A 72,089-nucleotide genomic window follows, 5' to 3' on the forward strand; every position below is an offset into this window, starting at 1 on the left:
GCTTGGGTTACCTGAGATGTAGACACTGAGACAAGCTTTTAAGGTTGAGTAATTTATTAGAGAGTAAAGGTAGGAGAATGATTAAGTGAAAGAATGAAAGAAAAGTTATTTTGGAAGAGCATGTTATCAAGACAGCTTTCAGTTCCAGGAAGCACTGAAGCAAAATCCCACAGGGAAAGCTCCTGAAGCCCAGACAAGCTATTCTGCCTTAAAGTTATCCTACCCAAGGGGTAGGGGAGCTAAGTATTTATACACCAACACTCTTCAGATATTGCTTGAGAGCTGCTCCTAGAGACATGAATTCCAGAAGCTTCCAACCTGTTGAACAGGTGGCAGAGTGAGTTTCATTAGTGAGAGGACACCCTTAACAAAGAACTACTGGTGCTAGGAGTTGGAAGTTGGGCCAAAGGCAAACAGATGCTAACAGGGAGGTAATATGAGAGGCACTGACAGCATCTGCTACAAAACTGTCCCCAAAAGAAAAGATGGGATACAGCTGGTTATGCTGCAGTTAAAAAGCAACCAAGTATTAATGGCTTAATACCACAAAAGTTTATTTTTCACATCTTGTTATCAGGAGACTTCTGTGGCTTCTATAACTCAAAGACCCAGGCTGATGGCTGGTGGAATAGCTACCATCTCAAACATGGCGTGATGCTGCATCAGAGGGAAAAATAAGCTCTTGCATTGGCAATGAAATGTCCACCCTCTAGTGACTTGTGCTTACTTCCACTCACAAATGATTGCCCAGAGCTACTTACCTGGCTCCAATCTACCACTGGGTGTGTACGTGCAATCTACTATGTACCTAGAAGATGAGAGAAACAAATTATTAATGATGACCACACCCCAAGACTAACAATAATTGCAGAAGAATCAATGACTTAAACAAAAATGTGGCCATTGAAGGAATAGAAACTATAGTGAGTTTAGTGTAAATTTAAAAGTGATTTATAAGTAACATACAAATTCCAGAAACTATAAGAAAACAGATTGACAAATATAAATAAATAAAGCTTTAAAAAAGTTTAATATAACAAAAATGGCATAAAAAGAGTCAAAAGTGTTTTAAAAATATGTTAATGCAGTAGATTAGATGCTAATTTTCTTAATATACTAATAACTCAATAAGAGAAATTTTGTATCTAGAAGAAAATGAACATGGAAATAGGCAATTCACAGATAATGGCATTCATCTGGCCAATAAAAAATGTGTGACATTCAGAACAAAATAAAAATGAAATACTGGTTTTCAGCCATCACTTGAGCAAAACTGCAAAGATACAATGAGACTCAGGCATTCCCATATACTGTGGATGGGAGGGCAAAGATCTTTAACCTCTAATTTTATTTCTATTTTTAAACATGTATGTTAAAATTTTAAATGCTAATGTCCTCTCGACCCAATAATTTTATGTCTAAGATTTGAATCTGGAGATAAACTTGAACAAATGCATACAGATTTATGTATAAGTATTAATATAGTTTAGATGTGTGTTCTCACCCAAATCTCATATTGAAATGTAATCCCCAGTGTTGGAGGTGGGTCTTAGTGTGAGGTGATTGGATTATGGGGGTGAATTTCTCAGGAATGGTTTAGCATCATCCCCTGCGGCCCTGTCCTTGCATAGTGAGGTGAGTTCTTCTGAGATCTGGTCATTTAAAGTGGGCAGCACCTCCCCGCTTCACTATCTCTTGCTCCTGCTTTTGCTATGTGATGTGTGAGCTACTGCTGTGCCTTCCACCATGATTTGAAGCTACCTGAGGCCTCCCCAGAAGGAGATGCTGCCATGCTTCCAGTACAGCCTGTAGAATTGTGAGCCAATTAAACCTCGTTTCAATGCAAGAATAGACTAATACTAATATGTTCAGTGAAACATTATTTGTCATTATAACGCCCCCATCCACCAATGTCCATAAATAGGAGCTTAGCTGAATGATTTATAGTACATACTTATAACGAAGTATTATACAGCCATTGAAAAGCCTGAAATAGACTTTCGTGGGCTGAAACAAAAAGCCTAGGATAGAATATTGATGAAAAATGAAATAACAGAAAGCAATCTATAGTGTGATTCCACTTGCGTGTGTGTCTTGCAGATGCATAGAAAATTTGTGAGAGAATACAAGACTGTTGAGTGGCAGCCTGTGGGGAGGGCTAATAGGAGTTCAGGGAGATAGAGCAGGGCTGTAGAGGATGTCAATTATTTTTTGGCCATGCTCACTTACCATTCCTTGTCTTTATTAGAAAAACCCTTCTCACTCACATAGCATGCTTTGAAGAAGGTGCTTCATTACTTCAACTCCAGAGATGGAGATGAGACCCAAGCCTGGTAAAAGAGCCTACCCAATTTCACTAGCCACACTGACCCATCAAGGGTGCTATGAGTTGAAAGTTGGTCAAAACTGAGAGAGTTTTGGGACTTGTATGTGAGCCCCTGGGACTATAGAAAACTCTTTTCTTCTGAGTGTGAGTCTGGAGGATGTATGCTTGAACTACTCCAGCCTATGAATATTATGAAAGACGAAACAAAACAATGAGGAAGAAGCATAGCAGATATGTCCACAACAGATCATTGGACATTTCAGTTAAATAAACAACAATAAATAAATAAACAAACAAGCAATTTTTCCCCTTAGGCAACTTTGAATTAGGACCTACCTAGATGAGTTCTTTTCCTTTATTTTAATATTATGTTCAGTTTGAATAAATATAGGTAGTTTTGTAATAAAAAGTATTTTGTAAATAAGAAGATTCTATCCACTTTGTAATCACACTTTTAAAAAGATGCACAATAGAAACCTTGGATATATAAACTGAGATATTTCTCAATGTAATACAAGACAGCCATTAAAAAATAATGAGGTTGATTTATGTGTATTCACATGGAAAGATTCTCTAAAAGACTGAGAAAATATCAGGTTCCAGAAAAATCACTTAGAATACATTTTTCATTTATATAAAAGAAAAAGATGTTTATATGTGTATTACAATCCAAAAAGCTATACAGCAGATTAATCAGTTCCTAAGTATGGGGTTATGGGTGGGGGACTTCACTTCCTATTTTATACACTAATGTATGTAAATATTTTATCCCCATTCTTAGGTGATAAAAACCTCAAGGATGAGTTTCATCTCATCTTTGAATTCTTCAGATCACCTGCTTATATTAGGTAACAAATACATGTTTGTGGAGTAAATGAGTGGAAAAAAGAAAATATAAAGTTAATTAAGAGGAGGATTTTACCTCATAGAATAAGGAAAATCCAGCAGTTTTGTGTGTGTTAAAGGCAAATTTCCAATATTAGCAGATCAATAGGCTTTGAAAAAATAATCAGTTCACAAGACCCACCCCCCAACCACAATTCTAGTTGGTCCTTTGCAGCTAGAGTTACTCAGAGAATAAGTAACATTTTATGGTTTTTTGTTTTTGTTTTTGTTTTTACTGGAGATTTTTTTCATAGAGGTAGTAATAGTTAGGATAAATTAGGGTTATGCTACGGTAACAAGCCCAAAATCTCAGTGGTTTCAAAAGTAAAAGTTTATTTCTTATGTTTGAAACCACTGAGATTTCATGCCACATTTCCAAAGCAAAGTAGCAGTAGTACTGTTCATTGTAGTCACTCAAGAACTCAGTAGATGAAGTCCCTGTCTCAAAATGTACACCCACAATCACATTGGAAAGGAAAAGTCATGGCAAATTCTGCAATGGTTCTTCAAATTGTCATCTGGAGGTGACATACACTCTTAGGTTTCATTGGACTATGCAAGTCACATGAACACGACTCACTTCAAGGAGGTAGGGAAGTGCTATCTTACCACATGCATTTTCTGAGGAATGAGAGATGAGATTTACTTCCATGCAACATTACCCACATTTACATACTTTTCAACATTCCAGTTTGGTGTCCCTTCCTTGAAGTCTATTTAAAAATGCTTGTATCATAACCACTTGCCCACAAATTACTTCCCAGAACACATGATTTTACCTATTAACAGTGTGTTAACAATTTTGTTTAAAATAAAAATTCTCTTGACTTGTTAATTGCCATTTTCAGCAAATACAAAGCAAATAGAAGCTCTGCCATGTTCCCTAGGGTGAGTGGGAGGCTCAATAAATACTAAGGGGTGAGAATATTTGCCTTAATTAAAATGATAAAGTAAATACTTATATTTGAAAATGTTGATCTGAGTAATAAGAGCTCTAATTTTTTTACTCATAATGCATGATATAAAATATATAATTTATTGTGAAATAAACTGCCCTAAATAGGCCAAATATCGTCCCCTTTACTGGCTAATTTGAACTCTAGCATGTATAAACTTCCTGATCATTTTTGGTATTATCCTAACATTCTTTGTTTTATAAAAATATTTTTTGTTTGTTTTGTTTATAGCAGAGATGTTCTTCTATGCATTTTCTGTTCAAGTTTCACTTATTTATAAATATAGCCATTTAAATTTTCATTGCCAAATTCACACGTTTAATAGAAATAAATCTGAAGCAACCTTGATAAACACAAATGAAAGTAAAAAAAACAGAGAGTATTATAGTTTCTAAGAATAAATTTAAGGCTGTGTATATCAATCAGAAATAACAGGCCATATTCAACCACCAAAAAAATGACTAAGACTTTACTTGAATAGTCTGCGAATCCTTTGCAACATTATTGAGTATAATTTTATTTAGCAAAGCAGTGAGGCACTAAGTGCTGTCTAGTGTTTCGAAGCAGAAGAAGCCCCTGTGATGTACCTTATGAGGAAAATGACAAACTTATTTGTGTTAAATAAGCCTCATTCATGTAACATGAATATCAGGCATGCGTTATAGTGCTTTTGGCTCTGAGTTCAATATTAATGAATCAACTACATATATGTTAAATAATTGCAAGAAATATGTTTGTCTGGCATCATGGGAATGAGTAATTAAATTATGTCATTATAAAACAGAATATGATATTTATTAAAAATTTAAATTATCAGTAGTGGAAAAGAAAAATGCGTAAGTTGTCTACTGGAACTATTTAGAACAATATGCATAGGAGGGAAATACAACAAATTATAAAGAGGATTATCTCTGTGTGCTGGGATTAGAGGGATTTTTATTATTTTGTATTATTCTCTTCTTTGTAAATTTACCATTTCAAGTATTTTAGGGCAATAAAATTTATTAGTTTTATAATTAGAAAAATTTATACTTTTTTTGTCTTCATACCAAGATATTATATTGTGGGTCATTGGTTTTATCTGCACTAGGTCAGACGTTTGCTGAATTCAGTTCTGAGCTTTTGAACCAAAAGCAGATCAGAACAAGAAAGAATATAATAAAGGAGAAACAGGAAGAAACTGAAGAGGATTGGAGAAATATGAATCAAGATGATTAGACCTAGCAGAGGGCTGGTTGGATGGCATTTATGTTGACGATGGACTCCTACACAGAGGATGATCATGGTCTAGGACATAATAGTCATTCAATCATCATTTCTTAAATGATTTTTTAAAACAAGTGAATGAATGACCAATTATATATCTTCCCTGAGCCAATAAAATATATTAAAAGTATAGGCCTGGGCACAGTGGCTCATGCCTGTAATCCCAGCACTTTGGGAGGCTGAGGTGGGCGGATCACAAGGTCAGGAGTTCAAGACCAGCCTGGCCAACATGGTGAAACCCTGTCTCTACCAAAAATACAAAAATTAGCTGGGCCTGGTGGCGTGTGCCTGTAATCCCAGCTACTCAGGAGGCTGAGGCAGGAGAATCACTTGAACCAGGGAGTCGGAGGCTGCAGTAAGCCAAGATCGCACCACTGCAATCCAGCCTGGTGACAGAGTGAGACTCCATCTCAAAAAAACAAAAAACAAACAACAAAAACAACAACAAAAAAACCCCCAAAACCAAAAAAACCCTGAAAATTAGCTGGACAATTGCTTGAATCCAGGAGGTAGAGGTTGCAGTGAGCTGAGATGGCACCATTGCACTCCAGCCTGAGTGACAGAGCGAGACTCCATGTCAAAAAAAAAATGTATAGAAAGAGTTTTATATTTGATAAAAATTTACATAAGTTCATTTAAAATATGGATGGTATTGTATTGGCTTTTTCCAGAAGGAGTTGGGGGAAAAATTCGAAAGTGAAAGGGTAAATCAGGGTGCTAACTATGATATAACAAGGCATCTTACAGACCTAAATCGGGAGGTTCCCTAAGGAATGGCCACAAAGACCCAACTCCAAGCAATAAGCTTTCTAAGCCTGGCAAACACGACATATAACAATAAGTGACTGGTTTCTGAATTCTGGGGTATTCGTATTTTAGAGAAAATTGTTTCACAAAGGTAACATGAACTATGCAAAGTACTTTATCTAGTCTAGGGAAAGTCTGAGGTTAAATGATTATTTATAAATTATTAACACACTTCTGGAGAGAAAGTCTTAGTTAAATTCCTTTTAACTACTAATGTCGAATTTAGAAAATACTGATTGTTCAATATAAGGTATCCATAGATAACTATTTTTTTCTAAAAGTATGTCAGCAAAATTTGCATCTTCAAGGAGCACACTATCTACTACACACACACACACACAACACTCACACACATGTACAGTCAAGCCTTATTTGTGGATTGCATATTTGTGAAATTGCCTACTCACTAAAATTTACCTGTAACTCCGAAATCAGTAATTGTTGCACTTTCACTGCCATTTGAGGACATGCAGTTTCTTGCACCCAACCTCATCCCAGCTGAGGTTGGACAGGAACAAACCCTGCCTGCTTGTTCAGTTCTCATTCCCTAAACAAGCATTCTTTTTATTGTCTATTTAGTGCCACATCTTTTTATTTTTGCATTTTTGTGCTTTTGGTGATTTCTCTGTTTTAAATGGCCCCAAATATAGTGCTGAGGCACTGAAGTGCTATCTAGTGTTTCCAAGCAGAAGAAGCACGTAATGTACCTTATGAAGAAAATGACATAATTTCATGTGTTAAATAAGCTTTATTTATCTAACATGAATATGAGGCATGAGTTATAGTGCTGTTGGCTGTGAGTTCAATGCTAATGAATCAACTGTGTGTATTAAATAAGGTTTATTTAAATAGAAACACGCATAAAACGAGGTTATATGTTGATTACTTAATGAAAATGTTGTGACCAAAGGTTCACAGGAACCTAACTCTGTATTTCCCACAGGGAAATTAGTGAATGGTTTAGTATTCACTAACTCAGTGTTTATGGAGACTTTATAGAAAATAACTACCAGAAAAAAATGCATATATAATATATATTATAATTAATATAATAATATATATACACACACAAAGACACATACACACAAACTATGATCTCATTTTAAATATATTCATAAAAATACTTGATATTAAATAGAAGTCTTTACTGATGTATATTTTTACACTATATATGTACCAATGTCAGGCTTATGTTCGTTACTTTTATAAAAGCTGTTAACATTTCCATTGCAGAGGAATTCTCTCTAAACCATAAAACTATATCAAGTTGGCCAGGCGCGGTGGCTCACGCCTGTAATCCCAACACTTTGGGAGGCCAAGGTAGGTTGATCAGGAGATCAAGACCATTCTGGCTAACATGGTGAAACCCCATCTCCACTAAAAATACAAAAAATTAGCCAGGTGTGGTGGCAGGCACCTGTAGTCCCAGCTACTTGGGAGGCTGAGGCAGGAGAATGGCGTGAATCCAGGAGGCGGAGCTTGCAGTGAGCCGAGATCACGCCACTGCACTCCAGCCTGGGCAACAGAGTGAGACTCTGTCTCAAAAAAAAAAAAAAAAAAAAACAAAAAAAAAACTATATCAAGTTGTTGTTTTAGAGTCTTAATTGAAATCTTGTTTTTTTGTTTTTTGTTTGTTTGTTTTTGTTTGTTTTTTAAATAGAGTCTCCCTCTCTTTCCCAGGCCAGAGTGCAATGGTGCAATCTTGGTTCACTACAACTTCTGCCTCCTAGGTTAAGTGATTCTCCTGCCTCAGCCTCCAGAGTAGCTGGGATTACAGGCACATGCCACCGGGCTCGGCTAATTTTTGTATTTTTAGTAGAGATGGGTTTCACCATGTTGGCCAGGCTGGTCTGAAACTCCTGACCTCAAGGGATCTGCCCGCCTTGGCCTCCCAAAGTGCTAGGATTACAGAAATATTCTTTTATTATACATTTTTCTAATATATATATCATGACCACTACCAAAATACACGTGAAATTCAAAGGTGGACAATTTTTTTTAAGCAAGGACATCTGAATAGGTAGATACATGTTGTTATGATGTAGGTGAATTTTCACACAGAAAATACAAGTATGCAGAAGTCAAATGCATTTTTAGTAAACAACTGTAATTTCCATCCTTACCTACAAACTGCTTGTTGGGCAACAGCTTAATATTGCTATTATTAAGTACACTCAGTCACTTCAGGATATAAACTTGGTAGATTTAGAATTTAAGCTCTGTCAACTTAAGGAAAACGTTTTTTTTTATCCTTCTTTTGCTCTTTAGGATTATATCTAAGTTCTGTGAGGACATGGCATCAGTCTGAAGGCGGCTTTTTGTTCTCTGTAATATTGTCACCCCCAAGTCATTAATCAGATCACTACTTCTCCATATTTTTGTGCTGGTGTTCACTACTGACATTTGTGGTCCAAGCACGATCTCTGGCTGCATCCTTATCCTGTGCATCCTTATCTTCTAAATCCTAAAGTCCTTTTGGTTTTGTTTTGCCGTTTCAGCTCTTGGGATACAGAAAGTCTTGGCTACTTTCTTTTGCTCCAGGCTCAACTATATGGACTTCATCAAGCTGCTATGCAAACACATTTGCAGATCAGTTCTTGTTATTCCATAAGGCCCAAGTGTCCCTGAATTCTGCTCTAGTTATCCAGACACTAGCCTGCCATGAAGTCTATAAGAAATAGAGTGGCATAAATAAGAAAGAATAATAATACCAAGTGTCAGTAAGGATGTGAAATAACTAGAATTCTCATACTTTCCTGCTGGGAATGCAAAATGGCTCAGTCCCATTGGAAACATTTTGGCAGTTTCTTATTAAAATAACTATACATTTATTATACAATTCACCACTTGCATATCTAAGTATTATTCCAAGAGAAATAAAAAGTTATCTAACAAGGCCACAGACCCCGCCCAACAGCCAGCACCCCGACACAGGCCCGGCAGCCGAGCTTCGCAGTGGCACCATGCAGGTCACCCTGAAGACCCTCCAGCTGCACACCTTCAAGATAGACATTGACCCCGAAGAGACAGTGAAAGCACTGAAAGAGAAGACAGAATCTGAAAAGGGAAAAGATGCCTCTCTGGTAGCAGGTCAAAAATTAACTTATGCAAGCAAAATCCTCAATGATGATACTGCTCTCAAAGAATATAAAATTGATGAGAAAAACTTTGTGGTGGTTATGGTGACCAAACCCAAAGCAGTGTCCACACCAGCACCAGCTACAACTCAGCAGTCAGCTCCTGCCAGTGTGTGCGTAATTGGTGGGTTCTTGGCCTCACTGACTTCAAGAATGAAGCCGTGGACCCTCGCGGTGAGTGTTACAGTTCTAAAGGCGGCATGTCCGGAGTTTGTTCCTTCTGATGTTCGGATGTGTTCGGAGTTTCTTCCTTCTGGTGGGTTCGTGGTCTGGCTGGCTCAGGAGTGAAGCTGCAGACCTTCAGGGTGAGTGTTACAGCTCTTAAGGCGGCACATCTGGAGTTGTTCGTTCCTCCGGGTGGGCTCGTGGTCTCGCTGGCTTCAGGAGTGAAGCTGCAGACCTTCGCGGTGAGTTAACGTTACAGCTCGTAAAAGCAGTGTGGACCCAAAGAGTGAGCAGTAGCAAGATTTATTGCAAAGAGCGAAAGAACAAAGCTACCACAGTGTGGAAGGGGACCCCAGCGGGTTGCCACTGCTGGCTCGGGGAGCCTGCTTTTAGTCTCTTATCTGGCCCCATCCACGTCCTGCTGATTGGTAGAGCTGAGTGGTCTGTTTTGACAGGGTACTGACTGGTGCGTTTACAATCCCTGAGCTAGACATAAAGGTTCTCCACGTCCCCATCAGATCAGTTAGATACAGAGTATCGACACAAAGGTTCTCCAGGCCCCACCAGAGCAGCTAGATACAGAGTGTCGATTGGTGCATCCACAAACCTCAAGCTAGACACAGGGTGCTGATTGGTGTGTTTACAAACCTTGAGCTAGATATTGGTGTGTTTACAATCCCTGAGCTAGACATAAAGGTTCTCCACATCCCCACCAAACTCAGGAGCCCAGCTGGCTTCACCCAGTGGATCCTGCACCGGGGCTGCAGGCGGAGCTGCCTGCCAGTCCCACGCTGTGCGCTCGCACTCCTCAGCCCTTGGGTGGTCGATGGGACTGGGCGCCCTGGAGCAGGGGCTGGCGCTCGTCGGGGAGGCTCAGGCCACACAGGAGCCCACGGAGGCGGGGGAAGGCTCAGGCATGGCGGGCTGCAGTCCCGAGGCCTGCCCCGAGGGAAGGCAGCTAACGCCTGGCGAGAAATCGAGCGCAGCACCAGTGGACTGGCACTGCTGGGGGACCAAGTACACCCTCCGCAGCTGCTGGGCCGGGTGCTAAGCCCCTCATTGCCTGGGGCCAGCAGGGCCGGCCAGCTGCTCCGAGTGCAGGGCCCGTCAAGCCCACGCCCACCCGGAACTCCAGCTGGCCCGCAAGCGCTGCATGCAGCCCCGGTTCCCGCTGGCGCCTCTCCCTCCACACCTCCCTGCAAGCTGAGGGAGCCGGCTCCCGCCTTAGCCAGCCCAGAAAGCGGCTCCCACAGTGCAGCGGTGGTCTGAAGGGCTCCTCAAGTGCCACCAAAGTGGGAGCCCAGGCAGAGGAGGCACCGAGAGCAAGCGAGGGCTGTGAGGACTGACAGCATGCTGTCACCTCTCACCAGCACTACAGCAGTTACTTCCTCCACAGCAACAACTGTGGCTCAGGCTCCAACCCCTGTCCCTGCTTTGGCTCCCACTTTCACACCTGCATTCATCACTCCAGTATCAGTGACAGTGTCTTCTGAACCTGCACCTGCTAGTGCAACTAAACAAGAGAAACCTGCAGAAAAGCCAGCAGAGACACCAGTGGCTACTAGCCCGGCGTCAACTGATAGTACATTGGGAGATTCTTCTTGGTCAAACGTTTTTGAAGATGCAACGAGTGCACTTGTGACGGGTCAGTCTTACGAGAATATGGTAACTGAGATCATGTCAATGGACTATGAACAAGAGCAAGTAATTGCAGCCCCAAGAGCCAGTTTCAACAACCCTGACGGGGCAGTGGAATATCTTTTAATGGGAATCCCTGGAGATAAAGTCAGGTTGTGATTGACCCCCACCAAGCAGCTAGTACTGGGGCTCCTCAGTCTTCAACAGTGGCTGCAGCTGCAGCAACTACGACAGCAACGACTACAAGTTCTGGAACATCCCCTTGAATTTTTATGGAATCAGCCTCAGTTTCAACAGATGAGACAAATTATTCAACAGAATCCTTCCCTTCTTCCAGCGTTACTACAGTAGATATATTGAGAGAATCCTCAATTACTTCAGCAAATTAGCCAACACCACGAGCATTTCATTCAGATGTTAAATGAACCAGTTCGAGAAGCTGGTGGTCAAAGAGGAGGAGATGGAGGTGGCAGTGGAGGAATTGCAGAAGCTGGAAATGGTCCTATGAACTACATTCAAGTAATGCCTCAGGACAAAGAAGCTATAGAAAGGTTAAAGGCATTAGGATTTCCTGAAGAACTTGTGATACAAGCATATTTTGCCTGTGAGAAGAATAAGAATTTGGGTGCCGATTTTCTTCTACAGCAGATCTTTGATGAAGACAGAAAGGGAGTTTTTTATATCTCACACTTCGCACTAGTGCATTACACCAACTTGTTCACTGGATTGTCTGGGATGACTTGGGCTCATATCCACAATACGTGGTATAAGGTAGTAGACTGTTGCGGGTGGGGAGGGAGGGATCTAGGATATAGGACAGGGATAAATACAGTGCATATCTGCTTCAATTAGCAGATGCTGCAACTTCACACAGCATGTAAAATATTATATACAACCAAAAATCAGCTTTTGCAGGTCTTTATTTCTTCTGTAAAACAGTAGATAACTTTTCCTTGGTTTCACTCTTTTTATTATGTACTAGATCCAGAAACTTAATGTATTGCCCTGCTTTATATTTCTTTGACTTAACATTGGTTTCAGAAAAAATCTTAGCTACCTAGAATTTACAGTCTCTGTTTCATGGCAACACTGGATAATGACTGTGAAATTTAAAAGAATTTTGTAGTGACTGTAAATAGAAATGCCAAATTATTGATAGTTAATTGTTGCTGCTTCAAAAATAAGTATAAAATTAATGTGTAAGGAAGCCCATTCTTTCATATTAAATACTTGGGGTGGGATGGGAGAAAGGGAACCTTTTCTGAAAATGAAAATAATTACTGCTATTTTAAAATTTCTTGATCATTGAATGTGAGACCCTTCTAACATGATGTGAGAAGCTGTACAAGTATAGGCAGAGTTATTTTCCTGTTTACATTTTGTTTTGTTTTGGGGAAAAATTAGTAGGTGTCTAATTACTGTTTACTTCATTGTTACATTGCAGTAAAAGTTATAAAACAAAACAGACAAACAAAAGTTATCTAACAAAGACTTGTTTACAACTGTTCAGGAAACTTTATTCATAATTACCCCCAAATTGAAATAACCTAAATATCAACTGATAAATGGATAAAGAAACCATGCTATAGCTATATAATGTAATACTACTCAGCAATAAAAAAGAATGAAATGCTGATACAAGCAATAGTATACATGAACCTCAGAAACATTAGACTGTGCAAAAGTAGTCAGATCAAAAAAAGTACATACCAAATAATTCCATTTATATAAAACTAGAAAAAACAAGTCTAATTTAAATGGACAGAAAGCAAGCCGTTGACTCTCTGGGGCTGGAGATGTTGATGGGGTTGCCTGGGAAAAATGTAGGGAAGCTTTCTGGGGTGATGAAAATGTTCTATATCTTCATTTGATAATGGTTGCATGAGTTAATAAATTAGCCAAAAATCATCAAAATGTACACTTCAAATGGGTACATTTGGTGTTATGTTAATTATATATCAATATAGTTGATTTTAAAATAATCTAGAAGCTCAATTTACTTCTTTATTCTCTTTGGACTCTTTTGGTCCTCCCATGGGAAAAAAAAATGCATGAATGCCTTTGACTTTTGTGATTAGGAGTAAAGTTGCAGAATCTACACAAGAAAACCTAAGTTAATATCTCCAAATTTCATATGCTTTATTCTGATGACAGTGAGAGGTGATATAAGGAGAGACCATTTTGCAAGTATGAGATATAATGTAATAGGTCCAAATGGAGACACTCATTAATCCTCCCAATATGCCAAGCAGTGTTAAGTGTTGAGAGTCCATCCAAGAGTAAGACATTTGACTGAATGCATCTGAGTATAGGAACCTTGCCTGTCTGTTCTATGTTGCATTCCCAGTACCTAGCCCTGTATGCCTGCTACATGCTTATTGAATTGTTGAATGAAGACATGCTTACTTTTATCATAGATGTTAAAATCTAGTGCAAGTGGCAGGCATAGACTTATGTAATTTTAATAGACAGATAATTGCTGGGTGATGACACATTCAGTGCTATGAGAATAGAGAGGAGGAACAATTAGCCCAAACTGAAGTTTCTGGAAAGTCCTTATGAAGGAGATGTATCCATGCTGAGAAAAGTGAATTTGAGCAAAACAAGAGAAAAGGTGTAATATGTCAGACAGAAAAATATAGTCTATATAGGGGCATGGAGATTTGCTAATTCATCCAAAGAATATTTAGTGAACCACTATCATGTGCTAAGTACTGTTGTAGGAGCAGAAGACTGAAGATGACTAAGAAGATAATCCCTGTCCTCATAAATTGTATATGCTAATGGAGGAGGCAGATAATTTTTTTTTTTGAGAGTGGCCAGATGTTGGCTTTAATAGGAAATGATTTTTTTTATTTTTTCTTTTTTATTTTATTATTATTATACTTTAAGTTTTAGGGTACATGTGCACAATGTGCAGGTTTGTTACATATGTATACATGTGCCATGTTGGTTTGCTGCACCCATTAACTTGTCATTTAGCATTAGGTGTATCTCCTCATGCTACCCCACCCCACATCAGTCCCCGGAGTGTGATGTTCCCCTTCCTGTGTCCATGTGTTCTCATTGTTCAATTCCCACCTATGAGTGAGAACATGCGGTGTTTGGTTTTTTGTCCTTGCAATAGTTTGCTGAGAATGATGATTTCCATTTTCATCCATGTCCCTACAAAGGACATGAACTCATCATTTTTTATGGCTGCATAGTATTCCATGGTGTATACGTGCCACATTTTCTTAATCCAGTCTATCGTTGTTGGACATTTGGGTTGGTTCCAACTCTTTGCTATTGTGAATAGTGCCACAATAAACATACGTGTGCATGTGTCTTTATAGCAGCATGATTTATAGTCCTTTGGGTATATGCCCAGTACTGGGATGGCTGGGTCGAATGGTATTTCTAGTTCTAGATCCCTGAGGAATCGCCACACAGACTTCCACAATGGTTGAACTAGTTTACAGTCCCACCAGCAGTGTAAAAGTGTTCCTATTTCTCCACATCCTCTCCAGCACCTGTTGTTTCCTGACTTTTTAAATGATGGCCATTCTAACTGGTGTGAGATGGTATCTCCTTGTGGTTTTGATTTGCATTTCTCTGATGGCCAGTGATGATGAGCATGTTTTCGTGTGTTTTTTGGCTGCATAAATGTCTTCTTTTGAGAAGTGTCTGTTCATGTCCTTCGCCCACTTTTTGATGGGGTTGTTTGTTTTTTTCTTGTAAATTTGTTTGAGTTCATTGTAGATTCTGGATATTAGCCCTTTGTCAGATGAGTAGGTTGTGAAAATTTTCTCCCATTTTGTAGTTTGCCCATTCACTCTGATGGTAGTTTCTTTTGCTGTGCAGAAGCTCTTTAGTTTAATGAGATCCCATTTGTCAATTTTGGCTTTTGTTGCCATTGCTTTTGGTGTTTTAGACATGAAGTCCTTGCCCATGCCTATGTCCTGAATGGTAATGCCTAGGTTTTCTTCTAGGGTTTTTATGGTTTTAGGTCTAACATGTAAGTCTTTAATCCATCTTGAATTAATTTTTGTATAAGGTGTAAGGATGGGATCCAGTTTCAGCTTTCTACATATGGCTAACCAGTTTTCCCAGTACCATTTATTAAATAGGGAATCCTTTCCCCAATGCTTGTTTTTGTCAGGTTTGTCAAAGATCAGATAGTTGTAGATATGGGGCGTTATTTCTGAGGGCTCTGTTCTGTTCCATTGATCTATATCTCTGTTTTGGTACCAGTACCATGCTGTTTTGGTTACTGTAGGCTTGTAGTATAGTTTGAAGTCAGGTAGTGTGATGCCTCCAGCTTTGTTCTTTTGGCTTAGGATTGACTTGGCGATGCAGGCTCTTTTTTGGTTCCATATGAACTTTAAAGTAGTTTTTTCCAATTCTGTGAAGAAAGTCATTGGTAGCTTGATGGGGATGGCATTGAATCTATAAATTACCTTGGGCAGTATGGCCATTTTCATGATATTGATTCTTCTAACCCATGAGCATGGAATGTTCTTCCATTTGTTTGTATCCTCTTTTATTTCATTGAGCAGTGGTTTGTAGTTCTCCTTGAAGAGGTCCTTCACATCCCTTGTAAGTTGGATTCCTAGGTATTTTATTCTCTTTGAACCAATTGTGAATGGGAATTCACTCATGATTTGGCTCTCTGTTTGTCTGTTATTGGTGTATAAGAATGCTTGTGATTTTTGTACATTGATTTTGTATGCTGAGACTTTGCTGAAGTCGCTTATCAACTTAAGGAGATTTGGGGCTGAGACAATGGGGTTTTCCAGATATACAATCATGTCATCTGCAAACAGGGACAATTTGACTTCCTCTTTTCCTAATCGAATACCCTTTATTTCCTTCTCCTGCCTAATTGCCCTGGCCAGAACTTCCAACACTATGTTGAATAGGAGTGGTGAGAGAGGGCATCCCTGTCTTGCGCCAGTTTTCAGAGGGAATGCTTCCAGTTTTTGCCCATTCAGTATGATATTGGCTGTGGGTTTGTCATAGACAGCTCGTATTACTTTGAGATACGTCCCATCAATACCTAATTTATTGAGAGTTTTTAGCATGCAGGGTTGTTGAATTTTGTCAAAGGCCTTTTCTGCATCTATTGAGATAATCATGTGGTTTTTGTCTTTGGTTCTGTTTATATGCTGGATTACATTTATTGATTTGTGTATGTTGAACCAGCCTTGCATCCTAGGGATGAAGCCCACTTGATCATGGTGAATAAGCTTTTTGATGTGCTGCTGCATTCTGTTTGCCAGTATTTTATTGAGGATTTTTGCATCAATGTTCATCAAGGATATTGGTCTAAAATTCTCTTTTTTGGTTGTATCTCTCCCCAGCTTTGGTATCAGGATGATGCTGGCCTCATAAAATGAGTTAGGGAGGATTCCCTCTTTTTCTATTGATTGGAATAGTTTCAGAAGGAATGGTACCAGTTCTTCCTTGTACCTCTGGTAGAATTCGGCTGTGAATCCATCTGGTCCTGGACTCTTTTTGGTTGGTAAGCTATTGATTATTGCCACAATTTCAGAGCCTGTTATTGGTCTATTCAGAGATTCAACTTCTTCCTGGTTTAGTCTTGGGAGGGTGTATGTGTCGAGGAATTTATCCACTTCTTCTAGATTTTCTAGTTTATTTGCGTAGAGGTGTTTGTAGTATTCCCTGATGGTAGTTTGTATTTCTGTGGGATTGGTGGTGATATCCCCTTTATCATTTTTTATTGCGTCTATTTGATTCTTCTCTCTTTTCTTCATTAGTCTTGTGAGCAGTCTATCAATTTTGTTGATCTTTTCAAATAACCAGCTCCTGGATTCATTAATTTTTTGAAGGGCTTTTGTGTCTCTATTTCCTTCAGTTCTGCTCTGATTTTAGTTATTTCTTGCCTTCTACTAGCTTTTGAATGTGTTTGCTCTTGCTTTTCTAGTTCTTTTAATTGTGATGTTAGGGTGTCAATTTTGGATCTTTCCTGCTTTCTCTTGTGGGCATTTAGTGCTATAAATTTCCCTCTACACACTGCTTTGAATGTGTCCCAGAGCTTCTGGTATGTTGTGTCTTTGTTCTCGTTGGTTTCAAAGAACATCTTTATTTCTGCCTTCATTTTGTTATGTACCCAGTAGTCATTCAGGAGCAGGTTGTTCAGTTGCTGTGTAGTTGAGCGGTTTTGAGTGAGTTTCTTAATCCTGAGTTCTAGTTTGATTGCACTGTGGTCTGAGAGACAGTTTGTTATAATTTCTGTTCTTTTCCATTTGCTGAAGAGAGCTTTACTTCCAACTATGTGGTCAATTTTGGAATAGGTGTGATGTGGTGCTGAAAAAAATGTATATTCTGTTGATTTGGGGTGGACAGTTCTGTAGATGTCTATTAGGTCCACTTGGTGCAGAGCTAAGTTCAATTCCTGGGTATCCTTGTTAACTTTCTGTCTCGTTGATCTGTCTAATGTTGACAGTGGGGTGTTAAACTCTCCCATTATTATTGTGTGGGAGTCTAAGTCTCTTTGTGGGTCACTCAGGACTTGCTTTATGAATCTGGGTGCTCCTGTATTGGGTGCATATATATTTAGGATAGTTAGCTTTTCTTGTTGAATTGATCCCTTTACCATTATGTAATGGCCTTCTTTGTCTCTTTTGATCTTTGTTGGTTTAAAGTCTATTTTATCAGAGACTAGGATTGCAACTCCTGCCTTTTTTTGTTTTCCATTTGCTTGGTAGATCTTCCTCCATTCTTTTATTTTGAGCCTATGTGTGTCTCTGCATGTGAGATGGGTTTCCTGAATACAGCACACTGATGGGTCTTGACTCTTTATCCAATTTGCCGTCTGTGTCTTTTAATTGGAGCATTTAGCCCATTTACATTTAAAATTAACATTGTTATGTGTGAATTTGATCCTGTCATTATGATGTTAGCTGGTTATTTTGCTCGTTAGTTGATACAGTTTCTTCCTAGCCTCCATGGGGCATTAAGTGGGTATTTTAAAAAATTTGCTTTGACTTCTATCAACATGCAGGGAATATTGTTTTCTAAATTGGCCATGGAATGGAAACCTAGGGAAAGTTGTGCACTTCATCATATTTTATCCTAAATTGTTTGCTATATTATGATTCTTATATAGAAGACTCCTTTCTGCTCTTTTGCCTCATTGTTTAGACTTCTGAATTCAAAACCCAAGAAGTGATTACTTTTTTTCTGTGTTTTATGTTGTCAGATCCCTTCTCTGAAATAATCAGATGAGAACAGCTTAACTGGCTAAGCAGAGAGTAAGCCAAAGACATGGTAAGAGCCCATTCTGGGTGTGTGGGTGGGGATCACATTGGCTAACATTTTAACCTTATTATTCCATCTCTCAATTAAATGTCAACTTTTTATTTAAAAATAAGAGTTATACATAGCCAAATCATGTAATTTCCCTTTCAGTGTCTCATGTTCTCCTATCCACACATTAACAGAAAGGTTAATAAGAATTGAAAAGGAAAATTAAGGAAGTAAGGCAGCAGAATAGACACTAGGGAACATTTAATTATTGGATTTTCTCTGATTCCATTACTGAGATATTCTTTGTGTTCTTGGTACATATTTGCAGTACTAATCTAATCTACCCCTCCCCTGCCCCCCTAGAAGAAGTGATGAAGGAGTACGTAAAGTAAATAAGGACCCATGTTTGGTAAATTTCATTCCTAGTCTTTCCAGGTACTCCTCCCCGCTCCAGAGTCTGAAATCTTAACCCTCAATGCATACACATACACACACGTACACAGATACAGTTACACATAAACACACATGCACATATGCTTGGAAGTCATTTGGATTAAGAGACTACTCTTTTGGAGTACAAAAGCTAGTCTTCATCCAATAATAGTTTGTTGTCAAGAAAGTCTGGATTTGGAGGTTTAAGAGAAGAAGAAAACAAGAAGAAAAAGAGGAAAGAAACAGATTTTGTCAACATGAATCTAATTCTACTTTCCTGTGGTCATTGTTTCACTTCCTCCTTCTATATCTTTAGCACAAGAACTAGATTATGCTACCCTTGGAAAACTTTGGAAACTGAACTGTAAACAGTATAGAGAATTGGTAGAGAGTTAGAAAAATGAAGAAAAATTAAAGGATACCAAACAATTGCAGAATGAGGAAAAATTGTAGAATAATGGAGAATTAGAGAATAATGAAAAATTGTAGAATAATGGAGAATTGGAGAATTATGAAAAGTTGTTTGGTTTTATTTTTTAGAAGATGATCTATTCCTACACAGAAGTGCTGGAATTTGTGGTAGAGTTGGGAAAACACCCCCCAATCCTACAGATCCAGTGTTTAGGTGTAAACACCAACCTGTGAAATTTAAGTTGGTGGCCCTTGGGAGTCATGGAAGAAATTGAGCTTTTAGAGTAAATTAGCAATTACCATGCTACTTATTCAGAACTTAATTCTGAGGTATTGTTTTTATTATTATGTTACAGCATGTTGCTTTATAATGCACTTAAATAATCTGTGCAATCAGTGTTTTATGTCTATATAAGCTCCTTGAGGGCAGTGGTTGTACTATTTATTTCTTAGGATCCTTCTAAAATGTTTCATATGTTTGGCTCACATAAAACACTTGAAGCATGTTAATTAACATTCCTTTAGAGTGAAACTTGTGAGCTTTCTTCTCTCCAAGTTATTTCTAATATACTTACTATGTCTTTCTGACTAGTTTGTAAGCTTACTGGAGGCGGGGACCAGGCCTTCCACTTAGTTTCATTTTTTCATGCCTAGCAGAGTGATAGGCACAAATGAGTTCATTAAATACTTGTTGATGGATTGAATGATTGACTAGAAATTTGCTTGAAGTTCTAATTCTGGGAAATTAAAGCTTTAGTTTGTCTGAACAAACAAGCAAATGAACAAAGAAAAATAGAATAGTAAAGTATCTCTAGATGTCCTAATGGTTCTGATAATTTCACTAATACAAGATCTTATATTTATTAGAACTTGTTGGTTTCTGATAACAGAATTTCAATTCAAATTTGCTTTCCTCAAATAAATGAATGAATGAACAAAAGTAACAAAATTAAATTTACCGAGTTACATAACTGACAAGTCCATGAACACAAGACCAGTTTCATTGTCTTCTTTGCTAGTCTCTGCTTTTGTCCTCATTGCCTTTTTAGTAACACAGACTTCTCTCATTTGTGGCTCAAGTTTCCTTTTTACTACTCTAGAAAGTATCAGGGCTGACTTTTGATCACTCTCATGGCTTGACTCAGATCATCTTCATGGGTTTGAATCATTATTCTGGCCAAAGGGTTGTAATACTGGCATTATCCAGGTCTGAGTCACATGTTCATCCCAGAATTAGATGATACATTCAATCAGACTCAGACTGACATTGGGGAAGAGATATTTCCCCATTACAAAATTGAGGTGTTGTTTTCAAAAGAAGGAGAATGGATATTGTATAGGCAAAAGCCACAGCTATCTCTCAGAGATCCTGTTTTTAGTTTTTTCCAAAATGGAGTCAATGGTTAAACCATTGTACTAAAAATATTTTCTTATGTAATAATTCATTTCTTCATTTTATGTTCATCAACTGTCTTTCACAATACAATAGTGATGCAATATAATTACAGATCAACCATCCATCCAACCAACCAACACAAAACCTGGATATTGTAGGTTGCATGTATAATTCTCTTGGACTTTCTGATAAATTGGAAATAGCTTTGGGCCCTTCAATCCTGTCCCTACTCTCTCTATCATCTTAGAAGCCTGGGCTGGAAACAGTTACTAACGTTTGCTTTAATACAGTTTTTTTTAGACCTAACTATGCATCAGAATCACCAGCTGTTATTAGAAAATACTGATATCCAGGCTCCATGCTCAGAGTTTCTTATTTCATTAACCTGTAGAAAGAATCAGGCATTTGAATATTTTTGAAAACACTCTAGTGAGTCTCATAGGCAGACAGGGTTGGGAACCTCTGTAAGACTTGCTCCCTTTGCAGTGACTTTAAGGGGCTCTGTGAATCAGGAAATACAAACAATGAACAAAATTATACCTACCATAGTTCCAGTGTGCAACTATTGACAGCTGCACAATTCCCTCCAGGTGTACATTTCCCCCTGTCCATCACACCTCTGCAAAACCCAGCAAACACAACTGTAATCACAATAGAGAAGTTCACAGAAAGGTTGACACCAAAGATGTGTTTTTCCTTTTGCTCATGTGCTAATTTTCTTTTCATATTTATAAACACTGAGTGGTTTATATTTTTGGCAGGGTTGTACTTCTAAGTTAATATGCATTGTAAGTGCCAGTTAAGCAAAGTTTTCCCAAGAATTTAACATTGTTTGTGGTTTAGAGGTCACTCATAATGGCTTAAAGAGTTTAGCTGGAGTTTTGATCTTGCATTTTTTGCTTTTCCTACAGAATGCTACTATTTTTTCTTAATTAATTAAATATCTTTCTTTAGGAATGTACAGGATGTACCACGAACAATTCTGACATATGATTTAATCTATGTGTGACTACATTTTAAATACATTTGGGAAGGACTGAACAATGAAGTGGAGCCCATCAATATTGGTACTGAAAATGAGACAGTAAGTTGATATAGAGCAAAATCCACAGAAAATTTAGGAAACCACAGAATGCATGTGATAGCTGAACTTAGATATCACATGTTATGTTTAATTATCTCCCAAATCATTAAAATATTGTGGGAATTTAATTATTCTGGAATATAAAAAATACATATTAAATTGTTTTCCTCGCAGTTGTACTTTAAATCATTATTTTAGGTTTGGAAAATCACAGTAACATAAAAATAGAGCAAATAAGACTTGTAGGGAAGTAAAATTGAGGAGTGATTCTGTTTTCACTTCAAAGAGATCATTGCGCTGTCTTATAGATTGTGAGAGGATTACAGGAAATTAAAGTTCTAGAGTAAATAAAACTATATTTGAATTTTTCCAATGTCACAGTTCAAACTCCACAACCTAGCACAGTTGACATTCTAATTGAGTCTATAAATTGAGTCAGCTTTTGGAATTGATGTTATAAACTGAAAGATAACTCATGAATTGCTAATTGTGTTTGATTTGAATTTTATTACTTTTGACCAAAGGCATTACAAGATTTACATGGTAAGAAAGAGACACAGTATGGCTCCAAAATGATTTATGAAAATTAAAATAGAACAAAGATAGAATGAGGTATTGAATGTATGAATTGGTAGTTATAGAGATGATATCTTAAAATAACTTACCAGGCCAATAACAATTGTTTCTTTCCTGATGTAGAGACCATTTCATATTTAGCTAGGTTATATACAATAATCCAGCCATGGAAATTAGCAAAATCTGAAGGTATAATGAGAAAAGGAATAAATATGAACATTAATTAAATCTCAGGCCCCGACTTAAAGGAATAATTCTTCACTTGTTTAAGAAACCAATGTGAGATGAATCATTCCACTAAAAATACACACTGTCTGAGAGTTCCAGTTGCTCCACATACTCACCAGCATTTAGTATTATCAATCTTTATAACTGTAGACATTTTCGTAGAAGTGTAGTGGCATTTCATCATTGTTCTAATTTGCATTTCCCTGATGACTAATGATATTGAGCATTTATTCAGATGCTTTTTTTGCCATATGTTTATCTTCTTTGAAGAAATATCTGTTCAAGTCTTTTGCCTATGTTTTCATTGGGTGTTTGAGTTCTTATCATTGACTAGTAAAAGTTATTTATGTATTCAAATGCAAATTCTTTTTCACATATATATATTGTAAATATTTTCTCCCAGTCTGCTGCTTGTCTTTTGTTTCCTTAGTGCTGTCTTTAGAAGGACAGAAATTTTTAACTTTGATGATGTCCTATATATATATATTTTTTTCTTTTATGGCTTGTGCTTTTTGCATCCCCTCTAAAAAATTTTCGCCTATTCTAAGGTTGAAAAGATTTTCACTTGTAAGCTTTATGGTTAAAACCACTTAAAAAAACTACATGGAAGTTTTTTTTTTATTTAAACCTTAAGTTAAATATGCACTTACCATACAGCATAGGAATTTCCCTGGTAGGACGCCAGGCATACCTCTTGGACCCAAGAGGATGCAAAGGCATAAGAATGATACAGTGGACTTTGGGGACTTGGAGGAAAGAGTGGGTGGGTGGGTGGGGGAGGGGGCAAGGGATAAAATACAACATATACAGTGCAGTGTACACTGCTTGGGTAATGGGTGCACCAGGATCTCACAAATCACCACTAAAGAACTTACTCAGGTAGCCAAATACCACCTGTACCCCAATAACTTACAGAAAAATAAAATTAAAAAAAAAGAAATGAAAACATATATCCATAGAAAGATTTGAACACAAATGTCCAAAACATCTTTCCAAATGAAAACAACCTAAGTGACCATTAACAAGTGAATAGATCAACATATGTGGTACACACACACAATGTGGCATATGCATACACAGCAGTACAAAGGAACAAACTATTGATATATGCAACAAGGTGAATTGACCTCAAAACATGATGCCGAGTGAATGGGGCCAGAGAGAAAAGAATACAAACTGTACAATTCCACTTACATAAAATTCTAGAACAGGAACAGTGACTAATCATAGTAATAGAAAATAGATCAGTTGTTTCCTGTTCAAGAAGTGGGGGAAGATTTGACTGGGAAGGCACTTAAATAAACTGTTGGGAATGATGGACATGTCCTCTATCTTGATTGTAGTGTGGTTACATGGGTGTGTACAATTGTCAAAATTCATCAAACTGTCCACATTTTAATGCGCTTTAACATAGGCAAAAACTGGGAAAATGTGATTAAAATGTTATTAAAAATACTGCAGGGTTTGCCAGTAGTGGGATACTTATTAAAAATCCATATGAATGGATTTTAAAAATGTGATTGTTGGTAGAATTTCAAGCTCTTAAATCTCCAAATTCCTACATTATTATTTATGTTTAAAAATAAGAAATTTTTCTTAAAGGAAATTTAAAAAATACAGAAAAATTAAAATAATAAAAAAATTACTCCTGTATCAACACTCAAACCCAATTGTTTCTCTGTGCTTTGTATTTTTCTTTTTACAGTATTAATCACATTATTTATATAATATTGTAGTCTACTTTCTTCATTTAACATTATATTTTAAGGATTTTTCCAAAGAATGAAATTCTTATGATTTGTGCACAGTTTTTGCTATGTGATTTTAACTGTACACAATATTCAGAGAATATATATCATAAATTATTCACAATTATCTCCTACTTTTGAACACTTTTCTTTCTTGTTTGCTCTTGTATTTTTCCCCTATCTAATGCTGTGATGATTAGCATACAATGTTTTCCACATTGAGGATTATTTACTTAGGATGGATTCCCAAACACCTTGATCAAAGGGTAATATAGTCAACATTATTACTTGTAACCGAAAGATTAAAACTTGCTTCTTCTGCATGGCTTTTCTGTTAGTTTTCTATTCTAGGAAATCTTTCATTCTTTTAGCTTTCCAATTAATTATTGTTTTTTTGAGGCAGGGAGCAAAAGAGAAAGAGGATTTTCACCTACTCTCTGAATGTACTGCGTTGCCTGAATTAGCCTCATCTATCTGTCAAAGTGCCCAGAAACCATGATGATAGGAGCTGTGGAAATAGCTATCTAGCATATGGGAACCTGCTTATAATTTCTTGCTCACAGCATTTATCCCACATACAGCATTTATCTTTAAAAGAGCAAGACTAATGAACCCGTATGTATTGTTTTCTACTTTTAGCATATCCTCATTTGAAATACATCCCATGAAAAATAAAACTCTGCTAATGAGTAAGGAATTGCAATGTTTTATAGTGAGTAGTGTCATAATACCTTGGTGTAATTCTTGCTTTTGCCACTGACCTTATTGAGTTCTTTTTTTTCTTAGTTAGAGAGAAAACTTATTGTCCGTAAAAAGCTTTGATCATCTCTGACCTAGAATACCATGTAACTATACCTTCCAATGAAAATTAATCATGCTTCAATAATATTGAGATTGGGCAAACAGATTACTGAGGAGGTGTCCATTTGGGGCAGTTATTTTTGCATTAACAAAAGATTCACAGTAGTATTCCCAGAAACGTTGTGAATTGCAGCTCTTGCATGGTTTACAAAAATTCAGATTGTGATCAACGCATTCAGGAATACATCTCTTACTAAGTGATGGGCAATATAAAATAGTGGTTAAGCTCTGTCATTTAAAATCTGTATATTTTGGGGCAAGTTACATGGTCTCTCTAAATCTGAATTTCATCCTTTGTGAAATAGACAATGAGGCAACTTTCCTCACAGTTTGTTGTGAAGTTTAAATGAGATAATGCGTATACAATACATGCCTCATACATTGTGGATACTCAATAATAGACATGATGGTGGCTGTGTTTATAGAAAATGCAGTACCTAGGAATAATTCCATCATACCTCACAATTCTACTTGTTCTTTTCTCATTCTCGATTCTTTGAACTCTTACCCCTGGACAACTTTGGCACAGCCATCCACTTCCCTCATTTTCAAATCTTGACCTCTCTTTTGGGAGATAAACAGCACTACACCCTCATATTCTCCAATAAAATGTTAACATAACCACTTGGACTAAAACCTGGATGTCCTCTGAGGACCTCATTACTCAGCAACCCTCTTGCTCTCTCTTTTTCTTAGCACATTCTACCCTTCACAACCGGGAGGAGACATCGTGTCCCCCTCTACACTATGCTATCTTTAAATCAAAGTTTCCCTTCTTCCTCCTACACAGCATCTTTGAGGCTCAATCCTTCTAGATAGATCATCATCTTTTTCCCATGGTGATCATTTACAGATCTTTTCCTAGCCACTTTCCATCTTTCACTAACTTTTGGCCTCAGCATTTTTTTTTTTTTTTTTGAGATAGAGTCTTGGTTTTGAGATGGAGTCTCAATCTGTCACCCAGGCTGGATTGCAGTGGCACGATCTCAGCTCACTGCAACCTCTGCCTCCCGGGTTCAAGCAATTCTTCTGCCTCAGCCTCCTAAGTAGCTGGAATTACAGGTGCACGCCACCACGCCTAGCTAATTTTTGTATTTTCAGTAGAGGTGGGGTTTCACCATGTTGGCCAGGCTCATCTCGAACTCCTGACCTCAGATGATCTGCCTGCCTAGGCCTCCCAAAGTGCTGGGATTACAGGCATGAGCCACCGCTCCTGGTTTGGCCTCAGTATCTTTATTTCCTGTCATCATTCTTGGGAACCTGGCTTGTCAGCTTCTTCTCTTTGCAGTGACCTTTCCATCTCCACCCACTCCAAAATCTCAAATGCATATGTTCTTCTCTCCAACCACAACTTCCCATAATTCTGCTACTTCCTACTTCATGGCAGTAAATCCATTGATCCTGTTTCTTACTCATAATCCTTCAACTCATTTCTCTTACCACTTTCCTTCCTTTCTAGCTTAGATTTCATGATTCATTAACTTAATTTCTCCCTTCCAAATATTCAAATGCTCTTGCCCTGTCTCCTTCTGCTGTATAAACTTCGTAAAATTCTAACCTTGGTTTGACTTTTCTTGCCCTTTCCATATCTGCTTATGAAGAAGGCAGCAGATATAGCTTATGCCTCACAGCTGAGGAATAAATCAAAACATCAGACCTCAAAGACTCCATAATTCTACATTAAAAAAATTATTCAGTATTTTAAAATTTGTTTTACTTTCATTTCTTTCCCTCTCATTTTAGCTAATAACTTAGTGTCATCATGAACATAGAAACTATAAGATGGAGACTTTGTTATTTTCTTCATCACCAATTGGTGATCCAAAGCTGTCTACATTACTACTTATCTCTTTCTTTCTTACTATTTTTTTTTTTTTTGAGACGGAGTCTCGCTCTGTCGCCCAGGCTGGAGTGCAGTGGCACAATCTTGGCTCACTGCAAGCTCCACCTCCCGGGTTCACACCATTCTTCTTCCCCAGCCTCCCTAGTAGCTGGGACTACAGGCACCCACCACCGCGCCCGGGTAATTTTTTTTTTGTATTTTTTAGTAGAGACGGGGTTTCACCGTGTTAGCCAGGATGGTCTCGATCTCCTGACCTCGTGATCCGCCTGCCTCGGCCTCCCAAAGTGCTGGGATTACAGGCGTGAGCCACCGCGCCCAGCGTTTCTTTCTTACTATTAAAATGAAGGCAATATCCCTTCCCCTTCCAAATGTTGGTACTTGCACACATACTCCAGATCTCATCCCTTATCACTTCTCACTTTCTTAAAGTCTTTGCTCAGTTGCTCATTCTCTCTCCCCACTGCATCCTCAATCTTTATCTTCCTAAATGATCTTTCCCATAACACAAAGGTGCTTTATTATCTCCCATCTCCACACTTCCTTGACTCTGGAACTCCTGCTATTACTCCATAGTCCCCACCTTTTCACAGCCTGGCTTCCCAAGAGTGGCTTGCAAAAGCTACTTTTACATTTTTACTGAATTCACTCTCCAACAAGTTCTAAAATGGCTTCTACTCCTGCCACTTCACAGAAACTGCTTTTGTAAGACCATCAACAACCTTCATGGTACCAATTTCAAAGATTCATTTTCTGACCTTATCTTTATTGACCATCTAACGGCATCTGGTGATATCTTTAATAAAATAAGACCCAATTCTTTAAAATTGGCTGATGCAAAGAATCTCCAAATGGGAGAGAGGTGGTTGTGCCTGTAAACTTCTCTCCATTCCCAAGATGCATATTTATTTCCTTTGGGAGACCTCCCAGTAACCATATGCCACACAGAAGCCTCTGTTCCTTCTCTTCTCTAACTTCTAGTTCAGATGTGGGGGACTTATCTCTCAGTACTCTTAATTCAGATGTAGACTTAGGCTCTTCTTTAAGATCTCTCAGCACAGTGGGAACATGTAAACAAACTTACCTAAAAACTCAGGAATAACAAAAGAAAATACATCCAGAAAGAATTTAGCAAACCAATATTCTGTTCTACAGGCATGGCTCATTCATCTGCAGTGTGGGGCTCCCAAAGTGCTCAGAAAGAACGGTTTGTGGTCCTACTGTTACACATGAGGGGTCTCCTTTGGGCAGAAAATGATCCTCAAAACACAAATTCTTTTTTTAATTCTCAGGGGTAAACAATGTGTCATTTAATAAACTTTCATTTATATATGTAATCAAGAACTATTTACAAATAACCTATTGAGTTATTAAATATTAGATCAACTAACTTGGTTGGGTTGTTCATTTGGTATTGAATAAAATTAATTATAAGTTTATATTCATCAAATAAATGACTAAATAGTCGGATTCCATCAAGGGATTTATTCTACGAATAAGTCTGTGGGCCATATATTTGGCAGCATTGCAAAGCACCATCTGATAATTACAGTACTGTTATTGTAATAATAATAATTATTAAATAATTACAATACTATTATTAAATGTACATAAATGTACACAGAAGAGAAAGGGGGCTTTGGCTTGCCTACTAGGATAGCAGTGCAAAGCCGTAGAGAGCCACTGTGCCATTTTTTTCTAATTTTGATAGATATCACGTTAGCAGCACCTCCCAGAAACCGATTTTCTCTCAAAGCTAGATTAAAAGGACCGTCCTCAGAATAAAAGTTTCAACTTGATAGTTTGATGTTAGAGTTAAAGGGAACTCCTATATTTTTGAAGGGAAACTTTGTTATTTTGGGCTAGTACTTCAAGAACTCTGGATATGCTTGAGGTCATGGACTCCATAGTGACAGAGGAAAGGTAGCCTCTGGAGGAAAGGTTAAGGCAGAATGGAAACAGGAAGGGCTTCACCAGTTTGTTTTGGTGGTTCCCAGACTTTTGGATTTCTGGGATGAGCAAAATTTTAAAAGTGGAAGAGTAACACAAAATGACTAACTTTGTATTTTACCAAATAAAAATATCAAAAGAGAAAATATAATCTACTATTGAAAGAGAGGAGTATTTATGATAATAAAAGTGAGGATATAATCTTAGAATAAATAAGTATAATTTACAATATATGTTATAATTGAGTATAAAAATCTCACTGTATCTTTTTTTTTCCATTTTGCTGCACTGTGCACCAGTGAAAAGTCCATCAGGGATTTGCTCTGCCATATGGGAATCAATGCTCCATCAGACAGCTTTACAAAGCTGCCATGTGTGATTCAGATTCGCAAACTGTATATTATTTTTATTGTCTATTTTTCTAATTTTTTCTCATCCCGGAATCCTTGGTAAAGTTTGGTTTACATATTCTTTCATCACCTCAGTAAAAAAAAGAAATACAAATACAATAGAACCTTTGAAACCAGGGTGGTGGTAACTATGATAATATTTCAGAGATTTCCAGGAAAATGTAAATCTCAGGGAAGAGAATTTAAGATAAATGTCCAGATGCTTATTACAAGTAGAGATGTTTCATTGTCCTATCTATTGGAGGTTTGTGGTTCAATTTATTTAAGGAATCTGATGGTTTTCTAGTGGACCTTCCCCACATTTCTGGAATTGCCTTTTTAGTATCCCTGAAAACGGAAAGGAATTCCCTAGATATCCCAATTTATTCCCACACCCTAACACTGAAGAGGAGTCCCCGAAACATTTCAGCCTCTCCTCATTTCTTTCAAGGGTACATTGAAAGATACCAGCTTCAGCAGATAACATGTGAAGCAGGCTTCATTGGTGGGGTGGAGGGGTTCTCCTTGACATTGACCTCACTGTACTCCTTGGCCATCTTTCCTCCAAATCCCCTGGGGCCATGCCTATCTGACATGTAAAGTCAACAGTTGGTACACAATCAACCAGGTGAAAAGCTGGCAGAAGTACCCTCTGGGGAAAAAACGGTGTGTTAGAAAGCAATGGTTTAAAGGAGCAAGGCCGCAGGACCTCAATGACTCAGTGAAGGTGGAAAACCAAGGAGGTGAACCATGGCTCCTCAGTATTAATCAGGCAGCCACCATGTTCATGTGTCAAGGTGTGTGATTGTTTCTAGTGTTAGAAAAGTCAACTCTTTCTTTCCTAGACCACTGGTAATTTAGCTAAAAGGTAAGGTATTACCGTTAGGGCCTTTGGCCTGCTTTATTCATCACATTTCCTATGTTGGTGGATGGAATTGTTGAGGCTGCCCACCAGACAAGTTTAATGTGGATACATTAAGAAAACCCTAAATACAGGTCTGCATCCAGAAGCAGTATTTAAGAGTCTATTGAGATTAATGCTGTAAAATTGAGCAAATAAACAAATAAAAAAAGATAAAAATAAAAAGGGAAAAGGCAAGTAAGGCTCTGGGAAGTACAACTAATTTGTGGATCAGTCATCCTGTTTCTACCACACAGTGCAGTGTGATCTGACAAGGCTGAGAAAGTGTGGTTTTGGCTTTGCACAGCTGAGGCGTTTAACTGCATCATGCTGAGGTGGACTGAAACTTCAAGGGCATCCAGTGACTTCTGTGTTTCGTCACCAGTCTGCCCACTCCAGCATTTATCAGCAAGGCAATGCTGTGTGTGTGTGTGTGTGTGTGTGTGTGTATTTATATATATATTTTATATATATAATATATATATAATATATATATTTTATATTTATATATATTTTATATATAATATATATTTTATATATAATATATATATTTTATATATAATATATATATATTTTATACATATATATATTTATATTTAACTTCACACCATGGTGTCTGATTTATAATTTCCCGAGGGCAATATTTTTTTACATCCACTGGCAGAATTTTTTGTTCTTCATTAGGCCTTTTATTAACCCACTGCCAGAGCTCTGTATCCAACCACTCCCAGTGTTTCAGTGATCATATTATCAGTAATAGCATATTTCCTCTGGGAGATATGAATACAGTCTATTGCAGGTGGAATGCTGGGAGGAGGCGGGATAGAGTGGAGTATTCACATTTCTATCTGCACTCTGCCTTCAGACTTTTCCTACTAAACTTGCAGATGTTGCTGACTAGTTACTTTGATGGTTCCTTAACTTCATTATTATGTATAAGAGCACAAACTTTATTCAGAAAGTTTTGTAAAGCTATGATACCTTCCTCTGTAAAAAGTAGATTTGACCACACATTTGGGGTTCAAATTCCTGAGGTTTACAGAAGTTGTTTGCTATTACCAAAAAACAAAGTCTAGATGGTTAATGGAAGTCTAGATGGTTAATGGACATGGACCAGTTTGAAAAGAGCCATATCATGCAGAGCGAGTGGGTCCTTCCTGTCCAGCTGAAGAACTCAGATAAAAGGAAATATGAAAGCCTAAAGCTTAATTATTATCATCACTGTGCTTCCATTTAGAGAGAAAGAAATGGTCCCAATTACAGGGCTAGCAGAATACGTATGAGGCCTTCTGGTCTCTTTGCTTGTCTTTAGTCAGGACCACATATAAAAACACTTAAACCCTTGAGTTAGAAGAGAATTGTTGGTTTCTAAAGAGATTTTCAGGAAAGGAAGTTCCATTAATTTCCTTGGCATTACATTTAAGCCCCTAACACCACAAACTTATCAAGTATAAACATTTACTAGCAGAATATACTTGAATAAGTCACTTAATCTTTTGGAATCTCATTTATCAAGTGCAAATTCTAATAAGAACTTATGAAACACATTTTATTGTTGTGAAGATCAAACCAAGCAACCTACTTAAAAAAGATTTTTCAACTGTGAAATACTACACAATGGTAAACTCCTATGATATTAAGCATAATTCCCATTCATGTAGTATCTCTCAAGATTAAATACAATTAACAAAATACATTGAACACCTTAATAGAGATAGAAAACCAACTGACCTTCTCCCTCACTCCTATTACCTATATTATATTGAAATAAGAGGGAATATATTGTAGAAAGAGGGCAAAATAACATGTTCTGTCATTAAGACTTGAAATATTGAGGTCCTTACACTGGGTTATTCATTTTATTCCTTGACTCTGGTTTCTATGCCATATGAATTATATTCCAAGTGGATGAGAAAAGTAGTAACCTTACCCCATTACCTGAGACTTTGGCTATTGTAATGACTGAATCTATCTTCCTAAGATCTTCTTTCAGTGAGTTAACTGGATAAGTATGTTGAGAAGTATCTCCTTGAGTATCTGATGACTTCCAATAATGACATGAGATTTCAACCCCCTCACCTACAAAATTCTGTTTACTTAACTTTTGTAATTGAGATACTGCCCAGAGAGTGGTGGGGGAATCACTCAATATTGAAGCCTATTACTGTGTTTGGATAATATTTTTCTCTAACTTTTTTTTTCTTCAACAGATTGTCCATTGTATTTTTTTGTCTTCAACAGATTGTCCATTGCAGAGTCAAAGGGTTCGCGGTAGGGTCAAAGTTTTCAGATATATCCAGAAGGTCAGTACTTTAAAATTACTCACTCACAGTTAAAATAAAGAGAAATAAGTAAGAGAGAGGAAATGGGAAGGGAATATTTGACTCACTAGTTGTGGGTTAGCTGGGCTTTAGATGCAGTCATTCTGTGTGATCTGGAGTGACTAACAATATTCATCTGAATGGACATGGCGTTAGGTGCCTGAAACTGTTCAACAGATCTGTTTTCTCTGGCTAACATTTCCTAATGCTTTAAGATACCTAGCTTGGCCAAAAATGGCTGAGTGAAGACAAAGAAAAAGGGGAGTTTTCAAAGCCTACCTTGACACAAAGCGGGCATCATCTTCACAAATGGTGAGAAGCTAGAAATAGCTTCTACTCGACTAAGTTAACAATCATACAACTAGTACACTGACTTAATAGCATTTTAAAAAGGATTCTGTCCCTTTTCTTGAAAGACAATCTACCATCAGCTCCTTAACCATACAAAAAAGCATGACTCTAACTTCAGAGAAGAAATTGTAAGAAATCCCCAAAGAAGTTTGACAACAATGTTTACTTGTTACCTACTTAAAAATTTTTTTGAGTCCATTCTTCATGCCAGACATTATGCCAATTTCTTCTTATACATTATCTCATTTAGTTCTCACAACAAATCTAAGAGTTGGGTACCATTACCATTTTCATTTTTCAGAGACTCAAGAGGCTGAATAATTTCTTTAAGGTTATGTATCCAGTATAAGGCTAAATTTATATGATAGAAAGAAAGTCAGGATTTGACTCATTTCTGTTGCTCTCCAAAGCTTTCTCTCTTAATCACTACAATAATATCATCTCTCTGAAGAGTTCAGTTATAGAAGACAAACGGAGTAGCAGAAGCAAGTTGTGCTGTACAATTGCTTATTCTCTTGAGGTGTCTCACAGAATCACCACCACACCCTTCCCAGAGAGTGTCCTTAAAATACTGTTTTTGTCAGCCAAGAATAAAATGGCTTTTGCCTCTGGCTGTTGTTCTCCACACGTGCCACAAGGTGGCTCAGTGTAGAGTGACCTCCCTTCTCAGTGTGAATTCCCAGAGGGAGAAAAGGTGCGGGAACAAATTGCTGTTTCCTGTCCTATTGGATTTCACTGGCACTAGCTTATCTGCCCGATTGACTTTCACTAGCACTAACTCATCCCTGTCTTAAAGAACAAAGAGCCACACCTCGGCTGAAAGCTTAAAGTTGTACTTACTGGACTCACAAGGAGACTCATTTGAAACTGACCTCAGATTTCCAGTGGGAGTCTTTGTAAGCACCTTTAGCTTCAAGAGACCAGATGCTTATTGGTAATTATTTCTTCAAGTGCACAAAACAAATCCAGGAAGAGCTTATAAAATTTCCAGCAGAGAAGTTTGTAGCTTAATCAAAAAACATCACACAGACACACACACACACACACACACACACACACACACCCCACATCACACACCCCTCTCCCCTGCCAAAACTGGCTGCTCGTAGAGAACACCTGGGCAGATGAGAAGCTCCTTGAGCAATAGATGACAGAATTTGTAAGGAAGGTCAAGGTTTACTAGGTTGTGATCAAGCTCACCCCCACCCTCAACCCCTTATACTTCCACCTTCAACCTTTGGAAGATGAATCTTTTCAGAAAGAAAATTCTGTTCAGACTGTGGAAGGGTACCATGGGGTTTGCCTGTCGCTGAAGCTGAAATGAACTTTTTCACCCCTTTTAGATATTTAAAAACAGAAAAATCTCCTGATAGTGGCATATAGGTCATAAAGTACCAAAAAATATATCTGAGAATACGTCTGCCTTTGACATCAGGACTCCTGATCATACTTTGTCCATTTTGATTTGCTTTACTGTTCAAATGTGAGTTACCAAAGTCCTAGCACAAGAAATAACTCACATATCCAATGCCTCAGTAAAGGGAGATCCCTTCAGGGTAGATGAAATTAACGTTCTGTCATTCAAATGGGTGTCTTTAGGCTTAATGTGGTCATCTTTTCCCATGGAACAGGGACAGATCAACTTAGCCCATACATACTGGCTACAAATGACTAATAATAGAAACCCTACTCATTGAAAAGAATGGGGGTAAGCACATAGATCCAGCTGGGATGTAAGGGCTTGGAAAGAAATTAAGGAGAATCAGATACTTTTCATCCATTTGATAATCATGACTTGGGCTGACCTTGTGCTGAGACCAGATCCTGTCCATCTATTTTATTTTTCTTCTAAGAAAGAACAAGATGTGGACCATTATAGTTCCTTGCTGTAAGGCTACATTTTACGTGATTTGTTGTGAGATATCTCTGATCAGGAAGAGAGGATTTGAGATAGAAGGAGACCCTAGAAAGCATATGATTGAAACTTTAAATTCATAACTGTCCCCACACAGAATTACTTTCTATCCTTCATATGGGCCCCTGACTTCTAGATGACCTATATGTATCCATATTGATTGTATCATAGGTAGCAACCAACCCAAGACAGAATTGGAATTTAGTCTCAGTGTGTGGAACTTGTATGTGTTAGCTGGTTGGGGGATGGTAGTTGGGGCATCCATTTCCTGCCTTGTAAACTGGGAAGCAGGCAGAGAAGGTCTGAAGAGAGAGAGACAGAGACAGAGAGAGAAAGAGATAACAAGAGAGATCATGAGGAGCGCAGTGATGAGAGAGGTGGAGTGTTGTGATGAGTTTCTAATTCCCCTTCTTTGTGTCTTTGTAAGGCTGCAGAACTCTATGGGATATCATCACTGTAGCCTCAGAAAAAAATTTTGTTGATTTGCTTGCATTTAGTCAGTTTCTGCTACTTGCAATTAAAGGTTTTTTAACTAACACCAGTTTTTGTGTATCTCTTGTATTCCAAAATTGGCAAGAGGCTTTTTAGATTACTTTGTGTAGAAGAATAAATGTACAACAAAGAATCAAGAGATAATTATCAATCATCCAAATATCTAACAACTTCCATTGTATACCTCTCCAATTAATCTACAGTGGTCCCCAGATAAAGCTTTTCTGTAAACCCACTTGCAGTGTTTCTCCAAGTTTGATCCAAAGACCCCCTTTTCCTATGAATCTCCTTGTTAGAAGAGAGGTTCCAGCGTTCTGCTCCCTGTTGAATTAGGCTCTCTGAAGGTAGATCCAGGAATCTGCATTTTAAACAATACTTCAGATAATTCTTAAACTCCATAGAATGTGGAAACCAATGAATTAAGGAATTGATAGTACCCAAAATTTTGCAATTGGTCCTGGGAAAATGAATATGCTCCATTCATATTTCTGATTCTGAGATCACATTCCCTCAATCTTTATTAGCTGGGGTACCTGAGCAAATGTCTTTTTCTTCATGCCTTCTTGACTCCACTATTACAGGCTCACTACTTAGACTTTTTTTTTCTTCCCTTCTCAATTTGCGTTCTTAATTAGAAAGGTTTAACAGGTTTTTGCATACGAAACTCTGCATTTTCTTCTGGCAAGATTCAACTGTGCAACTATACTTGTGACAACAGAGAAAGTTACTTTGCAGGTTCCCTGGCAGCCATTGGCAAGATTTGGTATAAGTTTTGTTTAAGCTCTTTAAAGCTTCTCTGGCACAGGACCAAGAAACAGGCGCTTAAGAAGGGCGAAAAAAATCAATGGGCCAATCAATATGATGAATATATTGCTCCATTAGCTACTTCCCGGTCTTTAGGATCTGGATGATGGTTTCTGCATTTTCTTTGTTTCAGGTTTTTGATGGAAAATTAGATTGGGGAAACTGTCACTGCCTGTTTTAAAGCTGCCTCATCTTATCTCAATGTCTAGTTTTGGACATTTTCACTCTTGAGGCGTGAGAGATTTAAAGAGCCTGTTGGATCAACAAGTCTGTTTTCCTTCCCTAGCCTTCCCAAGAGTTTAAGACTTCTCCAGAGATGAAATTCAATTGCCTCTAACCTACTCCTTGCCTGGTGACTTCATTCAGTGAATTATTTTCTTTGCCAGGCTGACTTGAACACTGACCCTGAATTTGTTTCCTCAAGTGCCTTGTTTAGCCACATTTTACAACTCTACTCTTGACTGAGGCATACAGGTCAAATTGTTATAAAGGCAGAAAGGTTCACAGAGTGAATACTCCTCTTCAAGTGATTCTGGAAACTTGAGAGGAAATGATTTTAGGGGATACAGAGGGGCACAAGCTAGTTAGTTTTTTGAGCTTCCATATTGAAAAATAATGGCTCTACATAGAACACAAGCACTCTTCAAAGATGTTTCTACAAAACATACTTATTCTAGTAGAAGTAGTGCTACTGAGGAAGGTTTTCTGGTACACGGTTACAGTAAGAACTTCCTAAACTTTTAGTAAACTGAAAAGGGGCTTTTCAGAAATGTCCTCTTCTTTCAGAGAGAGGTTAGATACATACAATGAGTACTGAGTCAACGTTTGTTTTTTGCTAAGCACTCAGTAAATTCTAGCTGAGATCTTATACTAAACTGTAGTCCTAACAATGAAAGTGGGACTTGTTTAGCAGTTTATGTTTCTATTGTATGGGAGAATGACTTGCTAGCTTAAGTGACTAGGGCTTCATTAGAGGTTATTATGATAAAAAAGAATTTCAAGTCCTTAAGGGTTATAAAAGGGTAGTAATAGGCTCTTCTTACCTCACTGTATTTCTCTCAGGAATACACAATGAACTCCATACAGATCACTAAATAAATCTAAGATATGAGACCCTATCTTCCTATAAGATACTGACATGAGAGAGGACCTCTAGGGGCCTATAACTGAGTCACCAAGTTGGACATATAAAAGCAACTAAAGGAAATAGGCTAGCAGGTAAGACTCAAATAAGGTGTTTAGAGGAGGGCACTGTGCATATAAGGAGGATATTGAAGACAATTGAGATCACCAAAATGATGGGACTTAAAATTGTCTAGGACACAGTTAGCTTATGGCCATAACAGGAGATTGTAATTAGAATGTTAGATCGGGGCAGAATGATTGGGGCAAAATGATAGGCATCTTTCATTTTGCCAATGAAAAGTTTGTATTTAATTTTGTAGGAAACTTCATGATATTTATTTACTTAAGTTTTAGTTCTGGAATTCCTGACTGTGAAAGCAAAAATAAAATTACAGTTTTTTTCTATGGAAAAAAGATGAATGTATGCCAGTTAATCAGATAGGACAGTTTGTTTTTACCCTTTTTAAAGGAATATTGACTAACACTATGGACAATATTTTTAACAATTTTTTCCACATGAACTTGGTCTTAATTGTCCTCAATGAAAGCCAAAGCCATACTCTTGACATGCAACTTTGAGAGAGTTGTTCTGAGAGGCCCACATTAATGAGTTTCAAACATGGGACTTTCTGATTATTTAACTTGATAACAAAAATGGCATGTCCCTTAACTTAAACTCCACAAACAATAGTTGTTTTACTAAATGTTTCAGACATCTAGTCATAATTCTACAGTAGGTTCTAGGAAGAAAATTTGTATTAATTACCAAAAAATTGCCTGAAATGCGTCAGCCCATGGACCTAGCAATTCTGTGTCTAGAAATGTATCCTATCCATGTCAGTAATAATCTGGAACACCCAAAGGTGTTCATTGCAGTATTATCGATAATAGTTAAAGAAAGAAAAGAACAAATGTGCGATTGTAAACACATTTGATATTACACATAATAAAATATCAAGCCATTGAACAGGCAATAAATAACATAAATGACTTAAGGCTTATGATATAAGGTAAATATGCAAGATTGCCTATGAAACCTAGAATAGTCTGACATATTAATGATTGCTTACTGGCATTAAATGTCATTAGCAATGACTATATACGATGTATGAAAAATATGCATGGAAAAGATGGAAAATCAATATGTTAAAATGTTAATTATCATAGCATTACTACTAGGAGTGATAATTAACATGGCGTAACTATTAGGAGTAATCGTTCTGGTGTTTTGCAAATTTTCAACAAGGGATTATCACTTTAATAAGAAAAGGCTATAAAATTGTAAAGAAGAATTGTACTGTTAAAACTTAAACATAATAAAGTTTAAGTTAGGTCCCCTCTTCTTTCAAGGAGGATTTAAGGGTAATGATATATTTTGAATATCAGGCATGCAGAAGGCAAAGATATCTGAAGTAAGAGGAACTGCTCTGTAAGCTTTCACTCTTATGCAAGACCTATCCATCCTCACATGAAAGATCGTAGTAGCAGGGCCTCAAGAAGATCCAAAACTATGCTGGAAAAACTGAATCTCCTTAAGAGGGATGATAACATTAAGGCAATAAAAGCAATCTATTGTGGCCTGGAGAAAGACTGTCTGGGTTCAAGTTTTGGCTTCAGTATTATCTTGTTGTTTGGGCAAGCCAGTTAGCCTTCTGCTGCATCAGTGCCTCATTCATGCAATGAAGAGAAAAGTACTTATCCTTATGTAGTTATTATGAGGATTAAAATATGTAACTGTAAAGCACTTAGAATAGTGACTTGCTCTTGGTAAGAACTCAATAAATGTGAGTTATCACTAAGTCAAAGGCTCCATTTCTGAGGCTTGGTTTCAGTTCCTGCACTGGACTCTGGCTCACTCTGTCCTAAGCTGCTGCTGGCCCCCGTTACATTCTTCCAATTGTTTCAGTAAGAAGGCGTGAGAAGTGCCATGTAAATGTCTTTGTAAACTCTTTGTAGAAAGAAAAAAACTCAAAACGCACAAATGTCTTTTATAAACTACAGACATTTTACTTATACTGATGATTGGTTCAATAATAGGAAAGTAATGAAGTAATTTACTGATTATCTATCCTGGCTCCATGAAACAACTTGTCCTTCCTAAGAATGTTGGTGCATTATTCACAGTTGCCAAAGGAATGACAAAAGCCATAGAAAAGGAAGACACCCAAGAGACAGGAAGTGTCAGACAGCGGGAAGTAATTTTATCTCAGATCTAGGTTTGGCCCAATATTATCAGTTACCAAGTGAAAAGAAGAGTGCAGAACCCTGCACCCCTGTATTCCCTGGGGAGCAACACAGGAGTCTATTGAGAAAAAATCCAGATTTCTCACAAAGGGGTTCCAGAGCTTTGAATTGTTGAGTAAAACTACATATTCACAACTAATTACTAGTACAAATAAAATGGAATTGTAATACCGTGTACTCAAATTTTCATCAGTTGACATTATATCAAAACATTTTCTTAAAAATGTATCTGAGAGGGTTTAGAATCAGGTCCCCAACCCTCTTGAAATGGGGCCTTTTTGAGAAGCCAGTCATACATTAATTCTATTGAAATAAATGCTTTACTTGTTAGTGAAACAAAACAGTTTGAATTCACTATGGTCACACTAAACCAGGCCTTTGCTCTGAAGTTAAAGGCTCTAAATAGATCAAAACATTCTTTGTAATGCCCTTGAGTGATCCATTTATTGCACTTAACTTTCTCATTACTTAAATGCAAAAGACTAAAGTTGAAGAGGCCGAAACATACATTTGGAAATTTCAGAAAACATAATAGACCGAGAGAGATAATCTAATACTTCTCCATGAAGAGGAGAGCTTGAATATCTCGATTACAGCTTCGCTATCCATCCCTCACACATTCAAATCCAATATATGTGCTTTTATTAATGCGTGAGTGCAGAGATATGCATAAATGAATATTGATAAGGCAGGATACTGTATATTTATGAGGTTTTATATGTTTTCTCTTTATGTTTTATTTGTATCTATATCCAGTGATGCATACTGTATATATGTGTTTATAAGTGTAGCAGCTATGAAAAGAAATACGATTTTAATCAATTTCATAATATTTTGCAACCACATATACACTACCATCTATTTCACTGAATGTGCATTGGTATTGGGAGGGATATGACACTTTCTACTGGTCTCAGTGAGAACTGGTAATAAATATCTTAGTGCTCAAGTGAGATTCTATAAACAACCTTGTGTTATAATGCAGCCATATCCTTGAAATTTTACATGCATAAAAGTCAGAAATTTGGAGTTGTCATAGTAACATTAATTCTGGCCCTTTCCAAAAGTGCAGTATTTTGTCATATAGCATAAAATGTTAATGGTTGTGTCTCTGTGACTCGGCAATGAGACTGAGTTACATTTGCCATGGAAATCATGAGTTTGGAGAGCTTTACTGTCGACATTTAAAATCAGAGGCATAACATGTTGCACTCAATTTCCTTAATTAAAAAAAAATACAAGACAGTAACAAACTGGACAAAAGGGTAAAGAACAATGATTATTATTTTTGAAGTGAGTCGAACAAATGGAATAAATAAAAAGGAAGATGTTAAAACATTTGTTGGGAAGAACTTAGTGACCTAGACGTGTTTATTCAAATACAGTACACATTTGAACAAAGGCTCCTGTATCAAGTTTGGTGCATTTTGCCATGAAGATACAAGTCTCTGTTCACCATAAGCAACATCTGGATAAAATCCTGCAGCAAACAAATAAGGCAGAATGTCATGTTTCTGTACCTAGGGCTCTACAAGAAGAAAATAAATAGTTGTCTTTTGGGGACAGGTTAAAAAGTACCTGTCTGAGACAGATATCTGATTGGGAGTGGTTTTTAAAATGTGTTTTCTAGCTCTACGGTTCTATACTCTTTAATATAAGTGAATATTTCTCAGTGTATATATAAAAAGTGAAGCTATGAGCTGGATGAAATGCTGATGTTCATTGCACTGATGAAGGTAAAGGAAGTCTGAGTTGTAGGACTCTCCGCTGGAAGCACAGGAAAGTCAGGAGTGGTGATGAGGTGGGAGAAGAGAGATAAAAATGGCCTTGTGTCTCCTCTGGCTGTCTCTCTGCCAGTTCTAAGGATGTTGGCAGCATCTTAGATAAAGGTACTTTGGCACTAGAACTAAAAAGTGGCTTTACATGAAACCAGAGTTAACCTAAGCATATGTGGTCTTTCAAATGTGCTTATAGTGGTTTTGGTTCCTATGCTAGTCTCATCTCTTTTGAGACCAGTGATGACAGTATAATACTGTCTTCACTCTTTTTTGGAACCCAAGTCAACCTACCCCTCTGCTTGTCTCATACTCTTTGTCCTTCTAAAACTATTACTTCTCTTGGCAACTTTCATACGTCTTTTACTGTAGTTCCCATCTACACAAGAATGTTTAGCCAGAATTCTATGAGAATCTGTGATAATATTGATTAGAGTCTATCCATATAGCAAAGTTTCCTCCTTTGATAGAAAAAAAAAGCCATGTATTTTAAAGAAAACACTTTTCTTTTGTGAGTACTATATTTTCTTGAGTCTAGCAGGGCTGGCTATTTGAATTGGTACGTGCACGGTAAGTGGTAATTTCCCCCTTTCCCCTCCAAAGAAAACTGTTGTTACATTGATGACACACCTTATAATTGGGGGCATCCTAGAATTCAGGAAATAGAGCCATTTCAATATCCTTCCTAGTCTGCTTTGCTTGATAACTTACGAATTAGACCACACATAATTTGAAAAGGATGTATTCTGTTTATTTACATTCTGAAATATTTCTGATGCATGATGCTATGAATGTGATTGCAATTGTTATTTTAATTTTAGTTCACTCCTAAACCCATTGTGATTTGATTCTTCACCTATTACACTCTGGTAGGTATCAAAGGTCACACCTACCACCCAATATCCACCATCCATGGAAATGTCCTCGTCTTTACACTTCCTTGTCTATTACATTTCTGCTGAAACCATTAACCACACTTCCTTTCTAAAATTTTTCTCCTCCTTAGCTTTCCTTAAGTTATTTTTTTTTAGTTTTTTTTACCCACCTATTCTCATGCTTTCCTTTATAGCTCCTCTGCCTCCTCCCACTCTTAAATCTCACCTCTTTCTAGAATTTTTATGTGCTTTTTCTATTACCTACTGAATTATTTTACCACTCTCTCAGCTATAATTATCATCTATATCTGTGCTGCTCAATAAAATAACCACTAGCCACATAAGCATAATAGTTATTTAAATTTAAATTAATTAAAATCAAGTAAATTTAAAATTCAGTTTTTCAGTCAGACTAGCCACATTCCAAGAATTCACTAGCAGCCACATGGGCTAATGGCCTCCATATTGGCCAGCACTGATACAGAACAGTTTCGTCACTGCAGAGTGTTCTGTAGGAAAGCATCACTCTATATGTTACTGATTCCTAAATTGCATCTGAAGTCCAAACTCCCTTTTGAGGAACAGACTTACAGTTTGCAAGCAGAGAAGTAAGGTGGGAAAGAAGTTCAGCATTCACTTATTCGGATGTTTTGGCTAACATGAGATATTACAATTTCGAGTTTGGAAATAGTTGGCAGCAGTGACACTTAACATTCTCTACCAAGACATATAAGATGAATGACAACCATTTGAAACCAGATTTTAATAATATCCACAACTTTTACTGGGAGGTAATGTACTATGATGATTCGAAACCATTGCAAACTCTTCATGATATGAGAGCAATGGCCTTCAGCTTAGAGAAGATAGACTATACCTGGTAAACTGTTTTCAAAACCACTTTGGAACATCAACTCTTTTGTGTGCTTACCTCTCCTTGGTATGTCCGGACATTTTAGTCGTCATTCCTGAAATCCCTCTGAAACTATTCCTGAACTATCTCTGATCATGGCATTACCTTTTCTATGTCCCCTAGACTGGGAATCACATAGTCAGCTTTGCTTCCTTCCCTTTTCTCGTGCACCATATTCATTTGCCCATTAGGTTTTGCTGGTTTTATTATTGTCCCTTGAATCCCACCTCCCATTCTCAGTCTCATGGCTACTTTAGAAAATCAAGCCTTTATCATAACTCAGCTGGATGACTATAACAGCTCCATCCCTTTTCTCACCAAATCCTTCAATTTTCCACTACTGGGTAGCAGCTGCAATCTTTTTTTCCCGATATTTAAAAATATTTCCTTGATTCCTCAGGGCCTACTGTCTTCTTAGCCTGGCACTCCTCAATGCCAGCATTAGACTCCTTAATCTGGCTCTCTTGTAACCTCAAATTACTTTTTCCTTTGCCATTCATTACCATTCCCATCACACTACCAACTCTTCCAAAACATTTCCCTTCATGGTTCTCATCAAAAACTATTTTCTCCATGAAGCTTTTTCTGAGTTCTTACTTTTCACACCCCAATTTGTTGTGATCTCTAGCTCTTTATCTATGCCTATATCTAGATCAGGAATCAGCAAACTATAGCACTCAAGCCAAATCTAGCCTACCTCCCATTTCTGTACTGCTTGTCAGCTGAGGATGATTGCTGTATTTTTAAATCGTTGAAAAAATAATCACAAAAAATAAATGTATCATATGAAAATTATAAGAAATTAAAAATTCAATGTCCATAAATAAAGTTTTATTGGAAAGCAGCTATACCCATTGATTTACATATTGTCTATGGGTGCTTTTGGCTACAACTGGTAGAGTCCAGTGTAGCCCACAGAGACTAATTTACTTACTAACTGGCTTTTTCTGGAAAAAGTTTGACAAACCTTGATCTATATTCATCTTTACATCTATATCTACATACAATTTTTGAAATACCCATAACACTTTGTTTACATCTCTATCATTGTTACTTAACTAAATTTACTTAATAGTTGCTTGTTTACTTATTTTTTTGACTACCTGATAAACTGTAAGCAGCTTGAGAGCATATATATTAAATTTTTTATTAATCTTTATTTCCCTTGCTAGCTAGCACTTAGCACAAGACCTTGCACATGTAAGGCATTCGCTAAATATCTTTATTGAAGTGATAACATGTGATTTGTTATGCAAAATCACTTCAGTCTTAACTTTGGTGTGAATTATAGCACATTATGATATACACCTTTATATACACCCAGAGACACACACAGTACACATATATGTGTATAGTTATTTATACCCAAATATAAATATTTATATGTGCACACAGTGTTTACAAACAAAAGCTTGCAACTTCTATGAGATAAAATTGATATGATAGCATGGAAATAGATTGCAGTGTTTGTCAGATATGGACACATATTATAAGTATTTTGTATTTGAATTGTAACCTATGTTCCCAATCAAGTTGTAATATTTTCCTTATCTGATAAATGCTTAATCCTATTGTAAGTGGTGGAAACAATCACTCATTTGCTCTCATATTTTCAGCATATTCAAACTTGTCAGAGTGTGCCTCTGACTATCAGTTAACACATTTGTTGGATGAAGAAATAAACACACAGCAAAAGTGTGCCGGTTGCAGGATGGTTTAATGCCATATAATACTTGTTTTTGCAGTCCAGAAAAATGTCAATGAACTACCTTTTACAGAGTATGTGCTTCGATTGTTGCCACATTGGCAAAAAAGTAGAGCTAAATAATTTCTTTTGGGCTTCTTTGGCCAAACTGTACACTTTTTTTTGAGAAGGTTGGCAGGAGTTAGAGCATGAGTCCATGGAACAGAGCCACACTGGTTGTTACCCAGAGAGCTTGGACCTACATCCTTGGCCCCAGGAGTATTGTAGTCTAAATTTTGGAAAGCCAAATTAGAGTGGAGGAATAAAGAGGCAGAAGTAGGGAAGGAGTTATAGTCAGCATCCTTTAATTTGTGGGTATAGGCTAAAATGTTAAGGATCAAAGTAGTTCGGCATGTAAGTATGAAGTGTTTGGGGCAGTGGTGGACTTTCAACATCTAGTTTGGAAATAGTCTGAGTATTCTGTAGCTTTTACTCTCAAATTTTATTTTACATCATGCAGTGGCTACGTGATGAAAAGTGATTCCCATGCAGACACTAGCTAGACTTTGACCTGCCCCTTATCATGGCCAGATGCCATCTTGCATATCATCCCCTAAACCATCCATTTGTAGGTGGAGATGTCCTGTTGTAAACTCTTTTCACCTAACTGGTGATGTATGAGTAATGGGTTGCCTCTTGGATAACGTCAGCTGTGGATGGTTTGCACTTCCCCAGGTTTGTGGGAATTCTAGCTCCTTCTATCTTCCTCTACTCATGAGAACATGTTGGAACTCAATAAAGTAAAAAACAAACAAAAAAAAAAAGAAAGAAAAAGAAAAGGAAGAAAAAAGCATTATTAAAGGGAATACTTTAAATTCACAAAGCATTTGCCAATTTTAGTGCAGTTTTACTTGTAATAAGAAAATGTTGATTTTTTTATAACTAATCCCAAATTTATATCTGCCTATACAATGTAATTGAGATTTGCTGATCTATAAAATCATTTTTATCTTATTGTCACAATTATCAATACCTTAGAAAACTATTTTAATTACACAAATAATATGTTATTAATCCAGAAACATGAAAAATAAATTAAAAACATTTGCATCCTATTCCACTAGCCTGATGCTCTCATTGTAAATATTTTCCAGCTTGAGAAAGAAAAGGGTATCTCATTGTTATTGTCTTTTACATTTCTAATATTATTCTTGGGGTTAAACAATTTCTGTGTTGTGACTACTTAGTTTTCTTTTTGGTAAACTGTGTAGTAGAGTACAGAACAGACTTTGGAATTATGATGTGTGAGTCCAGTTTTGGTTCTGGTGTTTACTAGCTTTGCGGACTCACACCCTGTATTTCAGCTTCTTCATTTATAAACTGGAGAAACCAAGAATATCTTCTGCACCAGTTTGCTATGAGGAATAAATGAGATATTTTATGTAAAATACCTTAATACAGTTCCTGGTACATAAGTCTATAGATGCTCAAGAAGCTCAAGTGTGGGTACAACTATAGCTCGTCTTAAAACCATACCAGAGGCTCAGCAGAACCCTGGTATGAGGTGGGCTGAAGACATTTTCATATTGCATTTCAGAGATTAAACAAAGAATAAATTTTTAAAGAATGTCATATGGCTTCCTTTCACCTGTCCCTATGACACTTACCCATACCTGAATTGAATCCTGCTGTTTCAGAAAGAAACTCTTGGCCATAGAAGAAATTGCATTTGAAGAAAGCAAAACACTGCTAGAGCCAGAAGTATACCTGAATGGTAGGAGTCTATAAGCTTGCAGGCAAAGAGGCTTAAGTCCCAACCTTGCCGATGGACACAGAGCCCATGTGGCCATGGGTATTTTAAAGACATTTTCTAATCCTGTGAGAACTTTTCATCCATCTGTGTGATTTTTGATTTAAGTGACCAGCTGCTTTAAAATAGACTAAGCATATGACATGGGCAGTCAGTACATCTTGAGAAGCAGGAGGGATTTTAGTCATTTAAAATTGCATTTCCCTCATTCCTGCATGACTCACCCCTGTATTATCTTTCATCAGAGCATCAAATGTTACTAAGAAAGACTGTTTCCACTCCACTCTTAATCCAAATAAACAGCACCTTTTCATCTCTGAGCTGGCTTCTTCAGGATGCTTATAGTTGCCTTCCTAGTGCCATTTAAATCTGGGTTGGTTTTCACTAGAGTTGCAGGAGGATAACAGAGCAAGAAGTTTCAAAGCAGATGTATCATGCCTCACAATGCAGGTGAGCAAGTACTTCAAGAGGTTTTGAACCTGGCTTTACCTCCGTTTTCTAGTGCTGACTGAAAAGCAATCAATGAGCCAAGCTAGTTAAGAAATGAGTAATTTCAGAGATTCAGGAACACTTTATACTGGATTAGGTTACTTAGCACAGGTGTTTTAATGATTATAATATATTGAAAAACCTCACACTGCTGGGCAACCCTCAGACTCACAGTGGTTGCCTCCTGGTTGGGCCCAGTTCTGCCCTTGAAGACAAGGGGAATTGTGAGCCTGCCGGAATTTTAAAGCCATGCCTCAGACTGAAATCAGATAGTATTTGAGTTCTGGCAGCTGCTACACCTTTGTCTGGGTTGAGCTTGAAAGCCTGTGCTTTCTGAAGGCATTTCTTTGTATCTGCATTTACAATTAGCATGTTGAAAAAGAGGGATGGAAGGGAGACCTGTATACAATATAGGAATCAGAGAAACTCTGAAATGCCACTCATTGCATTTTTTCCCAAGGAGTCACAGGAACACACAAAGCACAGGTGGTAACGTGATGGTGATGGAGGGGAGGGTGAGTGTAAGGGGGGTGATAATTGATGGGGGCCCGGAGTCCAGACTGCAGCTGTCCCCAGGTGCACCCAACTGCATCTGTTCTTCTGCAGTGTACTACACAGTAGCAGATTTTGGATTATTTAAGCAGGGGGAAAACAAATCAGGAAAGTTAACGAAGCTCTTGGAGGAGGAAGGTGAGGAGGTGTGATTACCACATATGAGGAAGGAAGCCTTCAGGAAGGGAATAAATTGGATCGGGGGGTTGGCACCCAGCACCAGAGACACCTTCCATCATATCACCTGTGAACTCTGTGGTTCTGAGAAGGGTGAGCAGGTGGAGAGCTCATTGGCTCCAGACTGCCCCACTCTTGTGCAAGTTTGGATTTTATCATGTGGTGGATTTGTGTGAACACATGGAAGGGAATTATAAAACTGAGATAAAGTTGTACTCCTTCTATCTTCTTCTTTTTTCATCTTTATTAAGACTACAGGAAGACAATAGAACTATCTGCAGCTACCAGGAATGTTCTTCCAAGCCAGTGTTCCCCCAAGTCTCTCTAATGCAATGATATTGGTAAAAGAAATAAATTCATTTACTGGATGTGATACTTAATGCAGGCCTGAGGCTGGAGTCCCACTGTCTGTCCTGAGTCAGTGAGGAGGAAGGCCAAATTGACAACATTGGGATGATGGGAAATTCAAGCCATTTGTCATCCACAATTCAGATCATATGATATATTTCAAGATTCCTCCTGACATAGTTATATTGGAAAAGTCTTGAAAGGTCTTCACAATGTAACAGTAAAATCTGACAGTGAGGGAAACTGGTTATTTCTTTTCTTTTCTTTATTTTTTTGATATGACTTTTCAAAGGTGGTGTTAAAAATTTACCTGTTTTGATTTAGGGGACCGTAAAGACATTGCAGGAGAAATAAGGTCAGGGTGTAATAGGGAGCTGTCATACTGTCTCATGATGCTTCTTACGTTAAATAACTTTGGCAGATAATCCTCCCATAGAGCAGGTGGGGAGCAGGACAGGAGCAGTGCTGAAGGAGAGGGATGGAAGACCCATGTAAAGGGTATTCTCTGGACCTTAAGGGTGTATGATTATGATGCTAAACGAGTTAGTATAAAGAGCAAATGCTGTACCTGGAATTCTAACAATAGTTCACCATAATACTGGAACTTGAATTGTAACTCCTGTGCTATTAAAATATATCAATTGGTATATACCGAGTAATGGGATGGCTGGGTCAAATGGTATTTCTAGTTCTAGATCCCTGAGGAATTGCCACACTGACTTCCACAATGGTTGAACTAGTTTACAGTCCCACCAACAGTGTAAAAGTGTTCCTATTTCTCTACATCCTCTCCAGCACCTGTTGTTTCCTGACTTTTTAATGATGGCCATTCTAACTGGTGTGAGATGGTATCTCATTGTGGTTTTGATTTGCATTTCTCTGATGGCCAGTGATGATGAGCGTTTTTTCATGTGTAACAAACCTGCATGTTGTGCACATGCACCCTAAAACTTAAAGTATAATAAAAAAATAAAATCTATCAATTGGTGTATTTAGTATATTCAATATACTAAGCATACATTTTAGCTATATGGAGAAAAAACATAAGGCTTCTCATATCAAGAAAAATGAGACTGAAGCAAAGAAAATCAGTCTATAGAATGTTTTGAAATAAGTAGATTTACTTCAGGTCAAGAAACAACACTTTTGTATACAGTGGTATAACCCAGGTGGTACAAATGGTTAAAAGGTGTTCTTGATTTATCGTTTGGTAAACTCACTCAGTCCATCAGTTACCATGCTTTTGGCTGCAAGTAACTTTTAAAAATGAATTAAATAATGAGAAGAATTTGTATGGTCACAAAACAGGAGCACTGGAAATATACATTTCCAAGACTTGTTAATTCAGTGTCCCGAGATGATCCCAGTGACCCAGGTTCTTTCCCTGATCCATTCTCTCATCCTCTGGTGGCATTTCCCCTCAGTTTGTTTCCTCAGGGACACAAAGTAACGGCTGTGACCCTAGGTGTCATGTCTTCACACAACCACATGGAGTGGCAGAGAAAAGGAAATTTCTCCTTAAACGTTTCTTTTTATCAGAGAAGGAACTTTTTGGGGAGAAACTCCTTAGGAGACTTCCCTGTAAGTCTCGTTAGCCAGAGTTGTATCACAGGCCATTGCCTTAGCCAATCTCTTGCATGATGAATCAAATTACCGAGAATGCTTATACTAATTGAGTCATTGTGCATATAAGTTTTTGAAGAAACCAGAAAAAAAAACACCACACACACACAAACACACACACACACACACACACACGCGCACACACACACACACATTTCATCCTGGGGACATTTCTATATGCAAAAACTGCATGGCCTAATCCTAAGAGAATTATTTTCACTTACAAAATTATTATCTGACAACAAAAAAGATGATTAAAAAGTAGAATAAACTGCATAGTATCATACACACAGAATGCTATTGTTGCATTAAACTGTAAGCTTCGTGAGAGTAGAAACTTTCTGTCTTATGTGATGTATCTCCAGTGTGGAGAATAATGCCTGAAACATAATGGATGTACAATCAACATTTGTTGAAGACATGGATCCTTGTTTCTTAGCCATTGCAGAGCCCCACTAAATGCCTCACTCCTGTGCTGCTTCTTTCATTCATGCACTGCCCTCCAGATCTGGCCTATCCTGGACCACCAGGATGTGTGTCCCAGGAATGTGTGCACCACCAGATTCCTCAGCCAATATCTGTGCCTCATCCCGTTCCTCACTTCATTATTGGTGTCTGTTTTTCCTCCAACTCCAGTGGTAATCTCCCCTCCCTCACCAAGGGGTTTTCTCATTATTTCCAAGAGTCTTTGACAATATCTCAGGGTACCCATGAATGCATCTCCCATATCTTAAACTCTATCTCTCTCAGTGGTAGGTTACCTGGGAAGCGTTTGAGAGAGCTGTCTCACTTGGGCCACAGTGTCCAGTACTCACCCTGAGGTCATACTTACCTGTTGTGAGGGTGCTGCCTCCAGTGCCCTCAGATTCACATGCCTTCCCTTAGAATATCAAACAGTGCTGAATTCCCTGTGGTCCTCACAGCCTTGAGGACACAGTGTGATCTGTATAGAAAAATCAAGAAAGCGCCCCTTCCCATGGTGTCACAGCTTCTCATGTATCCACCAAGTAGAACTTATCTTTGTTGTCTACCAGAGTTCTTTGGTTTCTTCCCATGAGACATAGAGCTCTGGCAGGATTCTTTGGGATGGGGCTGGGGAGCAGACACCACATAATCAATTGTTTTTTCTCTACTTCTTGTTTCTGCTGCCCTTTGTACTGGAAGTCATTATTTTTCCACTCTTTCCTTCTGCTACAATCTGATTGCATTCCCCGAAGTTCATGTGTTGAAGCTTAATCACCAATGTGATATTATGAAGAAATGGAGCCTTTAGGAGGTGTTTAAGTCATAAGGGCAGAGCCATTGTAAATAGGATTACTAACCTTATAAAAGAGGTGGAAGGGAGTGCCCCTTTTTGCCCTTTTATCTCTTCTGTCAGATGAGGACACCTGGTGGTGCCATCTGTGAGGAATGGGCCCTGACCACTCACCAAACCTGCTGGAGCCTTGATCTTGGACTTCCCAGCCTTCAGAACTGGGAGAAATAATGTCTGTTGTTCATAAATTACCCAGTCTAAAATATTTGCTATAGCAGCCGGAATAGAATAAGACACCTTCCCCCATTTCCTAAGATACAACTACATGAATTTTATATAGACTCAGCCAGAAAAATACACTCATAATTCTTCCTTTTCTCCCTTCCCAAAGACTAAGGTGTTTACTGCAAAAGCAAAGAGGTCTTGAACAGGAAGAAGAAGATATCAGAACCACCTATAGAAAAGACTCAATCCTATACTAGCTGGGCATCCTTTCATTCCATAGTTCTTTGTGAGGCCCTTAAATGCCACTGTGGTAGGGGCTTTGAGTGCCTGCACACATTCTCTCAGCTTTGGCCTCTACATGTTTCCAAAACCGCTTGTGAAACCACTTTCAGTGCTCTCCAGAGGCTTTTTCTCTGGAAGAATGGGTGGCCCAACCACAGGGCAGGGTGAAGAGTGTGAATGCCTCTAGAAGCAGTGCTCAAAAGGCACATGGGAAGTGGCAAATAAATACCTGCTCTCCATATTCCTCAGCTGGGATAACTCTGAGGTGTTTCCCATATTATCTCCCACAGTTCCCTGGGAGGATTGACTCTCAGTTGTCCGCAGCAAGTATCTGCTTGATAATGCATGCCTTATGGGATTTTTCTCCTCCTTGTCTCATGTCCCCATTCCTTTTCGAGTTTCCTGGGATCATGTTCCAAATATACTTCCTGCACTCAAATCCTTATGTCAGGATCTGCTTCTGGGAACCAAATCAAGACAGATACTAAAGGGTATTAAGTCTATCAGGATTAATTTTTTAAAATTCTCATTCTGAAATGTACTTAAATTGACACAGTTGTGATATCTCTATTATGGACCAAATTCAAGCATGTTTAGAGAAATATAAATTCTCCATGTTAGTTTCAGCAAAGGGCATGAGATATTTTGGAGACACACATACACACACACACACAGACACGCACACACAGATACACACAAGACAACATGAATGCGAATATTTCTAAGAATAATACCTTGAGTTTTTAGTGACATTTTCTGCCTTGTTTACAAGATGTATTCTTACAATATAAATGTACAGGAGGTTTTCTTTTAAAATTTTGACTTTCTTATGTAGTGCTTCTGTTGTTGACAGTAACTCCAACTGCCTCTTGTTTGGTACTGAAGTTCATACAACAGACTATGAGCCAAAGTTAGTGATTAACTGTTTTGAAAGAATCTCCCAAAATACACTTGTTTGTAATATATCTTGCTTTTGTGTCTCAGGTGTAAAATAATTGGCACTTTATGCCCAATTTGCCTTTTGCAAATAGTATGTTGTGCAGTGAGGCTTGAGTGTCTTCGTAGGACATATTTTCAGAATAGTAGTTCAAGGCACTTTCATAATCCCGTCACATGGAGGAAAGACTTCTCATTTCCCACCTCTATTTTCATCCAGGTCATCATAAAAATGTTTGATTTTACTTCTGGAGTAGACTGATTCAATTTTAAACATAACAATTTATGAAGTGTACATTATCTTCTCCCAGAGTAATATTCTCTGACAGTAACCTCAACTGTTTTTCTTTTCCAGAGATATAATGATGTTTTAAAATAATTCCAAGTGGTTTCAATAAGTTAATCTAACACTGCTGCTTTCTTTTGATGGTATAAATTGGAGACCAAATGGCTTATCTAGATACACTGTTTGCTGTGCCTTTATTAAAGTACATATATTTGTATTAAAAATATATAGTTAAAATTAGATAATATGCACAACAGATGCCTCAGTTATATGCTCTATTCCTGAGCATTTTCCAATTTCTGGCAAAGAGTTTCAAGTTTTCATACTCTTACTATGAACTAAAGGATTAGCTGAGACCACCCTGTCTCAAATACCAGAATCTCTGGCTTGCGAAATGTGTCCTCTTTTGGGAGGGAGGTTCAAGTGTCATTCTTGTGCTAGGCATGCAATTTTTACTTCCCCTGACTCTTTTTATTTTAATGGCTTCTCTCGCCCAACCTCTTGCACTACTTCTGTTGTGTATTTAATTGATCTAGAATGGACTCAGTCTCTACTCTTGGTTCCAAGACTCCCCATTCTCCGCCCAGATAATAATTTCTTAGAACACTCTCTTTGTTGTATGGGGCTGATTTTATTGAAAATTTGGTGCAGTAGAGGACATTTACATCACAGAAACATAGTCACTTTATATTAGAAGTTTAGACATCCTTATACATAAAGGCAGTTTAGATACTCCCCATCCTGGGATATTTCTCTGATCGTACCTTCCCACACGGTGCCCTGGCCTGAACACTATTAATCTGCTTTCCTACCCCTTTTTTTCCCTCACATCAGTCTCAGCAAAACAAGCCCAATTTATTGCATTTTATTCCACTGAGAAACGCAACTGATTTTTTGTTCTATCCTCTTCTGCGGGTCTATCTTTTCATACCTAAGTGGCCCCTCATGAGATTTTGTTAAGTAGACACAGTTCCCTCCCTAAGAGGGATTCTCATGCCAGCTCTTAAGACAATTGGTTTTCCTTTTACTCTGCCATAAGAGCTTTGTAACCAGTCTTCTCAAATCCTGCTCTACTTCACACCAGACTCCACATGTTTTTAAACCGTAAACTTGATCTTGTCACTGATCCTCTGTTTTAAACCTTCCCACTGTTCTTGCGCAATTGTTCAAAGCTTCCTTCCTGGTGCTGTGCAGCAGAGGGGAACAGCAGCCACTGCAGAAGCTCCTAGAACAATCTCCTCAAAAAACTAAAAATTTTAATCTGTAATAATGCAAGAAAAACTGTTGTCTTAATATACTGGTGGAAATACATTGCAGCTGGGGGAAGACAACAGAAGGGAAAAACAAAAAATAGACCTCAACCTCTGGCGAGGGGCAGGCCTGTGTGACAGCTCAGCATTCAGCTGGGAGAGGGGCAGGAGAATTTGTGCAGGCCCCTACCCGTACTCTTGCCAGACTCATGGACACTATGCCTACCTAGAATTGAGGATTAGTCAGAGCCTTAGAAAATGCCTTCCCTCCTCCACTCCCCCGACACCAGGCTAACAAACATCAAGTAATAATCGCAGTGGAATAGACCTGTGGGAGCTGCAAGAGACAGATTGTCTTTGGAGAGCAGTATAAAGGGAAGACCCAAATCCAACTGGGAAGTAAATGCCAAGGAAATGACCTTTTAGAAGCCAGCACCAGCCTAAAGAGATGGTAAGACTAGCAGAATTTAAAGTCTGAAGTACAATAAGGGTAACTATAGCAATAACAAACCTGGCAACCAGCCAACTCCTGAATAGATTACATAAACCTTCAGCACTAAAGGCCCAGCAGAAGGAAAGGTATGCTCATCTCCAAGCATAAAATATAGTTACCTCAGTATTGACTGTTTTACACTAGATGAGCAGCTTTCAACAAAAATATGTGTGACATATGCAAAGGCAAGTAAAGCACACTTGGAAGAGACAAAGCAATCATCAGAAACAGACTCAGATGTGACACAGACAGTGTGGTACTGGCAAAAAGACAAATACATAGACCAGATAAATAAATACGAAGCTCAAAGATAGACCCACATAAGTACAGTCAACATATTTTCTGGCAAATGTGCAAAGGCAATTTAAGGCAGAGAAGATGGTTGAAAAACAAACGATGAGGAAACACTTGATATCCATACGTTAAAAAAAATAAAAACAAGCTCAACATATACCTCAAACTTTACACACAATAACCAAAATAGATCATTGCCTTAAATGCAAAATATAAAACCCTAAAACCTCTAGAAGAAAATTAATGTAACCTTTGGTTTGGCAAAAAGATGTTTAGTTATGAAACCAAAAGCAAAATCTATAAAAGAAAAATATGTTGATAAACTGAGCTTTATTAAAATTATAAACCTTTATTCTTTCAAAAACACCATTAAGAGATTGAAAAGAAAGCCCATTGTGATGGTTACTACTGAGTATAAACTTGACTGGGTAGAAAGAGGCAAAGTATTGATCCTGGGTGTTTCTGTGAGGGTGTTGCCAAAGGAGATTAACATTTGAGTCAGTGGACTCGAAGAGGCAGAACCACCGCCTCAATCTGGGTGGGCAAAATCTAATCAGCTGCCAGTGTGGCCAGAAGAAAAGCAGGCAGAAGAACGTGGAAAGATCAGACTGGTTTAGTCTTCTGGCCTACATCTTTCGCCCATGCTGGATGCTTTTTGCCCTTGAACATCAGACTCCAAAGTTCTTCAGCTTTGGGATTCAACTGGCTTTCTTGCTCCTCAGCTTGCAGACAGCCTATTGTGGGACCTCACCTTGTGATCATGTGAGTCAATACACCTTAATAAATTCCCCTTTACATATACATCTATCCTATTCTGTCCCTCTAGAGAACCCCAACTAATACGCCCATAGACTGGACATGTCTAATAGGATACTTGCATCCAGAATATGTTAAAAAAAATTCTGAAAACCCAACAATATAAAAACAAACAGCCAACTTCAAAAATGGACAAAGATTTGAACAAACACTTTATCAGAAAAGATACATAAATGACAAATAAGTATAAAACAATATGCTCAACAATCACTAGTTTTCAGGGAATTGCAATCTAACAATGAGATGCCATTACATTAAGATAGTTAAAACAAAAGAAGAAAAGAAAACAAAACAAAACTGACAATTCCAAATGCTGATGATGCAGACTAACAAGAACTCTAGTTCTAGTGGAATGATATTGTCACTGTGGAAACAGTTTGGCAGTTTCTTATGAAGTTAAGCGTGCACCTGTCATATGACTTACCAATCCTACTCTTAGGTATTTAACCAAGTCGGTTGAAAACTTCACACAAAAAACATGTATGTAAATGTTTATAACAGCCTTTATAATTGCTAAAAAATTGGAAACAGCTCAGATGTCCTATAACAGGAGAATGGATTAGCAAACTGTAGTTTATGCTTGAAATGCAATACCTTTCAGCAATAATAAGGAACAAATTATTGATTCATGCAATGACATGAATGAGTGTTAAATTCATTTTCTTTAATGAAACAAGCTAGATACAGAAGTCTACATGTCATATGAGTCTTTTTATATAACATTCTGGAAAAGGCAAAGTTATAGCCATAGAAAGCAGATCAGTATTGAGGGAGTAGGGACAGAGGTGAACTACAAAGGAGTAACATGAGAGAATATTAGGGGTGATGCTTTGAATTGTATTGTGGTGGTGCATATATGGCTGTATGCATTTTGTCAAACCCATAGAACTGTACATCACAAAAAATGAATTTTACTTATGCAAATTCAAAAAATTAACCAGGATGCCAGGGGAAGCCAAGAAAGAACACAGAATGTAAAAACAAATGTATGATATAATAACTAAAAGTGGTAAGGAAGAAAGGAGCAGATGTATGGAACTTTTAAAGAACATTACTGTAACTGGATGCTATAAGTCCTTTGTGCAAAATGGCTGTACACAAACTATTTACCCTAATTGAGAAATTGCTTCCCACAGTGATATAGATTAGCAATTCTAAAACTAGTTCGCATGTATACTAGGATTGAACAAAAAATATGCATATAGTGGAAAACAAATGCCATACTTTTCATTGCCAGAGAAAGAAGTTTACAAATAAGTAGGGAGAAGTCTACAAAGATCTCTGTGGTTGTAGATTAGATTCAGAGATATCAGTATGAACTTGTTTGTATATATATATAGTTAAATACATAAATAATTATGTATATTTATATGTGTGTGTGTTTATTTATCAGTTACCACACACACATGTATTCCCTGAGAGGGACAGGCAACAGTGACACCTTAGTAGCAAGAAACATACTTAGTGCCCAGAACATTGTTTCTAAATACCATTCACCAATAAAAGGAATCAGGGATTCCTGGAGAAAGAGTGGAGGCAGGAAAAATACAACATGAGATTGGAGCACCTTGCGGTTAAGAAAGTGATAAAAAAAATTTAAAAGAATATAACAGTCAGTAACCTTAAAAAGCCCCCAATGGCCAAAGCTAGAACAATTTGAGCAACAAAAATAAATAGCAGTAGTACTGGATTATAGCCCAAAGAAGAAAATAGATATTTATGAGTGCATATTTATATAAATAAATAAAAACTTTCTTAGACAGAAATTCCCAATAATAAATACAGGAAGAATAAGAGCAATAGAAAATTATCACTAGAACACTATAGTAATAATTGCTCAGCCAAGACACATTAATGAATGCTAAAATGAGTGGGCAAAAGTTAAAGGAGAAACTTTTGCATCACCCCAAACTATCTCTCCAAAATATTCATTAATTTCTATGGTGGTTTTCATCATGCTTATGAATTCCTTCTACCAGGAAGGAAAGCTTATTTCTTCTTTCCTTGGGTGAGAGCTAGAACTAGTGACTCACTTCTAATCAAAAGAGTAGGAAAAGAAAAAAAAAATCATGATACAGTGGAGAAACCTGGCAGAAAACTATCTTAACCAAGCCATCATGGTGAATATCACCAATAATAAAGCATAGCAACATCATATACCTCCTGATATGATGCACCGAGAGGGCCACCTCACTTCTGTGACATTCTTCTCCAAGTCTCATAATCTTAGTCTAATCATGGGAACACATCAGACAAACTCAATTTGAAGTACATTCTACAAATTTTCTGAGCAGTATTCTTCAAAAAGTTCAAGGTCATGAAAAACAATGATAAATTGAGGAACTGTGCCAGATTGGAGGAAACTAAGAAGATGCAGCAACTAAATGCTATGTGAATCCTGAGTTGGACCCTAGAGTGAAAAAGGGACATTAGTGGAAAAATAGTTGTATTAGTCTGTTCTCACACTGCTAATAAAGACATACGTAAGACTAGGTAATTTATAAAGGAAAGAGGTTTAATGGACTCACAGTTCCACATCGCTGGGGAGGCCTTACAATAATGGCAGAAGATGAAGGAAGAGCAAAGGGATGTTTTACATGGCAAGAGAGAGAGCTTGTACAGGGGAACTCCCCTTTATAAAACCATCAGATCTCGTGGACTTACTCACCATCACAAGAATAGCACGGGAAAGACTCAACCCCATGATTCAATTACCTCCCCCTGGGTCCCTCCCATGACATATGGGAATTATGGGAGCTACAATTCAAGATTTGTGTGGGGACACTGCCAAACCGTATTAGTAGTGAATCTGAATAAAGTCTAATTTAGTTAATGGTATTGTACCAATATTAATTTCTTACTTTTGATTATTGTATCATGGTTATGTAAGATGTTAACCTTAAGAGAAGCTTAGTGAAAGGTATATAGGAATTCTATATACACCCTTACCATCTTCTGTAAATAAAAAATAATTTCAAAATTAACAGTTATTTTTTAAAAAAGGATTATAACATTCTGAAGCTTTAAACTTTGGAGTTTTTCACTTCTGAGGACCAAGAAGAAAAGAGCAAAGAGTTTCTTGGTCCTCAGCAAGATCATTAAGATGGCTACAAGGAGCTATTTTCTTTTTCATAGAGAATACTGATCCTGCCCTTTGAATAATCTTAGCATCAGGAGTAATAATAACAATAGTAGTTTACATTTGTTGAGTGCTTGCTACACACCAGCCACCTTGCCAAATATTTTGCATAGATATCCTCTCATTTCATACTTACACTATCTTATGAAGACATTCTACCCAATGTTATAGATGTGGAAACTGAGGCAAAGTGAAGTTATGCTGAAGGCTACATAATAAATAGCTGTTGAGCAAAATGGGATTCAAACTACTTAAGATGCCTAGCTCCAAACCCATGCTAATAATAATAATAATTTGAGTAAGTAATATGTGCTATAGAATCGACTAATTTTTCAGGAGTGTTATTTTGTTTAATCTGCCTGAGAGCTTGTCATTTTTACTGTCTTCAGTTACTGATGGGGAAACTGAACCCTGGAAAAGAAGCACCTTGCTAAGATCCATATCTAGAGATCTTAATTCCTAGTCTGCCTCACTGTCTTTACAAAGATGTGTCTTTTCCTGCTGCTACTGCTAAACTCAGAGGCTACACCATGATATGATTTTTAAAATGATAAAACTGTGTTCTAATGTTCACCCTGATTCCAATTGCTTTGAAATCAATGTGATTTAAAATTGTTCTTTGTAAGTGCCGTGACACCCAGGATGCAGCTGTAGGAACACCACTGGGTCCGTGGATGTCATGGTAAGGGTTTCACATAATATTTCACATCATGACGCCATCTAAAAACTCCCCACCTACCAGCCTGTGTTGCAGGCAGTTTTTATCGGTATAAACAGTTAGTACTCTTTATGTCACAGTGCCTTCCTTTCAAAAGGCAATCTAACAGAGGAATTTTCTTTCTATTTTTATGCTCTGAAGTAAGCCCTTTAGTAAAAGTGCCATCAAATGATTTCTCAGAAATTATAAAGAAACAAAAGGACCATAAACAAGATAAGGTGGCACGAGGAAACATTAAAAGTACCTTTCAGAGCTGACTGGCAAAGAAACTCCTAAGGTGATGGGTAAGGATGAGTTTGCCCCTGCTGCACATTGCCTTTCAGGCTTACTGCTTTCTAGAGTTCAGTCCTTGCATCGAACTTCGGGGAACCATTTTGCACAGGAAGGGGCTGTTACACCCATATCATTGCTGTCATTGATTTAGCTAAATATATCTTGGGGTCCCTCACCTTCATCTCCATAAGGGCCAATCTGCTGGAAAAGAGCCCACCGCCAAGTGTAAGAAAACAGTGGTGCCCTATAACTTTGCAACCAGGTACCATAAGCCAAGGACGTTGAGGGATGATGAAACCAGACTGGGAGGCAAAGTACCTTGGGTTCCAGAAACAGAATGTACTTGAAAGTAGAAAAATTCACTATTGTTAATAACCATGGCTCAAGAGAAGCCTTTTATACTCTGTTTTTTTTTACTGGATACCCCTTATTCATGAACTGATAGAAGGGAAGTGTTTATAATATAAAATAGCAATCTATTTAGTCATCAACAAATATTTACTGAACACTCACCATGAACTAGGCATTATGCAAGATGCAGGGACAGAAAGAATTGTAAGACATAGTCTCTGTTTTTGAGGACTCATCATTTGTTGGGGAAGATGGACTTGAAAACAAATAATTGAAATTCAGTATGATATGTCTCAATACAAGGTAGGTACCAGTTTGTTGAAAGGACCAAAAGAGGGTGTGATTTTCTCTGCTCAGGAAAGATTTTCCGTGAAGATTTTTTTTCTCATGGGGATAAAATAATTATTAGTGTTAAACTATTTGGTAAGATAGTTTTACATGCATCTGCAAGGATGGTGCCATCTATTGTCAGACATAAAATTAATTTGAAGTTAAATTAGTCCTGTCTTTACTGCTTCTTTTTATCTATTCAATATAATTAAGCCAGCTCTCTTGTGCTCTTACCCTCCTAGACAGGAAAAGGCCTTCTGATCTATTCCTGCCCCAACTTGTTCCAGAATGATGGCATGGATTTCACCTGTACAATAGTGCCACATTCCTAAAATGTGCTTGTTTGTGTCTCATTTCTGCGTCTTTGCATATACTGTTTTTCCCATCTGGATTGTCTTCATAAATGCCTAACAAAACCCAATCTATCCTTTTACAGTTCTACCCCAATATTACTTCTTCCAAGAGCAACCTAACTGGAAGTGCAGCCTTTCTTTTGAATGCCTAGTGGGCATTGTTTATGTCTCCTTAATTTCACTGCTCACACACTTCCTTAGCATGCAGATATTTACACCTTTACCCTATACATGATTTCAGACTTTTTCAGTAGTCAACTGGAACATTGAATTCAAGATATTTGGCAAATAAATGCACTTATAGAAAGTGATGGTGAGAAGTTGCTAGAAAACTTAGACCTGACCAACTGTGAACAAGACAAGAATGCTCCACAAAGAGACGATACATTCCAGAATTACCCAGTGAAGAATGGGGTGTGAAGGCATTGTGCCTTCTCAAATATCTGGTCGGACCCAGTCAGGGCCAGCTTCATGGTCATGCAACCTGTGCAGTCACACAGGGTTCCAGGATTGATTTAACATTCTGCTATTGACATCTTCAAATTCTTAATAATTTTTAACAAGGGGATCTGCATTTTCGTTTAGCACTAGGTCTTGCGGATTATATAGTTGGTCTTGCACTCAGTTTAGGAAATGATTTCAAGATTCAGAAGAGTTAGCAAGAACTGGTAAACATTGACCCTTGTTTGTAACCTGGCGATGTACAACTGAAGAAATCAAGATGATCTGCATCATGTTCCTGTGGGGGTCATGAGGCTATTATTTCCTTTCTACCCTGATACTAACCCTCACTATCCCCTTCCCTCTAAAACAATTCCATGCCTCTAGTTAGCTGGAGAAAATGGATGTAAGATGGTACATTAGTTTGGTAGAGCCGTCATAACAAAATACCCCACGCTTGTTGCCTTAAACAACAGAAATTTATTGTCTCACAGCTCTGGAGGCTAGAAGTCCAAGATCATGGTTGGTTCCTTCGTGGTTATGAGGGAGAATTTGTTCCTACCTCTCTTCTAGCTTCTGGTAGCTTTGGCATTCGTTGTCTTGTAGATGGTGTCTTCCCTGTGTCTTTACATCTGAATGTGTCTGTCAGTGTCTATAGTTCTCCTATATATAAGGACACCTCTTCTACTGGATTAGGGCCCACCCTAATTATTGCGTTTTAACTTGACTATCTCTATGAATACACAACTCCCAAATGGGGACATATTCTGAAATAGTAGGGGCTAGGACTTATGACATCATTATTTTTTGGAGGGGGATATATTTCCACCTACAGCAGGAGGATTTTGTCATACAGAATTATTATTTGTATTTAACTGAAATTAAATATCTCCATTTTCTGTCCTATTAAAAGGAAATTTCCTACTCCTTTCCCTTAGAATTTTACTGTTCAGAGGGATTAAAATCACCGTTCTAGCATCACACACAAGGTGTCATTAGGATGTCGTTAGGATGGTTTCCCCATCCACTCTCACCCTCATGCCAGGAGGTAATGTATACATCAGGTTGACTCCTGAACCCACATGGTTTAGCCACATGAGCGGCACAGCCATCTAGAACTAGAAGGAACACTAAAGGTAACTTAGTAGGATATCTTTATTTTACTAATGAAGAAATCCAGGTCCAAGAGGTTAAAATAGTTGCCTCAGAGTGCTCAGGTAATTAAGGGTTGAAGTGGGATCAAAGTCACGTCATTCAACTATGAATATAGAAGCTTTTCAGTGTATTATTGTTTCCACATATTCACATCCACAAATAAATATTCTAAAAACTTTAGATAAGAAAAGTTCAAATACACAGCACGTGTATTCCCTCTCCAATGTCTACGACAAAGGTAAAAGCCTTAAAAATGCTCACAGGTGCCATACAGATGATGGATGTGAAGTAAGAAGGCAGGGTGTCAGTAATAGAGAGTTCAGCAAACCGAAGAGCACAAGCCCTTCCCATGAAAGGGATGGAAGGCAGTAACCATTTCTCAGCCCAGCTGCTTACTGGCCTGTGGAATTACATGCTCACTTTCCCAGATCTTCTGATATTTAAAGGAAACCTAATGATCTGGATTTTATTTAGAATACTCAAATTTAAGTGCAGTGTAAAAAACATACAAATTCAAAGAAGCACTGTATAGTCAAACAGAATTTTTCAGGGGGCTTGCCCAGTTTGAAACCTATTTCCTATCTTCTCCTCTTTTCTTACTTTTCCGATAATCCCTTTACTCCTTGGATGGTTGCTAGGTTTAGGAACCAAAAGGCATTCCTCAGGAACAAATGTAATCACCTTTGGCAATACATATTTAAGGCTTTCTGTTGGATTTCCCCAAGCATTCTTTCAAGGCTTTTCACTCTTCTAGTACATATGCTGTTGTTAATGTTCAAGGTTGGTATGTAACAGTAGTAAAGTTTGTATAGTTGGTAATTAATGGGTCTAAATTATCTGTCATCTCAGTATTTGAATGTCAAAAAGGTTTTATGAGAAGGATATACATTTTTCAGTTTGAGGTTAAAAATTCCACTTCTTTGAGGTACGCGTTGACTTCAAATATTTCAGGGCATGGAGGCCATCTAATGTTAGCACCATATAGTGTGTACAGGTGGTTTATCATAAAATGGTAACAATGCTGGCTCAAACTTAATATACTTACCCTTTTCTTAATTCTCCAGGCAGGGTATTTTTTTTTCTTTTAATTTCTAATTTCACTCACCAAGACTGAGTGTTAAATCTATTTTTTTTCTTTGAAGAAGAGGTCAATCACTCAAACCACCACAAAAGCCTATCTGTTTTACATTTATTCAATGACTCCTTTACTTCCATTCGATTTTCTACCTGTATAAAGTTATTCCTCTTTGGCTTGTCTGTTAGCATTCTGAAGGTGGCATGGATGTATTTTCTATTATAGAAGGAGTGATTTTGGCCTTTGAGGCACTTGACCTAAAGGTATTATTCCTTAGACAACTTACAATGGCTTCTTTTCCTTTCTTTCTTTTTCCCTTATTAGGCACGCAGGCACTCTGGTGGTGTTTTTCATTCTTCACAGCGCAGAAATTGTGTGAAAGACAATAGGCTTGTTTCTAATTTGGTGTTTCCAAAAGCTTGGCAAAATAGAAATAAGACTGTATTCAAAAGTTGAAAAAGAGCATGTAAATAGCAATAACTGAAATTTGTGATTAAACAATTAACAAAAAAGAACCCTATGAAGTCATTAAAAGTATAAAGAGGGAGGCACTTCCTGCTTTATCATTACTGGGTTGAGCTGTTATTATTTAACACTGATTGAGCACCAGCCACGTGGGAGCCATTCTGTGAACAGCAGAGTTGGAAACAGTCACTTTCCAGTGGCATTCTATCTGGAGCCAGCAACAAAACCTGAAAAAGTTTTAGATAGCACTTTATAAAGATAGGGAATCAAGGGAAGGGAATATAGACAACCTGAGTATTGGGACTACAGCAGAGAAAAACGGGCTTTGGAGCAAAACAAATACACAAGCAAATAATAAATTTGAGTTTGAATCTTGTCTTCCCTCTAGTGATTGCCAGAACTTTGAACAAACTATTTAATTTTTCCTAATCTTAGTGCCTTCATCTTTAAAATGGGAGTGAAGTATACCTCTTACAGTTTTCATGGGACATAATGATCACAGAAAGTCTAAGAACATTCTAAATCCTCAGTAAAAGATAGTCATTTTATTGTGATTATTGTTACTAGCTGTCTTCATTTATAATAATCTCATTGTTTTATAATATTGATGAATTCTAAGAATACTTAAATGTCATAAAGAATTTGAAAAAGAGGAATTTAAAGAGATCAGGGAGAAGTGTACCAGTCAGTTAGGATTATGTTATTTCATTTGGCTTTAAGCCAAGCAAATATTCAGCTGCCAGTTAAAAATGTACCACCTGCCTTTGCCCTCCCTTTAATATATTCTTTAAAGTAGTATGGTGGAAGATATCCAGCTACATTCAGACCGTGCTTTTTAATTTGCGGTTTTGAGCAACCAGATTCTTGAAGGAATCCTAGCTTTGGACTTATAAACAATGAAGGAATTTGAGGGCTTTTACTCCCAACATGTTTAAAGGGAACGTTGCTATAGACAAATGCATTTATACTACGTTTTGCTTAGGATTGCTCTCTGTTCATATAGAATGATGATATTTTCTCCTCTGAATAGTAACAGATGCAAGTTGAAGATAACGTAATAATGGCTTAGTAAAGATAAGCATATTTTCACTTGCGAGAGATGGAACACGTTAGAAGAAAGCAGAGAACAAGAGCACTCTCCTGCAGTAGGAAATACATTTGATGACCAGATGCAAATATTATACACTTTTGAAAGTGCTTGATAATACAAGTATCATTTTGTAGTGTACACTTCACTCAGCACATTTACTATTTTATTTTAATGCACCCGATTAGCACTGGAAGTGGAGAGTGTTATGGATTAGAAATTATATAAACATGGAGGATATAGCTGTGGTGATCAGGAAAAAGCTGAGGAAGCAGGCATATGAGGTATCCCACAGAGAGGCTTAACCTCCTCATTCTGGAGGAAGGAATGCAGCAAGAAATGCAGCCACGTTCAACAGACAAGAATATTGAAAGTGGCAACTACTTACATACAAAGAGAATTTTTAAAAAGAAAGATACCTAGTAAAGTGCTGGGCACATAGTAGGCACTCAATATAGATGAAAACTTATTTTTATTAGCGCCCTTTTTCCAGAAAGTATGACATTATTGCTGGCTAGTGGGATATGAGAGGGTATTCATTGAATGCTATTGTGTGTCACAAATATTCTGATAAAAATGATTTTAATTTGCATCATAACACGTAATTTTTTTTTCTTCCTAGGGACTTATCTTCCTCAGTTCCCTGTGGTGAGCTTTTGTAGAGCCACACGAAAGGAGGTTTTTAGCTCTCACCTATGGTCTTCATCATGCACCTCCTAGATTCAAAAGTTCAGCAGGGGCATGTCAAGCTATATAAATAAAAACAAACTAAGACAAAAATGTAACATTCCATACCTTAAAATGCAACCTTAATAACGTGAAAGACCCTGAAGGACTTGAGATGTGAAGATTTTCTACCACGGTCTTTGCATGTATTATTTCTGGCAGTTGTTCCTTTCTACGCCCTCTTGCACACATTTTTAGTTATTCCCTGTTCTCCATCCCTCTGATAAAATCTAGAGTTCCCCCGTCAAATTAGAAAATTTAAAAAAATAAAAAATCTAAAATTAAAATTAAAAAAATTTTTTAAAAATCTAGAGTTTACAAAAAAATTTTGTATCTCAGGCTTGTGAACCATATTGTTAGTTCACAATTAAGAATGATGTACATCCATTGGATGAGTTTTAATTAATTCTTTTCCTTGGCTGATTAGTAAGTTTCTGCAGTGAGTACAAATGTTTACTTGGGAGGGCTGAAGAATGCATTTATAGGTTTGATGATGAACTAGAAGGTCATGCTCAAAGGATATTTGTGTCCATTTTTTTGAAGAACTGTAAAAGAGTGTATTATTGTGAGTTGGATAATGGTGGGTTCCTTCTATACTTAGTAATTTCATAGCAATGATACAGCTGTGTACTATGGGAAACCACCCAAACACTTGGCAGAAGTAGAATACCAATGTACCAGTGGTTCATTTCTAATTAAACTTGTTTATTAATTTTTTCCCAGGGTGCGTATGGCCTTATTTCAGGTTTGAGCTCTTTCAGAGATATAAGGACTGAAAGTGGGCAAAGAAGGGCTATTTTTAATGTTCAAGACTCATTTTTTCTGAACTATCTCCTTCCTTCTTTTTATCCATTCCCTCATAACAGGGATCTATTTCCTTAACTTTTGTCTTTCCTGTCTTTCATGCAAGATTCATAGGGAATAATTTGATATCAGATAGTGTAAATATAAATATAAATATAAATATAAATATAAACATGCTGCTTTTCTCAAACATAGTTAAAATATTTAAAATCTGATTTTGATTATGGATTGAAAAATGATGTCACATTTATTGGGAAATTAGATGGTAGTGAGCTGCTAGGAGCAAAGAAGCATTACAGGGCTTCTGGTTTAAGCACAAGGTGATAGTAAGTTATGGGTTTTTTTCTGAAGACTAAAATAGCCCTTCCAGTTGGCTTAGCAATTCTTTGGGACTTATATAACTTATAATTAATAAACAAATGATCAATACAATTTGTTCCAGTTTGCTAAGGACTATTCCCTGCCTCTACCCCCAAATCATCCTAAACTTAAGAAAGATAATTCAAATTTCAAAACAAAAAGCCATCATAGTACATTGTACTTTGCAAAAATGCCGTCTGATTTTGCTTTTTCTCCCACTACGTTGTGTATTCAACTGTTATATTAGAAAATGATTGTGGAAGTAGAGAAAAAAAGGCTAAAGCGAGGAAAACCAAAAATATAGTAGTTTTTTGATCATTCATTTATTCTCTCAGAAAATATTTATAGAGCACCATCAAGAACTAGGTACTACGGAGATTACAAATAATATATTTTTTTCTCATTTCAGAGGAAAAATAATTTCTGATTTATCTTAAAATAATAAAGTCCTTATGTAAGAAAAAAGATTTTTAAATGATTACACACAACCATTTCCCACTTGTACAAATATCTGGGCACCATGTTGCACAACCCTACAGGGTGACTTCTGCATGTGGACCTCTGTAAGAGGTCCCTGTTGATGTTGCGTAATGCCCAACCTACTCAGTCCTCTGAGGCAGCCCTTTGATACTTACTTCAGGGGCAATGAAAAAATGACTGTTTGTCTCTAATATATTTCTCTAGAAATTTTTCTTCTTTGTTAATATGATAACCGAATTCCCTCTTACTCTTAAAAAAACAAATCAACAAAAAAAATTCCATATTAATCCAGATGCTGTAAAGTGTTTTCTCTTTAAAGTTAATTCTGTACTTAACATGGGGAGAAAGGTGAAACAATGAGGAAGAGTTTTGAAACAGTTTCTAGTGACTTCCCCATATTATAGATTATTAGAGCTATGGAAAAGCGGGTCTTGTCTCTCTGATTGAATGGAACCTGTTCAGCTCTCCCCGCCAGACATAAATTACTCTCTTTGAGTCGAATGGTTGGCTCCTCTTTATGTAAACTTGATTAAAAAAATAAAAGCAGAAACTGAGCCAGTAGGGCAAAAAAGACTGAGTAGATTCTATTCAGTCACAGAAAACCAAAATCATCAATGCCTTTATCATACCTTTTTTTTCTTTTTAACAAAGCAACTCCCAATTAAAGGTGGGATATTTCATTTGGGCCAGTGCAAACACACAGCCATCAAAGGGTTTCATGAGTAATTAGTAATACGAACACAGCCGTCACATTCTGAGATGTGTACATATCTATCCAAACAGAGGGGAAATCGTGTAATTAATTTTGAAGCTGTTATGATGTTTCAATTGATTTGGATCAGAAAAAGGAGAACAATTAAGAAGAATCAGAAAACAATATCCCTTTTAGTATTCTAAAGGGAAGAGAAAAATTAAATAGGAGTTTAATTGAAAAATTCTGATCTATATGAGGGAAATGGAATGTTGTGTATAAAGGAATAGTGACTTATTATGGGAGCATTTGTACTGGGCCAGCATCTTGGGCAATAACGTTTAAATTCCAATGACTAAAAAGCTTTCAGAAAGGTGGGAAGGTCAGGTCAGAAGTCAAAACGTTAAAATTGTTTCTCCCACTACTCAGAACTTTAATGTGAATAGTATCATTCTGGAATTATTCTATTGGAAAAGTATTACTTCAAATTAATTCTTAGTACAAGTATAAAATATTGTCATTATTTTAGTCATTCTATCACCTTTTGTGGGCTATTTTACCTTCTTCCTGTGAATCTTTATGAAGCTGGAATAAATGTGTCTGTTTTCATAGCCTATATCCTTCTGAGAATGCCATTAGTAACTTATTTGATTAACAGATAAAACATAATGACATATTTCCAGACTAATGTTATAGGGTAAAATTTTGAAAAATTAATACATTTTAAAGTTTTCAAAACAACGTTGCATATACAATAATAAGCTAAGTATTACATGGCCATAAAATAATGCATTGTCTCTATATACATTTAGAAATTACTCTGTACTTAATTAATTATGTATTAAGCATCTACGATGTTTATCATATTATTTCCTACTGCTTCTTTGTCCGTTATTACTAGAAAAAATGCATGCAAGGTTTCCCTGTGTCCACTGTACTCATAATTCTCTTGTGAGCACAGATCTTCTTTTTTTTTTTTTTTTTTTTTTTTTGAGGTGGAGTCTCGCTGTCGCCCAGGCTGGAGTGTGCAGTGGTGCGATCTCGGCTCACTGCAAGCTCCGCCTCCCGGGTTCACGCCATTCTCCTGCCTCAGCTTCCCGAGTAGCTGGGACTACAGGCACCCGCCACTGCGCCCAACTAATTTTTTGTATTTTTAGTAGAGACGGGATTTCACCGTGGTCTCGATCTCCTGACCTCGTGATCCACCCGCCTCGGCCTCCCAAAGTGCTGGGATTACAGGCGTGAGCCACCGCGCCGAGCCAATGTGAGCACAGATTTTCACAAAAACCAACTATAGTGTCTTGGAACCCCAAAACCATGTAACTTAGAACTCACTTAAACAGTGGTGAGGGTAATACAGACAAGAAAACATGTATTATACCAACTACATGTTCTATTGTTTAATAGTTTGACTTAAAAATAATGATATTCTTGTGAATTATGACAGAATTTTGTTTTAAAAATAACTAAAAGTAGTATTCTATATATATAAATATATACAAGATTTATATATATTTGAGACAGGGTTTCACATTGTCTCCCAGACTAGAGTGCAGTGGCATAATCATTGCAGCCTCGACCTCCACTTAAGCAATCTTCCCTCCTCAGCCTCCTCATTAGCTGGAACTACAGATGTGTGCCACCACGCCCAGCTAATGTTTTGTATTTTTTATTGTAGAGATGGGGTTTTGCCATGTTACCCATGTTGGTCTCAAACTCCTAGGCTCAAGCAGTCCTGCCACCTTGGCCTCCTAAAGTGCTGGGATTACAAGCATGAGCCACTGTGCCTGGTGCGTTCCATAAACTTTGTTCAAATTGTGTACTTCATCTTTAGATAAATATAGTTGCCTAAACTCAAATCTCCTGATGAGCCAGTTTATTAGAATAATTTTTTGCTAATCATATAAGAAAACTGAGTCAAAAGAAAATAAAGGGGTAAAAAAAGTCATGTTTTATGAGGACAGTTATTTCTGGCCTTTGATTAGGTGGACTTTTGGCCAGGTGATAGAATTCCCCTTTCTTATGATTTGGCATTTAGATTCCCTTAAATTCAAAGTACTTGCTATATTAGAGAGGTCATTACAGGCAGGCCAGACAAGATGAAGTGTTGCTTCTACTCTCAAAATTTTATTTGCTAATTTCAATGAACAGGGTGAAGCAATAGAACCTGGTTGATGGTTGATATAGGAAACAACCTGTTTGAATATGCAAAATTATATCTATTTCATTGCCATGTGTTAGAATGTGTTAGGTAAAATATTCAGTCTTTTCCATCTTATATTCCATATTATATTAATATATAATATATATTATGTAATATATATATTATGCTTATATTAGCATAAAGTTTAGGCTAATTGAGAATATTGCCTGATAGTGCATCGTTTCTCAGCCCTTTCCTAACTCTCCTTTTTCTTCCTCTAATCACAAGAAGAAAACAGCTAAGAACAGTTTGTGGTGCATTTTGGGGGCGTGGGGATTTCATGAGCTTTCACGTACTCCAACCAACTGTATTAGTGCATTTTCATGCTGCTGATAAAGACAAACCTGAGACTGGGCAATTTACAAAAGAAAGAGGTTTATTGGACTTACAGTTCCACATCCCTGGGGAGGCCTCACAATCATGGCAGGAGGCAAGGAGGAGCAAATCACATCTTACGTGGATGGCAGCAGGCAAAGAGAGGGCTTGGGCAGAGATACTCCCATTTTTAAAGCCATCAGATCTTGTGAGAGCCATTCACTATCACCAGAAGAGCATGGGAAAGACTCACCCCATGATTCAGTCATCTCCCACTGGGTCCTTCCCACAACACACAGGAGATACAAGATGAGATTTTGGTGGGGAAACAGAGCCAAGCCATATCATTCTGCCCCCGGCCCCTCCCAAATCCCATATCTTCACATTTCAAAACCAATCATGCCTTCCCAACAGTCTCCAAAAGTCTCAATTCATTTCAGCATTAACTCAAAAATCCACAATCCAAAGTTTCATCTGAGACAAGGCAAGTCCCTTCTGGTTTTGAGCCTGTAAAATCAAAAGTGAGTTAGTTACTTCCTAGATACAATGAGGGTACAAGCATTGGGTACATACAGCCATTCCAATTGGGAGAAATTGACCAAAACACAGGGGCTACAGGACCCATGCTAGTCCAAAATCCAGTGGGGCAGTCAAATCTTAAAGCTCCAAAATGATCTCCTTTGACTCCATATCTCATGTCCAGGTCACGCCGATGCAAGAGGTGGGTTCCCATGGCCTTGGGCAGTTCAGCATCTGTGACTTTGCAGGATACAGCCTCCCTACTGGTTGCTTTCACCAGCTAGTGGTAAGTGTCTGTGGCTTTTCCAGGTGCATGGTGCAAGCTGTCAGTGGATGTACCATTCTGGGGTCTGGAGGATGATGGCCCTCTTCTCACAGTTCTGTTAGGCAGTGTCCCAGCAGGGACCCTGTGTGGGGGCTCTGACCCCACATTTCCCATCTGCACTGATCTAGCAGAAGTTCTCCATGAGAGCCCCACCCCTGCAGCAAACTTCTGCCAGGGCATCCAGGCATTTACATATATGTTCCAAAATCTAGGTAGAGGTTCCCAAACCCAGATTCTTGACTTCTGTGCCCTCACAGGCTCAGCACCGTGTGGAAGCTGCCCAGGCTTGGGGCTCGCACCCTTTGATGCCATGGCCCAATCTGTACATTGGCTCCTTTCAGCCACGGCTAGAGTGGCTAGGATGCAGGCACCAAGTCCCTAGGCTGCACATACAGGGACCCTGGGCCTAGTCCATGAAACCACTTTTTTCCTCCTAGGCCTCCAGGCCTGTGATAGGAGGGGCTGCTGTGAAGACCTCTGACATGCCCTGGAGACATTTTCCTCATTGTCATGGGGATTAACATTTAGCTGCTCATTACTTATGCAAATTTCTGCAGCTGACTTGAATTTCTCAGAAAACGGGATTTTCTTTTCTATCACATTGTCAGGCTGCAAATTTTCCAAACTTTTATGCTCTGCTTCCCTTATAAAACTGAATGCCTTTAACAGCACCCAAGTCACCTCTTGAATGCTTTGC

The 72,089-nt window shown here is 37.6% G+C and overlaps 1 pseudogene; it reads left to right on the forward strand.

Annotated features, from left to right (window-relative positions):
- Nucleotides 1-9,193: 9,193 nt before the first annotated feature.
- LOC100581927 lies at nucleotides 9,194-19,508 on the forward strand (annotated as a pseudogene).
- The last annotated feature ends 52,581 nt before the right edge of the window (nucleotides 19,509-72,089 follow it).

The sequence above is a fragment of the Nomascus leucogenys genome, chromosome 8 (assembly GCF_006542625.1).
Source record: "Nomascus leucogenys isolate Asia chromosome 8, Asia_NLE_v1, whole genome shotgun sequence".
Taxonomy (NCBI): domain Eukaryota; kingdom Metazoa; phylum Chordata; class Mammalia; order Primates; family Hylobatidae; genus Nomascus; species Nomascus leucogenys.